The sequence below is a fragment of the Schistocerca piceifrons genome, chromosome 8 (genome assembly GCF_021461385.2).
Source record: "Schistocerca piceifrons isolate TAMUIC-IGC-003096 chromosome 8, iqSchPice1.1, whole genome shotgun sequence".
In the NCBI taxonomy this organism is placed as follows: domain Eukaryota; kingdom Metazoa; phylum Arthropoda; class Insecta; order Orthoptera; family Acrididae; genus Schistocerca; species Schistocerca piceifrons.
In genome coordinates, this window is record NC_060145.1 from 293,193,373 (window position 1) to 293,265,461 (window position 72,089).

Here is a 72,089-nt window from a genome sequence, read left to right on the forward strand (position 1 = left end):
TGCTCTACAGCATACTTGAGACTCATCAGAATCCGTGATCAAGAGGTCTGTGGTCCCCCTGTGAGACGAATTTTAAATAACAGTGCTGCTACAAATGTGTATGCACCATTTATTTCGAGCTCAGATAGTCAAAAAATCCCATTACGTAAATTCAGAAGTACCGGAACGAGTCAGCAAATTTCCAAGTCCTACAGAAGCGCACGCAGGCGGAGGTTCAATTTCTGGCTTTCATTTGCCTTATAGAGAAAGATGAAAGAGAGTTAATTAGAATGGAGATTTATTTGTTATTTTGGGCTTGTTCTAGATTGTCATTTAGGTTTGCTCCATATGCTTACCATATATTTCTGATTGCTACAATGAAATCTTCGTCTGCTGTTATTTACGCTGGGAAAAATGAGGCAGGAAATGAGAAAGGCAAAAACACGGTGTAATGAACGACGCGAAGGAAAGAGGAGCATCGACGTAATGGCAGAGCTATTCTAAAAGACTGGAATCCTGTGGGAATCAAATGAGTGCTCCAGTGGACCTGGCAACTGCGGGCAGTGGGTACTTTCAAGTGGGTCCGTCATAGTTAGAATGTTTTCGGCAGTAGAAATTTACTTATAGAACCTCCATCCAGCAAAAAAGGGGAACCTAACAATTGTACACTAGGCTCTTCGCACGAAAAAATTCACAGTAAGTCTTCATTACGGTACAAGGTTTCTGTGTCTGGAACAATCAGTATCCATGGTGGCTGAACGAAGTGTGATCTGAATGTTAACCTCGAAGAAGTTCCATCAGAGTCTGCATCAATTTACAGAAAAGCGTTACAGAAAAGAAAGTCAAAGAAACTATACCCTCCATTATTTCATATAGAAAAAGACGTAGAACAGTGACAAAGGTCCTGGAGTTTACCGATTGGTATATGCAGAAGTAAAAATCAAAAAAGAAATGTAGTCTTAGTTTTGGCTCTCATTTAAAAATATACGCCACCCAACATGTACAAAGCTTTCTCATTGTGAAAATTTAGCAGAGTCTCTTTTATTATTTGGCTTATGACGTCAGCACTTTTGCACTTCTCTAGTCTCCGGTCTTCCAACATTGATACTGAACGTACCTCAAACAGAAGTATCAGTCACACAAATAATATCGCCCAGGGCGCACATGAATTCTACTCAGGAAAAGTTGACGAAGAGTCTACTAATTCCCAGTTTTTACGTATCTTATTATTTATGACGTCATATCTTCTGAACTATGATACATAAGTGGCTCTTACTCGCAAAGCAATTGTCGCCTCACAGTAAGTGGTGTGTGTACCAAGGTTGGTTGAAATCGATCCAGTGGTTTAGGGGGAGATGTGGCACTTACACACATAGACAACTCCATTTTTGTAATACACTATGTGATCAAAAGTATCCGGACACCTGACTGAAAAGTTCATGGCGTCCTCCATCGGTAACGCTGGAATTCAATACGCTGTTGGCCCACCCTTAGCCTTGATGACAGCTTCCACTCTCGCATGCATACGTTCTATCAGGTGTTGCACGGTTTCTTGGGGAATGGCAGCCCATTCTTCACGGAGTGCTGTACTGAGGAGAGGTATCGATGTCGGTCGGTGAGGCCTGGCACGATGTCGGCGTTCCAAAACATCCCAGAGGTGTTCTATGGGATTCAGACCAGGACTCTGTGCAGGTCAGTTCATTACAGGGGTGTTATTGTCGTGTAATCACTCCACCACAGGCCGTGCATTATGAACAGGTGCTCGATCATGATCAAAGATGAAATCGCTATCCCCGAATTTCTCTTCAACAATGGGAAGCAAGAAGGTGCATAAAACATCAATGTAGGCCTATTCTGAGATAGTGCCACGCAAAACAACAATTGTAACAAGTCCCCTCCATGAAAAACACGACCACACCATAACACCAAGGCCTCTGAACTTTACTGTTGGCACTACACATGCTGGCAAATGACGTTCACCGGGCATTCGCCATACCTACACCATGCCGTCGGATCGCCACATTGTGTACCGTGATTCGTCACTCCACACAACACTTTTTTACCGTTCAATCGGCCAATGTTTACGCTCCCTACACCAAGCGAGGAGTCGATTGGTATTTGCCGGCATGATGTGTGGCTTATGAGCAGCCGCTTGACCATGAAATCCAAGTTTCCTCAACTCCCGCCTAACTGTCATAGTATTTGCAGTGGATCCTGATGCAATTTGTAATTCCTGTGTGATGGTCTGGATAGATGTCTGCCTATTGCACACCACGATCCTCTTCAACTGGCGGCGGTCTCTGTCAGTCAACAGACGAGGTCGGCCTGTACACTTTCGTGCTGTACGTATTATTGCACGTTTCCACTTCACTATCATATCGGAAACAGTGGACCTAGGAATATTTAGGAGTGTGGAAATCTCACGTACAGATGTATGACACAAGTGACACCCAATCATCAGATCACGTTCGAATTCCGTGAGTTCCGCGGAGCGCCCGATTCTGCTCTCTCACGATGTCTAATGACTACTGAGGTCGCTGCTATGGTGTATCTGGCAGTATGTGGCAGCACAATGCACCTAATATAAGAAACGTATGTTTTTGGGGGTGTCTGGATACTTTTGATCACATAGTGTATACACTGCTACATAACCAGATGTTTATAAATTATGGCTTACTAAATCGCCATCATTTATCGTAACAGAACTGCTGATATGCGAGCGCAGCCCCGCGTAACACCTGATTCATACACAAATAATTCATTAGTGTATGTATGTATTTTCCACACCCCCTTCTGACCCACTAGATCGATTTCAGACTTGTTACACATATCACTTACTGTCTGAAAAGAACAACTGTGACGGTAAGAACAACCTATCTCTCAAAGCAGCCTAGCGACTGGTAAATAGTCAGTCTATATTCATCCAGTATTTGAGATTAAGAGCTTTTAGTGACTTGCAACAAACGTTACAATTTATTTCAAATACTTATGAGACTTTTTCTCGCTCACACCGCCCACAAAATAATGAAAGGAAAAAAAAGTTTATCACTTACTACATTTGCACTGTTCATGTAGTAAAATTGCTGGTTCGGTCATGAACTTTTACTATTATATGCACAACACATTTCGCAGACAATGTCCACATTTGCCACTGGATGTTCCTGCAGAATTATATTACTGTACATTTCAGGAGATACGACGTCATAAACATTGAGATACGTGAAAACGAAATCGCTGGGCAAAATTCGCTAGAGATACAGGTGAAATACTTGTACAAATATGGGTGAAATATATTAAATATACAATGACAGAAAAAAATCGCGACGCCAAAAAGGACTTGTGTAACATAAGAAAGAGTTGGTAAGCGTGTTTCTACATCTGAAAAATGATGTCTACTCAATTTCAAGCCAGTCGCGTAAGAGCGGCGCAAGTAGGGCCACTATGAAGATGCAAATCAGGTTTGCTTTAAATACACGCTGTAACGGTCGTGAGCGTTAGTTGCCTTTGATATTGGACGTGATGAGTTGAAATTAGTCAAGAATGGCTTTAAAACGACAAAGACGAGACTGTAATAGAGCTACGAGAAGCTGCAAGCTCCTTCCGCGATACTGCAGAAAGACTTGGCAGGAATGTAGCCACTGTGCGGGACTGCGTGCAGCGGTGTTCACGGGAATGTACGTCGCAAGAACACTGCGTTCCGAACGGCCACGTTGCACTACCGAGAGAGAAGACCATGTTCGGCGTATCCCTCTGCATCTGCAGAAGAAATGTGAGCAGCTGTTGACACCACAGTGACACAACGATCTGTTAGAAGTCGGCTACTTCAAGGACGGCTCAGAGCCAGACGTCCTGCACCGTGCATTCCACTGACCCCAAATCACCATTTGCGACTTCATATGTATCAAACGGGAGCTTATTTGAAGGCATGGTGGAGGTCTGTTGTTTTCTGATAACAGCTGTTTGTACCACAGTGCGATTTTGTATGACAGCAAGAGCAGTTCCTTGATTATCCCATGCACCCTGACAGCAAAGCTGTACGTCGATCTTGTGATTCGGCCTGTTATGCTGCCACTCATGAATAGCATTCCAGATGGAATTTTCCAATAGGATAACGCTCGACCACATACCGCTGTTATAACCGGACATGCTCTATAGAGTGTCAACATGTTGCCTTTGCCTGCTCGATCACCAGATCTGTTTCTAGTCGAGCACATATGGGATGTCATCGAACGACAACTCGTGTCTTCCACAAGCAGCGTAAACCGACCATATATTGACCAATCAAGGGAAACATGCATGACCACCACCCCACGACCTGACATCCGGCATCTGTACAGCCCAATGCATGAGCGTTTGCGTGCTTGTATGCAATATTTGGCGGTTACACTTGTTATTAATGTACCAGTATTTCACATTTGCAATCGCTTATCTCGCGCTTATATTAACCTTTGAACTTGTAGTATTAATGCCGGCTGGGATGGCCGAGCGGTTCTAGGCGCTACAGTCTGGAACCGCGCGACCATAGCGGTCGCAGGTTCGAATCCTGCCTAGGGCATGGATGTGTGTGATGTCCTTAGGTTAGTTAGGTTTAAGTAGTTTTAAGTTCTAGGGGACTGATGACCTCAGAAGTTAAGTCCCGTAGTGCTCAGAGCCATTTGAATTTGTAGTATTAATCACTTAAATATGATACCTAGACAAATGTATTCGCAAAAGTTCATTACTCTACATCGATAATATTTTTGTGCTGCGATTTTTTTCCGCCAGTCTATGTGGCATGTGCTTATCAGGCCAGTTTCTGGTAAAAAGCTCCTTCTAAACCACTGGATCAGTTTCAACCACACTTGGCACCCGTATTACTTACTACCTGGAAGGAAATACTTTACAGTTCAGAACCAGGAGCCCCCTATTCGGATGGGCACGATAACGTGGAGAGAGAACTGGAGATAAGGAGATGAATACCAAACTACGAGGTCATCGGTCTGAGCGGATTAGGGAAGGAAGTCGGCCGTGCCCTTTCAAAGGAACCATCCTGGCATTTGCCTGGAGCGATTTAGGGAAATCACGGTAAACCTAAATCAGGATGGCCGGACGCGGGATTCGTCCTCCCGAATGCAAGTCCAGTGTGCTAACCACTGCGCCACCTCGCTTGGTAAGAATGAGATGGACACAGATATGAGGAGACCAGGTGGGCACTGAGAGGGCGAGAGGGAAACGAACAGAGAAAGGGAAGAGGCGGAGATGCACAAAGTTATGGGCGAGATTGACAGAGAGAGGAAGGCGGAGGAGATGGGTAGAGGGATGGTGTTGAGGAGTTGGAATGACAGAACAGTGAGGAGAAGATGGACAGAGAGTGCAGGGGTAAGGAGATGGATTGAGAGGGGAGGATCAGATGGTAAGAGGGTGAAGAATGAGATGGACACAGATATGAGGAGACCAGGTGGGCACTGAGAGGGCGAGAGGGAAACGAACAGAGAAAGGGAAGAGGCGGAGATGCACAAAGTTATGGGGGAGATTGACAGAGAGAGGAAGGCGGAGGAGATGGGTAGAGGGATGGTGTTGAGGAGTTGGAATGACAGAACAGTGAGGAGAAGATGGACAGAGAGTGCAGGGGTAAGGAGATGGATTGAGAGGGGAGGATCAGATGGTAAGAGGGTGAAGGAATGGATGGTCAGAGTGGGAAGGAGCACATGGTCAGAGGGGGAGGAGCAGATGGACGGAGATAGGGGCTGGACGTGGTAGACAGAGTGGGGGTGGAAGAGTTGGACAGACAAGGGGGAAGAGGTGGTGGGTCGAGAGAGCGGGAAGGAGGAGATGGACTAATAGAACTGGAATAAGTACATACCCAACTAATACCGGGTGCTCAGCTAGTAAGCGAATAAAAACAAATAACCTCTGTTTGTTGCTGTTACTATTTCACTGCGAATTAGGGGATACACGAGTTGCTGCCGTACGTATTTGCCTTTGTTATGAGACTCCGTCTGGTGACGAACGCGGCGGTGACCCAGTTATCTGCGCAGGAGGATAGAGCGGTGAGGCAGCGAGCACGCATTCATCCGCCGGCAGACGGCGCCGCCGCCGTGCTCCTGCAGAGGCGCCGCTAAAACACAATCTGCGCCGGAATTGCAGCCGCTCTTTGATCAGCGCGCGCCTCCTAATGGCCCTCCGGCAGCAGCCGCTGAAAGCCGCGCCGCTTCGTTAGGGGTGCTTATTAACTAGCCGGCGGTTGTGCCTGCGCGCTTCCACAGGGAAAATAAAGCCCTCCTCCGCAGGCGCGCAGCCGTTAGATCAACTTTCGGATTAACGGCTATTTTACGCGTGGCACGCGGATTGTACGGTGGGCGCTAACGCCGCCATTATCGGTTGCCATGTTCGCTGCCGACGTCGTCTCGGGCTGTATAAGCTAACAACCTCGTTCGGAATTGCACAGTACGCGGTGGGAGATTGCCGGAAGTTCGGGGTATAATTTCGGAACGGAAATACGAGGTCTGGTCAAAAATTATCAGGCTTCTTTTCTCGGCGGCGCATAGTGATCAAGTAGATGTGGCAACAAAGGGTACATGTCTAAGGGGTACTCATATGCATGCGTGATTATTTGCCTCCCAGTGCCGCTAAGATCACGTCAGTACCTCGTGATGGTCTGACAGTAAACGAAATTTCGAAAAGATGCACCCGATTTCACAAGAGCATATCTTCTAAACCGCCGAAAAAATTTGTACACCGTTTTACAGGTTTCCAATTGAGTCAAGAATTATTGTTGCAACAGTGCATATGGAGTACATGAAGTGATTACATTTACATATCAACAAAATTAGCGGTTTTGAAATACCAGGTGTCGCCTCATGCTGAAACACCCATATTGTACGTGGTGTAATCTGCATGGGCGCCAATGCGAACGCTGACTCTGGCATCGGTCAATTGTACAAATGGCGAATACTGTCCTAGGATACGTTATGCCACACCTGCTCGTCTACATCTACATTTATACTCCGCAAGCCATCCAACGGTGTGTGGCGGAGGGCACTTTACGTGCCACTGACATTACCTCCCTTTCCTGTTCCAGTCGCGTATGGTTCGCGGGAAGAACGACTGCCGGAAAGCCTCCGCGCGCTCGAATCTCTCTAATTTTACATTCGTGATCTCCTCGGGAGGTATAAGTGGGGGGAAGCAATATATTCGATACCTCATCCAGAAATGTACCCTCTCGAAACCTGGACAGCAAGCTACACCGCGATGCAGAGCGCCTCTCTTGCAGAGTCTGCCACTTGAGTTTGCTAAACATCTCCGTAACGCTGTCACACTTACCATATAACCCTGTGACGAAACGCGCCGCTCTTCTTTGGATCTTCTCTATCTCCTCTGTCAACCCGACCTGGTACGGATCGCACAATGATGAGCAATACTCAAGTATAGGTCGAACGTAGTGCTGTAGGAGTTGTTTCACGAATGACACAAGTCCCTTGCCCATCATATCCTATACTTGCTCTATAGGACACAAATCAGGAGAAGTTGCTGCACGTCTTGCAGAGAATGTCGTGTTTCATGGGCAGTCTGTGGGCGAGCATTGTCTTGTTGGGACAACACATCACCTTCCTGTTGCAAGAACGCCAAATGTACAGGCCTAACAACATTCTATACGAACTAAGCAGAACGTGAGTTGTAGCTTATCGCACCACAGACCATGAAGCCCGCAGTCTGGCCAGTGTATCTTGGACGAATGCACTCTAAAACACAGCGTTTACCATATCTATGGCTAAGCGCAAACGACCATCACTTGCGTGCAGGCGGAATCTGCTTTCATCGCTGAAGACCACGGCTTGCCGTTCCAACTTCCAAGTGATCCCCTGATAGCACCAATCGAGCCGTGCACGTCGATGCTGTGGAGTAGATGACAGGCTAGAGGTGAGCGTGTCGGTAGTCCCATTACTAATTATTGCCCTTACAGTACGATGATCTTGGCCGGCCGGCCGGAATGGCCGTGAGGTTCTAGGCGCTACAGTCTGGAACCGAATGACCGCTACGGTCGCAGGTTCGAATCCTATCTCGGGCATGGATGTGTGTGCTGTCCTTAGGTTAGTTAGGTTTAAGTAGTTCTAAGTTCTAGGCGACTGATGACCTCAGAAGTAAGTCGCATAGTGCTCAGAGCCATTTGAACCATTTGATCTTGGCCGGCGTCTGGCCTGCTTGGACGTCCACGGGTGTATGTTCACTACACCACTGATAGTAGCATCGTTGAACAACTGACGCGGCACGGCCAACTTGCGCAGCAATTCTCAGATAGGACCGCCCCCCCCCCCCCCCCACCACACACACACACACACACACACACACACACACACACACACACACACTCGGAAGGCCAGAATTTGACTCCTTCCAGACACTCAGTTGGCTGTAGAAAGCACGAGTGAGTCTTCATGGCATGGTTGAGAGCATTCCCTATTAAATAGTCGGCACAGATGGCACTCAGGTAGCTATGCCACTACCCTGTGTGTTGGTGGGCGACATTCAGTGATCTACACTACTGGCCATTAAAATTGCTACACCAAGAACAAATGCAGACGATAAACGGGTATTCATTGGACAAATATATTATACTAGAACTGACATGTGATTACACTTTCACCCAATTTGGGTGCATAGATCCTGAGAAATCAGTACCGGAACAACAACCTCTGGCCGCAATAACGGGCTTGATACGCCTGGTCATTAAGTCAGATTGGATGGCGTATACAGGTACAGCTGCCCATGCAGCTTCAACCCGATACCACAGTTCATCAAGAGAAGTGACTAGCGTATTCTGACGAGCCAGTTCCTCGGCCACCATTGACCAGACGTTTTCAATCAGTGAGACATCTGGAGAATGTGCTGACCAGGGCAGCAGTCGAACATTTTCTGTATCCAGGAAGACCCGTACAGGACCTGCAACATTCTGTCGTGCGTAATCCTGCTGAAATGTATGGTTTGGCTGGGATCCAATGAAGGGTAGAGTCACGAGTCGTAACACATCTGAAATGTAACGTCCACTGTTCAAAGTGCCGTCAGTGCGAACAAGAGGTGACCGAGACGTGTAACCAATGGCACCCCATACCATCACGCCGGGTGATACGCCAGTATGGCGATGACGAATACACGCTTCCAATGTCCGTTCACCGCGATGTCGCACGTTTTGCCATAGTGCACCCAGGTTCGTCGTTGAGTACTCCATCGCAGGCACTCCTGTCTGTGATGCAGCGTCAAGGGTAACCGCAGCCATGGTCTCCGAGCTGATAGTCCATGCTGCTGCAAACGTCGTCGAACTGTTCGTGCTGATGGTTGTTGTCTTGCAAACGTCCCCATCTGTTGACTCAGGGATCGAGACGTGGCTGCACGATCCGTTACAGCCATGCGGATAAGATACCTGTCATCTCGACTGCTAGTGATACGAGGCCGTTGGGATCCAGCACGGCGTCCCGTATTACCCTCTTGAACCCACCGATTCCATATTCTGCTAACAGTCATTGGATCTCGACCAACGCGAGCAGCAATGTCGCGATACGATAAACCGCAATCGCGATAGGCTACAATCCGACCTTTATCAAAGTCGGGAACATGATGATACGCATTTCTCCTCCTTACACGAGGCATCACAAAAACGTTTCACCAGGCAACGCCGGTCAACTGCTGTATGTGTATCAGCAATCGGTTGGAAATTTTCCTCATTTCAGCACGTTGTAGGTGTCGCCACCGGCACCAACCTTGTGTGAATGCTCTGAAAAGCTAATCATTTGTATATCACAACATCTTGTTCCTGTTGGTTAAATTTCGCGTCTGTAGCACGTCATCTTCGTGGTGTAGCAATTTTAATGGCCAGTAGTGTACTACCCCCGGGTGGCATATGCTGTCATCGAATCAAAACCGACGTCGTCTTTCCAGGTGTACGTTTTTTCCGGCTGTGTACATGAGCAAAGACAGAAACGTGAGATGAGCCGGCCGCGGTGGCCGTGCGGTTCTGGCGCTGCAGTCCGGAACCGCGAGGCTGCTATGGTCGCAGGTTCGAATCCTGCCTCGGGCATGGGTGTGTGTGATGTCCTTAGGTTAGTTCGGTTTAAGTAGTTCTAAGTTCTAGGGGACTTATGACCCAAGATGTTGAGTCCGATAGTGCTCAGAGCCAACCAGAAACGTGAGATGAACTTTCGTATCAGATGTAAAGGTTTACGTTGGCACTATTGGTAAGATTCAAGTTCATGTGATCGCCAGTAGGGGTCTCCGTGGCACCGTTAGCTTGTTGCTTTATTACATAATGTGCGTCGAGTAGCGATGCTGCAACACAATAAAAAAAGGAGTTATGCGTTCTCCTTATAACATGTGCAACGTATTTACAGCTTAGCGGTGACATTTTCTTCGAATCACGGAACACCATCTCTTACAACGTAAGTGGCGTACTGATCGTACGTTGGACCTGATCTAATGATAAGTACTTTTTTTGTGAGGGTTTGTGAAAGACTCCGACTCTATGTGTCTCCATTCCAACAGCTAAGGTGACATGTGACACCAAATAGATACAGTACTAATAAGGGGACCGCGTCTACTGTTCATCACTGATTTTGTCCAGATTTGTGACATACGCAGGCTTGAGCCAGAATTTAAGTGACAGAAATGGGAACGCTAGACGCCCAAGCATGTGAGAACAAAAAGCACTTTTGGCGCGTGTCGGACGGGGCATGAGCCATTTATGCTACCGTAGTTCGGAGGCAGCGATTGGCGCAGCAGAAAGAGTACAGGACTGTAATCCGAGAGTCTTTGCGTCGAGTCCCTATGAAGAAACTTTATTTGTCTGCAGTTTTTACGTTAGACGGCAGATAAACCGAAATAATTCTCAATATATCGTATGTACCAGTATTTTCAGAAAGGGCATGAAAAGGAAAGATAAAAAAATTACGATTGCTAATAAATTCCGGGAAGGGACTGTAAGGCGTACGCGAGAACTTCGTATATAAAATTAGACACTTTTATAATTTTGTAGTTGATGATTTACACGTGCTGGGGTGATATTCATAGTAAAAACAGGGGAAACAGTTTCTCGGCGTCGTGCACACGTTAGAAATGCATTTTTACAAATACATAGATGCTTTAAATTTTCTATGGAAAAGCAGTCTTTCTCATCGCACAGTTTTGCAGCAAACCACGTGTAACGCATCATTTCGCCACATACTGGCGAGAATAGCTGTTGATCTACGTTGGAATGTATTTTGATGCAATCTTCTCCCTCCCTCTATGAGATAAGAGCAGTTTTGAAGCTTCTTGATCAACTTCTTTGCGTGATGATAAACCTAGACAACACAGAGTTGCGTTAACGGAATGCGTTTTGGGCGGAATCACTTTAATACCGCCGATGGCAATTCTTCTTGACCTTCAGAAACCTCCTAGTATAACTGTGGATTCGTTTGACCATGTCACGAGTCAATTATCATAATAAATTTGTTATCCGACACGCAGTACTTCATCATAATAGACAAAAAATTTATGTGTAAAACTGTTGTATCTTTCCCAGATGAAATCATGCGAAACAGAATGAAATTTAGAACCCCAATTCACAAACACAGATTTGCTGAGAAAGGTACCCGACATATTTCAAAATTATCAGAATAACATAGAAAGAAATACAGTGATGGAATGAAGACGTAACGGAAGGAAGAGAAGAAAAAGTGCTAAATAAATACAAAGACGTTCTTTAGTTGGACCCAAAGATCGAGAAAATCTGTTTAAAAGTGTCGGAGACGAGGATATAAATCAAATGAAAAAATTGTTGTGTTGAAATTTTATGTGTAATATGATTTTATACTAATCGTCCACGGAACTACAGCAGCTTATTATCTAAAACGTATTTTCAAACACTTCAAGTAGAATTTTATGTATAATTGGTGACTGTTAGGCTACACTCTAAACAAAGAACTTCAGTAAGGATTCTTAGCACTTAAATTTATATTAGATGTTAACAAATTCATCTTTTTCAGGAATGCCTTCCTTGTTACTGCTAGTCTGCATTTTAAATCTTCGGCTCATTGGTCAACCTCGGTTATTTTTCGTCCAAATAACAAAACGCAGCCGGCCGCGGTGGCCGAGCGGTTCTAGGCGCTTCATTCCGGAACCGCTCGACTGCTACGGTCGTATGTTCGAATCCTGCCTCGGGCATGGATGTGTGTGATGTCCTTCGGTTAAGTTAGGTTTAAGTAGTTCTAAGTTCTATGGAAATGATGACCTCAGATGTTGAGTCCCATAGTGCTCAGAACCATTTGAACCATTTTTTTTGAACAAAACGCATCTACTAGTTTTAGTGTCTCACTTGCTAATTTAATTGCTTCAACATTGATTTACTTTTACTACATTCTATCAACGTACGTGGTGACTGATTTCAGTTTTGATAAAGTAATTACTTATACTAGGTACCAGTCACTTGTGTGAAGCAATTTAGAAACAGGTTGTTTATTTGACAAAGTTTACTGGTATGTCGTGGACCATGTTTCAATAGTTTTAACTGAAACTTGCGGCTGACTGCTAAGAAATTGGTATTACTTGCACGCACAGGTGTTTCGTGCATAAAAATTTTACGCAGCAAGCGTGAAACGGTTGCTACGCGCGCCGCGTCATCAAGATTCGAGCCGAGTTCACACATTTTCGGGAAGCGGGCGCCGCGGCGGGAGACGCTAAATCAACGCGGCGCCTGACTACACATTCTCTCGGAAATGCAAAACAGTTGCTTCACAGTCGACCACCCGTCGCCGCCGCACTGCCGCGAGACTGTGAAAGCAGCAGCGGCGGTTTACGCGCGAAGAAAATAAAGGAGAAAGCGTGTAAAAATACGCTCACACGCGTGGCGTGTCCTGCCGTGTGGCGCGCTGCCAGTGGCGGACCGCGGGGGCCGTGCAGCACGACAGCGAGCCGCGGCAGATCACACGTGGTTGGCCGACAAGCCGGAGCTGAGAGGACATCTAGCGCAGATGCCATGCGTAGCAAATTACTGCAGTGTGAGATAGGCTCACAGCAGCAAACGTTGATCAGCCCATTGGTCGATTTGGAGCGTCAGAGATGGTGGCGAGTCATATAAATGGACTCTACGGAAATTACCACTTCAACGGGGTGGCCGAGCGGTTCTAGGCGCTACAGCCTGGAACCGCGCGACCGCTACCGTCGCAGGTTCGAATCCTGCCCCGGGCATGGATGTGTGTGATTTCCTTAGGTTAGTTAGGTTTAAGTAGTTCTAAGTTCTAGGGGACTGATAACCACAGCAGTTAACTCCCATAGTGCTCAGAGCCATGTGAACCATTTTGAACCACTACAAACAAATGAAAGAAAGAATTATCGTGTTACACTGCTCTTGATCAAAGCCTTGCAAATGCAGTTGCACCTGTTGGCTCAAGCACAAGATCTTATTCCGCGCCAGTTGGAGGGCATGATAGACAATCTACACTCATGCTCATAAATTAAGGATAATTGCAGAATGCGGTGCCACACAACGTGACACTACACAAACTGGCGCTAATAGCATAGGCACATAGGGAACACACACACGACACAGATCTGTAAGTGCACGGTATTAGTGATAAGTTGAGAAAACCGTCCCGAAACGCAGGTGCTACAAAACGCCACTGTTTCCTCTGCATGTACCCCGACATCAAAATGGGATATGATCACCGTGCACACGCACACAGGCCGCACAACGGGTTGGCATACTCTGGATCAGGTGGTCGAGCAGCTGTTGGGGTATAGCCTCCCATTCTTGCACCAGTGCCTGTCGGAGCTCCTGAAGTGTCCTAGCGGTTTAAAGACGTGCAACGATACGTCGACCGAGAGTATCTCAGACATGATCGATGGGGTTTAGGTCAGGAGAACAGGCAGGCCACTCCATTCGCCTGATATATTCTGTTTCAAGGTACTCCTCCACGATGGCAGCTCGGTGGGGCCGTGCGTTGTCATCCATCAGGAGGAAGGTGGGGACTCACTGCACCCCTGAAAAGGCGGACATACTGGTGCAAAATGACGTCCCGATTCAGCTGACCTGTTACAGTTCCTCTGTCAAAGACATGCAAGGGTGTGCGCGCACAAATTATAATGCCAGCGTAGTAGGTTCGTGGATACATTTCATTTATTTAATAAATATTGTATAAAAGCTGTATGTTGTCCCAGTGGTTTCATTTCAGTAATATTCAGAAGTAGTACAAACTCAAATTTACGTCACAATAACTTAAATATACTTAGTTTCACTGTCAATGAGCTCCTCAGTATGGCCACTATGCAGAACAAAGCATGTCACAATCTCCTACAGTCACGTAGCACAACCTCTGCGCCGACTGTTGCTTTTAACGCTATAAATGCAGCTATATTCGTAGAAATGGAAATGATCGTATGGCGTCAGTGATGGGAGTTCCCATGCGGGAAGTCTTATTGAGTGCGACGCCACATTGGGCGACTTGCACGTCGACAATGGGGATATAATGATGAAGAGGACAGCACAACACCCAGTCCCTGAGGGTAGAAAATCTCCCACCCCAGCCGGGAATCGAACCCGGGCCCTCGTGCGTGGCATTCCAATGCGCTGACCATTTATTTTTATTTTTTAATACTGATTGATGTGTTTGGTCGTTGCGGACGTCGCAAGACATCCTGTTCAAGGTCGGTGGTTGATCCTGCCACTCAGTTTTTTATTACAGAGGTCAACCGGCTCTCTGACCAAACACGCTGAGCTACCGTGCCGGCATTAAAAATGTAGCAGTGAATGTACTCGAACTCGCGACATCTTATCTACAGTGCGCGACACTTACCATTTTTTTAAAAAAAATCTCATTTTGTTCGCTTTTGTTCGTTGCATCTGCTCGGGGGGTGGACGTCGTAAGACATCCGTTTAAGTTTGTTGATGATCGATTAACTCAGGTTTTTTTTATTACAGAGGGCACGTAGCCCTCTGACCGAACACGCTGAGCTACCGTGCCGGCTAACCATTCAGCTGATGGGGCGGACACATTCTTAGGAGTACGTCAGTATACCACTAGAAGTATATATTTTTGCAATAACATCGGTGGTTTCATACGAAAGGAACAATGTTGATTTTAGGCAGAAACCGGTGGTACTCAAAGAGTTAAATATTGGGAGGAGTTCAATGGTAACATTCCAAGGAGCGGGACAGGCGTCGCGCCTTATGCCTGAAAGTAAAGATGACGTCACTGTTGTAGCAACGGAGAGTACGCACTGCGGCCAGCAACCTCCATTATGAGAGCGAGGCTTTTTGTTTCCCGTAAACAGAGCACTCATTTCAGTTCACAGGAGAGCAAAAACTGCCGCCCGACTACAAAACGTTGCTTCAGTCGGTGTGTGTGTTGTGTGTGTGTGTGTGTGTGTGTGTGTGTGTGTGTCGTATCGGGCGGGCGGTTGTGTCGCTGGCTGGCCCCCGGTTGCGCTGCATAATGGGTCCGCACCCAGAGTCACTCCAGCCCTTGTTTCATGAATTGCAAAAAAGAGTCAATGACGGTGGGGGCGGAGAGAGAAAGAGGATTCGGGGGCCACAATTCGGACGCGGGACAGCAGACACGGGCCGAGCGCTGCCGGGACAACAGGGCTGTCGGAAGCTAAAGGCAGGCGGGCGGTAAATATTTATCTACGGTGGCCCGGCCTGGCGTGGCGTCGGGGACACCGCTGCTAACCGGAAGCGACCTACGCGCCGGGTCGGCCTTTCGCTGCTTTGCCGCTGGGGCGCACCGCACTACTTCGTGCGACACGGGACAACGAGAAGGGAGGGGTAGCTTTGTTTGCGCCAAGTGGCGTTGCCAATTAGGCGAATTAATTACAGCTGGTCTGTCTGGCCGCCGGGGCGTACGTCCGTCCGTCTGGTGGCGGCCGGGGGATATTGGATGCTGTTAAGTTGGCAGCGGAGTGACAGCCGGTATCCCCCGACGGCGCAGTGGTGTGGGGGGGAAACTGCGGTCCGGCGATCCTCTCTACTGGTGGCCGCGGCTGGCTTTCCCACAGGATCTCCGCCGTGATTAACGACGCATGCGCCCTGTGGAAATCTGGCAGCAAATGAATACCGGGCGACTGTAGCGTAGAGTCGGCGGAATGATGGGACCACTGGTGGCGCAGATGATATGACTCGCTAGCGTTGTGCAGACAGTGATACGAATTCTAGCCCTCCTGTTGCAGGTACAGTCGGCTCATCTGTACCAATCATCGCTGCTCATTTGGTGGAGACACTCGAATGAGTGCACAGTGAACAATATCTCGCACCATTTCCTGAACTGTACTCAGTTTTGTGAGGCACAGGGTTCAATCCTCCTTTCAGCCATCGTAATACAAATTTTTCGCAGTTTTCATAAATTATTTGAGATCAGTATTGGTACTGTCCAAACTGTGACACTGCTTTGCATATTGTCACGTGATACTGATTCTTCTTTGCCATTTCTTGGCTAATTTTATGGAGAGTGTATCGACACCTTTGCTAGGAAGGAAGCTCTGCGAGCAGGCCGGTGTGGCCGTGCGGTTCTATGCGCTTCAGTCTGGAACCGCGTGACCGCTACTGTCGCAGGTTGGAATCCTGCCTCGGGCATGGATGTGTGTGATGTCCTTAGGTTAGTTGCCGGCCGGGGTGGCTGAGCGGTTCTAGGCGCTACAGCCTGGAACCGCGCGACCGCTACGGTTGCAGGTTGGAATCCTGCCTCGGGCATGGATGTGTGTGTTGTTCTTAGGTTAGTTAGGTTTAAGTAGTTCTAAGTTCTAGGGGACTGATGACCTCAGAAGTTAAGTCCCATAGTGCTCAGAGCCATTTGAACCATTTTTGAACCTTAGGTTGGTTAGGTTTAAGTAGGTCTAAGTTCTAGGGGACTGATGACCTCAGAAGTTAAGTCCCATAGTGCTCAGAGCCATTTTTACCATTTGAAGCTTTGCGTTTTTCTCATTCGAAAGGTGGGTCTCTGGATCCTCTTTGTCGGCAGGAGGCGATCCTGAATCTCATTAGGAAGGGCGAAGGACCACTGGTAGCTGCGCTATTTTCACAGAAGTAAGGTTGCGGCCTGCTTCGTGCTTTTGTCGGTAGAGCCGGCGCCTCTCCTAGCCCTGAGCGGAAGACACTGTGCCATCACTACCATTCCCAGAGAATAACGGAGGTTCAAATCAAATCGCTCCAAGGACTATGGGACTTAACATCTGAGTCCATGTCCCCTAGACTTAGAACTACTTAAACCTAAATAACCTAAGGACATCACACAGATCCATGCCCGAGGCGGGATTCGAACCTGCAACCGTAGCACCAGCGCTGTTCCGGACTGAAGCGCCTATAATCGCTAGGTCACAGCGGACGGCGAATAATGGAGCATCATATTTTCGCCTATTATGTTCGGACATCAAACGAAAGTAGAGACGCTGAGATGCCACACGACCAGTGTGGAAAGTTCTGTTGCTTTCGTTCCATAATTTGGTGTACGCAGTCGAACTGAGTCGCTTCACCATCGTGTTTGGCGCGAAGAATCCGACCAATCGATCGAACACTGCTCCATCCCAGTAACAAGCTCCTATTTGTTAAGCTGTGTTTTGTGGGCCTACACAAAGAATCGGAATTTCTGCAGAGTTCGGCCATTTTTTCGTCCATCACATTTGATATAGCTTTGATTCGTTCCTTACATATAGTGCTTTCTCCAGAGCGGAGATTTGTGGACGGAGAGTTCTGTTTCGTGGTCTCGTGGTCATTCGGTCACGGCTCACGGTGGGGGTCACTGACCTCCCAAATGCCCTTTGGTGCTGATGGGCATACGGTTTGCTGACTCTGGGGAAATGTGTCGCAGTTGCGACAGCGGGTGATCCAAATTCTGGGCAGCTCACTAATTGCTTACTTTGACGCACAATTTTTATTGCTTGGTTTATAATCTGATTTGCGATCTGTAAAGAGGAGAATATCTTGTCATTTTTGACCTAGTGGGATATCACAGTGGTTAACACACTGGACTCGTATTCGGGATGACGACGGTTCAAACTCGCGTCCGGCCATCCAGATTTAAGTTTTCCGTGATTTCCATAAATCTCTTAAGACAAATGTCGGGAAGGTTCTTCCGAAAGAGCACGGCCACTTTACTTGTCCATTCTTCCCTAACTCGAGCTTGCCTCCTCTAAAGACCTCGTCGTCGATGGGGCGTTAAACATTAATCTCCTCCTCTTCCTTCTCCTCTTCCTCCTACTAGTTGTGTTTTATTCATACAGTTTTCCATCATCCTTGTTACTTCATATTGGCGCCTGTTTAAATTTCCATCCAACCATTCTGAAATGTTTTGCGTTCTTTCGCTGCATAAGGCAAATATGTCAAAATGGTTTCTTTGAAGAGACACGACCGGTTTCCTTCTGCAAACCGACTTTGTGGTTAGTATCTATTGACAATTCTCTGATGTGCGCTAAACCCTCATGCTCGTTTCTCCCATCGTCAAGCGTTGTTTTTGATATGGTCTTAGGTCTTCAGACTAGTTTTATGAAACTCTCCACCCTACTCTACCCTGGGCAAAACTCTTTATCTTAAAATAAGTACTGCAACCTACATGTATTTGAAACTGCTTATAGTATTCGTCTCTTGGTTTCCCTCTACAGTTTTTGCTAAAATGACAATTCCTTGGTGCCTCACAATGTGTTCTACCAACCAATTCTCTATTTTAGTCAAGTTATGCTATACATTTCTTTTCTCCCCAATTATGTTAAATACTTCCTCATTAGCTACGCGATCTATCCATGTTATCTTCCCCACGGTTATGCAGTACCTCATTTCAAAGCGTCTATTCTCTTGTTGCCTGAACTTGTTATTGTCCACGTTTCAGTTCCGACAAGGCTACAGTCCAGACGAATACACTCAGGAAAGGCATGCTGATACGTAAATTTATATTCCATATTAACAAATCCCTCTTCTTCAGAAACGATTTTCTTGCCATTGCCACTCTACATTTCGTATCCTCTGTACTCCGGCCATCATAAGTTATTTAATGCTAATATAGAAAAAAAATCGTCCACTACTCTTAGCGTCTCATTTACTAAACTGATTCTACCAGCATAGTCTCATATATCCAGAATGAGATTGTCACTCTGCAGCGGAGTGTGCGCTGATATGAAACTTCCTGGCAGATTAAAACTGTGTGCCCGACCGAGACTCGAACTCGGGACCTTTGCCTTTCGCGGGCAAGTGCTCTACCATCTGAGCTACCGAAGCACGTCTCACGCCCGGTCCTCTCAGCTTTACTTCTGCCAGTATCTCGCCTCCTACCTTCCAAACTTTACAGAAGCTCTCCTGCGAACCTTGCAGAACTAGCACTCCTGAAAGAAAGGATACTGATGGTAGAGCAAAGGTCCCGAGTTCGAGTCTCGGTCGGGCACACAGTTTTAATCTGCCAGGAAGTTTCATATCAGCGCACACTCCGCTGCAGAGTGACAATCTCATTCTGGAAACATCCCCCAGGCTGTGGCTAAGCCATGTCTCCGCAGTGTCCCTTCTTTCAGGAGTGCTAGTTCTGCAAGGTTCGCAGGAGAGCTTCTGTAAAGTCTGGAAGGTAGGAGACGAGATACTGGCAGAAGTACAGCTGTGAGGACCGGGCGTGAGTCGTGCTTCGGTAGCTCAGATGATAGAGCACTTGCCCGCGAAAGGCAAAGGTCCCGAGTTCGAGTCTCGGTCGGGCACACAGTTTTAATCTGCCAGGAAGTTTCATATCAGCGCACACTCCGCCGCAGAGTGACAATCTCGTTCTGGAAACATCCCCCAGGCTGTGGCTAAGCCATGTCTCCGCAGTATCCTTTCTTTCAGGAGTGCTAGTTCTGCAAGGTTCGCAGGAGAGCTTCTGTAAAGTTTGGAAGGTAGGAGACGAGATACTGGCAGAAGTAAAGCTGTGAGGACCGGGCGTGAGTCGTGCTTCGGTAGCTCAGATGGTAGAGCACTTGTCCGCGAAAGGCAAAGGTCCCGAGTTCGAGTCTCGGTCGGGCACACAGTTTTAATCTGCCAGGAAGTTTCGTTAGTCTCATATAATTAGACTACATTCCATTATTCATGTTTTGCTTTTGCTGATGTTCACCTTTGTGTTCAGTCACATGACTGTGCCCGCCAGCGAAAAGCCTGAATAACAACCTTTTGCAGCGCCAGACGTGGAGGGAGAGAGTCAGGGAGATTCTGGAAGGTACCGTCAGGGATGTGGGAGCCACGGCGTCTCCAGTGCCGTAGCCAGCCAGCTGCGCTAGGTATCTCGATGGACGACCTGTGATGCGAACAGCCCGATGAATGTGATCTCACATATTCGGCATTAGGGTTACATAATGGGAGTTAGGTGGCCAGAGGAGTGTGGTAAGCTCATCACGGTGCTCTTCGAACCACGCTCGTACACAGTGAGCTGTGTGACGCGTTTCTTTGGCCTACTGGTAGATGCCGTCGTGCTGAAGAAAAACAAACTGCATGTAGGGGACGACATGGTCCCTAAGAATAGATGTAAGCTTGTGTTGAACCATTGTGCTTTCCAGAGTGAGATCACCCAGGGAACGCCATGAAAACATTCCCTGGAGCATAACGCTCCCTCCTGCGGCCTGGAGCGTTCCAACGATTGTTGTTGGTCAGTGGACGCCTACGGCCATTTGTCCGATGGATCATGAAACGTGATTCATCTGGAAAGGCTGCTGTCGCCACTTAGTGGACTCCGCTTGCGTGCAAATTCCTGTCTTCTTAGCCGATGAACGGCAGTTAGCTTGGGTGTATGAAGTAGGCGCATGCTGAGGAGGGCCCTACACAGCAATGTTCGCTGAACATCGTTGACGACACACAGTTAGTAGCCCTTTGGTTCATTTGGGTTGTCAATTTCTCAGCAGTTGCACCCCCTTGACATACTGCCCACGGTGCACCACAGTTGCCACAGTTACGACATCGACTGTACTGTTCTCCGCGTCGACGCTGACGCTGCACTGGGGAGGGAGAACCCTCGACTTGATACGGAAGTTCTAGCGCAGGAGCGCTTCACCGTCCTCGTGGCGGTGTGGTGAGTGGCGACGTGGAGATCTGGGTGGTGTGCAGTTACATTTTTTAAACCCAAAGATGACAGGAGTGAGTGAGAGAGAGAGAGAGAGAGAGAGAGAGAGAGCGAGAGAGAGAGAGAGAGTGAGTGAGAGTGGAAGAAAAGGAAAACGAAAGGCCTTACTTGACTGGCTGAGTTTTTTTTTTAGTGGAGAGGATAGTAGAAGGGACAGTAACGGAAGCGGGAAAACGAAAGGCTCAATTGACAAGCCGGCTACTGAATGAGAAGTGAAAAGACAGGAAGTAGAAGAGAGAGTGAGAGAAGAAGAAAACGAAGAAAAACGAAGGTGGGAGTGGCCGGCCGTTGATCATGGGACGGCGAGGCAAACGCTAGGAGATTGAGGGGAAGAGAGGGAGGGAGATCCTAGGAAGAGAGTGGAGTGGTAACGAGGCGACTATTCTCCGCGTCCCCACGACACTGTTTATATATCCCCCCCCTCCCCCCGGCCGGAGTGGTTCGAATCCTGCCTCGGGCATGGATGTGTGTGATGTTCTTAGGTTAGTTAGGTTTAAGTAGTTCTAAGTTCTAGGGGACTGATGACCTCAGATGTTAAGTCCCATAGTGCTCAGAGACCATTTGAACCCCCCCCCCCCCCCCCCCCCGCCACACTGCTATTGCTGCCACCTTCCGTCTGTGAGTGGCTATTGCAGGTTGATGTCCAAATAGGCGGTGGTCACATGAATGTGAGACGACCACGTATATCCTCCTTTCAAGGCACTGTCCGTTCCATTAAATTGCTCCTCCAAGACCTCTGCTGCCTCTGACATTGTCCGAAGCTCGTGGTCGTGCGCTAGCGTTCTCGCTTCCCGCGCCTGAGTTCCCGGGTTCGATTCCCGGCGGGGTCAAGGTTTTCTCTGCCTCGTGATGCCTGGGTGTTGTGTGATGACCTTAGGTTAGTTAGGTTTAAGTAGTTCTAAGTTCTAGGGGACTGATGACCATAGATGTTAAGTCCCATAGTGCTCAGAGCCATTTGAACCATTTTTTGCCTCCGACAGAATTTTAATATTATCAGCAAACTTCAAAGTTTCAATGTTTTCTCCCTGAACTTGGGTTTCTTCTCCAAATTACTGCTAACTCACTGTAAAAGCTGAGTAACACGTCTTCTGTTACTAAATTCGTAAGCAGGTTAAAGTACACTTATTTTGTAATCCTGACCAACGATTTTTAAGTGGTTCCCTCATACCAACTAACGGTAACACAAATTGAAGACTATTAGACTGCCAGGACTTCTAGTAAAGCGTACGAGAGCTCGTGGGAGCAGGAACTGTATTCATAAGGAACACCTCTTCCCAGTGAGACAGCCATCTTCAGTTCAAATGACTGAAGCTGCCCCCTACTATTAGGTAAGCTGACACAGTAGTAAGGCAGCAGAGACGTACGTCAGTCACAGCGGTTACAGGAGTCAACCTCAAGTGGATAATTTGTCATGTGTGTAGCGTGAGGACGAAAATTGTCGCCAAGTCTACCTTGCTGACGTCAAAACCTGCGTATGTTGGTCCCGGTGAAGGGAGACGGGCTTGCGAACTGCTGCGCGCCGGTGGTGAATGGTTCGCGGAGGGGTGAGGCGAGGCCCACGGAGGCAATTTCCTCTCAGCTGGCGGCGCGCCAGGGCCTAAATTAATTAAAACCTCAGTCGAGGCGCGGCAGCTGGCGGCGTGCCTGCGGCCTCCCGATTAAAGGTAACACGGCCTGAGGACTGCGAGCGCGCCGAATGGTCGCAACCCGCTGTGACGTCGCAGCCGCCGCCGTGGCAGTGATTGGCAAGCAGGTGCGCGATGTTCAAGCGTTACTTGCTTCCTCTGACTGAGTTGTGTAACAAATGGGAACCCAGAGAAAAGCGAAGCCACCATTTCTGATTGCACCAATCGACGATGCTGTCGTACCGATTGCAATCTCTCCATATTCAGCCAACTCATTCTGTGACGGAATTTTCTTGGCGTCTTTATTTTTATACAGGGTGAGCCATTTATCTTTTCCACGCCCAGAAAACTTCTTGTACAGAAACAAAATAAAAACACCGGGTACGTGCGAGTAGGACTAGACTCTAAGGGTTCTGCGCTTACTTAATTATACTCTATGTGATCAAAAGAATCCGGACACACCCCAAAACATACGCTTTTCGTATTAAGTGCATCGTGCCGCCCACTACTGCCAGGTGCTCCATATCAGCGTCCTCAATAGTTATTAGACATCATGAGAGAACAGAATGGGGCGTTTCGCGGAACTCACGGACTTCGAACGTGGTCAGGTGATTGGGTGACACTCATATCATACGTCTGTGCGCGAGATTTCCACATCCCTAAACATCCCTAGGTCTACTGTTTCCGATGTGATAGTGAAGTGAAAACGTGAAGGGACACGTACAGCACAAAAGCGTACAGGCCGACCTCGTCTGTTGACTTGACAGAGACCGTCGACTGTTGAAGGGTGTCGTAATGTGTAATAGGCAGACATCTATTCAGACCATCACACACGAATTACAAACTGCATCATGATCCACTGCAAGTACTATGACAGTTAGGCGGGAGATGAGAAAACTTGGATTTTATGGTCGAGCGCTGACGCCAGTAAATGCCAAACGACGCCTCGCTTGGTGTAAGGAGCGTAAACATTGGAAGATTGAACGGTGGAAAAACGTTGTGGGGAGTGACGAATCACGGTACACAATGTGGCGATACGATAGCTGAGTGTGGGTATGGCGAATGCCCGGCGAAAGTCATCTGTCAGCGATTGTAGTGCCAACAATAAAATTCGGAGGTGGTGGTGTTACAGTGTGGTCCTGTTTTTCATGGAAGGTGCTTGCACCCCTTGTTGTTTAGCGTGGCACTACCCCAGAACAAGCCTACATTGATGTTTAAGCACCTTCTTGCTTCCCACAGTTGAAGAGCAATTCGGGGATGGCTATTGAATCTTTCAACACAATCGAGTACCTGTTCATAACGCACGGCCTGTGTCGGTGTGGTTACGCGAGAGTAACATCCCTGTAATGGACTGGCCTGCACAGAGTCCTGAAATGAATTGTATATAATACCTTTGGGATGTTTTGGAGCACCGACTTCACGCCAGGCCTCATCGACCGACGTCTATACCTCTCCCGAGTGCAGCAATCCGTGAAGAATAAGCTGCCATTCCCCAAGAAACCTTCCAGCATCTAATTGAACGTATGCCTGCGAGAGTGGAAGCTCTCATCAAGGCTTTAAGGGGTGGGCCAGCACCATACTGAATTCCAGAATTACCGATGGAGGGCGCCACGAACTTGTAAGTCATTTTTAGTCAGGTGTCCAGATACTTTTGATCACATAGTGTATTAAAGATAGTTCAGCTATAGGTTTCGATGAGTGAGTTTGCGAGTATCAACACATGTGGCATATGTGTGATGGCTCTGATTTAGGAGCTTAATTATTTTTACACTTCCAAGGGATCATAGACCTTAGTATTCCACATAAATTTCGAATCGATACATCTACCCGTTACTGAGAAAGACTGGTCTTTGCTGACGGACAGACAGACAGACAACAAAAGGAAAAAATACTGTTTTATATAATATAATGGCAAATTAATAATCTTAGGATTTTTTCTTTACTTGTACTTTGTAACCTAGCTTCTTACCAAATGCCACGATTCTACGTCAAAGGAAACTACCCTACGGGTTTTGATGATTGAGTTTGCGAGTGTCAAAACATGTGACATTAAATTCTATGTCTTTTGATTGCATTGGCTTTGAAGCTTAAATTTTGTATGTCGTTAAGGGACCGCAGACATCAGTATCTGATGTACATTTCAACACGAAACACATACCCGGTCGTGAGAAAAAGGGACGTTAACAGACGGCCAACAAAGTGATCAATCAAGCTTCTATTTTTATCGATTGACATCCGAAACCCTAAAATGTATCAGGAAAGTGTTGTTTACCCACCAGGTTTATATTAACCAATATGACTGACTTCCATGTAGCTTCATTTGTTACGCACAGGATGAGTGAGAATTCCCCGTACCCCTGTAACCCCGGTTTAGTATCAGATGTTATTATGCAGGTTACTTCTTATCAGTTGTTGCAATCAATTGTTGGAACTCATGTTTCCATGTTTTCGTAGTCGCAGTCGAGTTTTAATCTGTAGCGATGGCAGATGTGAGCAGTCATATTTACACCACTGAAGAGCGCTTGGGGCCGAGTATGTAGCTTCACGAAGGACAACATACAGGGCAGACAATGAGACAGGTTCTGGGAGCATTCCAGGAAAGATTTAATAAGGCTCCACTGCGAAAGGCAACGCTTCTGGTTTGGAAAAGACGTGCTTTTGCTTTTGGCAGTGTTAAAGACAGGTTGCGGAATGGAAGGAAGAAAACACGAGAAGAAACAGGCACCTGAGTCTCTGCTTCTGTTGAACAACCTCCTATGACATCGACACGGAAGAGTGCTTCGGAAGTCGGTATACCGACAACACCAACGCGAGAACACATGACAAGAAGGTCAGACGTTTTCGATCAACGTTCGTAAAGGAGTTATCAGATACTGCCCGGAATGAGAGCGTTTTTTGCAGGTCGTGCTTTCTTAACTCAATTTCGAAATGCAGTGAACGGTGTCAAGGTTATACTTTCAGATGAATGAGCCGTTTATCGCAGCTAACGTGGTAGAAATATTTTCGTTGGGGCCAAAGAGAATTCTCATTCCACAGTCGAGTTAGAATGGAACCCTCCTCACGTAATGATATGGGCGGCGACGACATCGTAACATTTATATGCATCGTACTTTTTTGAAGGGACTGTGAACGGCGCATGTTATTTACATATATTGCAAACATGGTTAATACCTCAGATTGAGGAAAGGGGTCTCACAGAACGCTTAAGGTTGCAGCAAATCGGAGCGTCTCCTCATTGCACTCTTGCAGTGTGTGAGCTCTAAATGAACGCTTTCTAGGACGGTGGATAAGTGGTGTTTCATCAGCAAAACCAACTCCTTTGAAATGGCCACGAAGAAGTCCTGCCCTCGCCATATCTGACAACTCGTTATGAGGACTCATTAAGGCGCCTATGTCTCCACGTCGTTATGCTACAAAGGAAGAACTGCGCAATGCTGTAGAGGATGCATTTCACCCTATAACGCCGGTCATACCGAAAAATATATCAAGTAGATCATGGAACGTATGAGAATGTCTTCGGCCTAGAGTATCATTGACCGGAGTAGAATTGTCTCCAGTGCTGAATACCGCTTCGAATTGCTGATCGATGGCCAGCGAAGACATGTCTGGAGACGCCCCAGAGAGCGGTGGGATATTAACCTGACTATCGTTCGTCATACGGCCCGTCAGTCAGGCAGTGACGGCCTGGGGTACCAATTCTTATCACAGCGGGACCCCTTTGTTTGTCATCCGCTGCACCCTTACAGCACTGCCGTACGCCGACGATATTCAGCACCCCGTTTTATGCCCTTCATGGCAAGCCATTCTGGTCTTATATCTGAGCACATAATGCCCTCCCGCACATGGCGAGAATTTCTACTGTTTGTCTTTGTGCTCATCAAACCCTACCTTAGCCAGTAAGGTGGCCAGATCTCTCCTAAATCGAGTATGTTTGGAGGATTATGAGTAAGGCCCTCCAACTAGCTCAGAATTTTGACAATCTAACGCACAAATTATACAGATTTTGGCACGATAACCGTCAGGAGAACATCCATCAACTGTATCAATCAATCCCAAGCCGAATAACTCCTTGCGTATGGGTCAGAAGACAAAAACACGCGTTTTGTCTTCTCCTGTCGGTTGTGGGGAAGATACGAGACTTTATGCAAAGTCCAGTAGAAAACGGCCAACACTAACGGAACGAATCTTCCTTGGTATTGATGGTCCACTAAAGGGATTTGTTGGTGAAGTCTCTCACTATGTTCATCACTAAACGCTTCACTACTTTCAGGGAGAGCGTCTACATGTGAGCGAATGAAGCGCACGTTAAGCGACATTTTGCATTTCAGTTTCTGATAGGCACATACAAGGCCATTCAGAAGTTACTTTTTCAGCCGTCCTGTTGCCCAAGAACGATGACTTCACTTTCTGAAAACCCTACCACGCGTTTAGCTCAGCAGGACTGAGAACTCACTCGAACTGCAGGTCTCCAAAGACTTTACGAATCTCTGAACCAACAAATTCTCCCTGCTTGATTTTCTCAGCACTCAGTCCAAGAATTTTTCCACACAAGTATTCAAATGCTGGTTCGTTGCTATTATTCACTGCTTTCGCAAATGACTTCATCAGTCTTAGTTTCGCATATAGTGGTGCCAACAGGACTTTCCTGGGATTTACTACTAGCTCCCACGACATAAATAAGGACGTAAAAAACTTCATATAGCACGAAACCGCGATTTGAAAAACAAAAGAACGATTGTCATTTTCGAACTCAGCGCATGGGGTTGGGGTTGTGTTGTTTCGGGGAGAAGACCAGACAGCGAGGTCATCGGTCGCATCGGATTAGGGAAGGACGAGGAAGGAAGTCGGCCGTGCCCTTTCAAAGGAACCATCCCGGAATTTGCCTTGAGCGATTTAGGGAAATCACGGTAAACCTAAATCAGGATGGCCGGACGCGGGATTGAACCGTCGTCCTCCCGAACGCGAGTCCGGTGTGCTAAGCCCCTGCGCCACCTCGCTCGTTCAAACTCAGCGTATGAAAATCTACAGAGATTGGGTTCTTTTTGTTTTTGTAAAAATTTCATTGTTAAACAGTGTTATGGCAAAACTTCTGTGTGCCGGACCGAGACTCGAACTCGGCCTCAAATGGCTCTGAGCACTATGGGACTTAACATCTATGGTCGTCAGTCCCCTAGAACTTAGAACTACTTAAACCTAACTAACTTAAGGACAGCACACAACACCCAGTCATCACGAGGCAGAGAAAATCCCCGACCCCGCCGGGAATCGAACCCGGGAACCCGGGCGTGAGAAGCGAGAACGCTACCGCACGACCACGAGCTGCGGACTCGAACTCTGGACCTTTGCCTTCGCAGAAGAGCTTCTCTGAAGTTTGGAAGGTGGGAGGTACTGGCAGAATTGAAGATGTGAGGAGGGGTCTTGAGTCGTGCTTGGGTAGCTCAGTCGGTAGATCACTTACCTGCGAAAGGCAAAACTCCCGAGTTCGATTCTCGGTCCGTCATGCAGTTTTAATCTGCCAGAAAGTTTCATACCACCGCACAATCCGCTGCAGAGTGAAAATCTCATTCTAGTGTTACGGCGACTTTTGAAATAACATTTTAATCAACTCGAGATGCATATCAGACGAAAGTTAATTTTATGATTAGGCCGAATCTGATGTCATAAGCATTGATTTAATTTACTTGTGCGCTCTTGCTTTGTTACTGAGCTGGACCACGCAGTAGCAGAGATTGGTGGCAGGGCTTGTGGCCAGTCCACGAAAAGTCCGCACTCTACAACGCCTAAAGGCGACGGGACAGTAGCGCTAATCATAATATCTTGTTGGCTGCTGAAATGTTGTTCAATGCAAGAAAATACCTCCGAAGTGCCGGTGAAGAATTCCGCACCTTGGACTTCACGTTGACTTTCTGTGAAGTCGGAGCGCACAGCGCATCCTCCGCCGAGACTGGCCACGTGTTGCTGCTGCGGGTATCGCCCTCTCGGTACGCCGGGATCCCGTTTATGGAAACCGAACTGGGTGCGTGACGGCAGGCTGCATATTGTCAGCATTCCCTTTGTCATCCAGCATGAATAATAGCACCTGCTCCGCGATCCCCGTCCTCGCCCGCATGCTCAAATAAGGAACATGCTTGACCGACGCCGCAGACGGCGATGTAAATTCTGCTTTGGCGTTTTCTCCACAGCCGGAATACTCGATGAAGTGATTCAGATTCATGCAGACGCGGCGCAGGAAGGCAGGAGGATACGCAGTGCCGCGGCTGTCAAAACTGCTACCCTGAGAGACAGATCCGACGTCGAGAAAACTGTTGACGTAAGCGACGGCAAGAAGCAGACTGCAGTCAGCCAGTGACTGCACTCTGCAAGTACAATGCTGGCCAGTAAAATTTCAACATCATGAAGGTGACATGCAACAATTTTCGGGTTGGCATGAGATGTGCTACAAGCTTAGACATGTAAATAATCAGCATTTCAGCACATCCACACGAATTATAGTCTGTTTTAAACAAGTTGTCACTTGGCAGGTAGCGGGCTGCACGGCTTCCGAGAACAATACACCAATGGTAGCCTGCCACTGTCGGCTTCAACTGCATTTCCACTTCCGCTGCGCTGAGCTGCTCTGCCTAAAGCTTTGGCTCGGCGAGTCTTCAGCTAGTCGTTGTAGTGACAGCTTTGGGCGACCTCCAGCTTCATGTGCCTTACGATGTATGGTAAAAGTAGCTGAGAGCGGGGCAGATGGGGATAGCACACTCCTAAGAAACTTACAAAAAGTGTCGGACATAGGGAGATTATATGCGTGAATTCGTGTGTTCCACGAGAGAGTATTTTGAGAGAGAGAGAGGAATGCAGGAGAGTCTCTACTTTCATTCGATATAGTGGTGGAGCGAACTGCTGACGTTCATAAAAATCAGCGAACTGTCAGTGATAAGAATCTGCACGGAAAAATTCGCGAAAGAAGAATCTGGCGAGTCATTTAAATCGGAGGAAACTGGAAAGGAGAGGCGCCTCGAGAAGAAGGTCACAAATCTCGAACATTTTAAGGAAGATGGGACTCATCGTCAGACATATCGGAAGAGGGTTAGAGGTAGGAGGGGAAGGAGATGGACAGATATACAGAGGAAAAATAGGAGGGGAAGATGGACAGAAATAGGGAGGAGGATGTGGTGGACAGAAATAAGGGGAGGATGAGAGGGTCATAGACAGGGGGAAGAGGAGATGGGGAGATAGAGTGGGAAGTAGGAGATGAACAGAAAGAGAGGAAGAAAGAGATAGATGGAGAGAGGGGAGAGGAGACAGGCAGATAGAGGATGGATAAGAAGATGAACAGAGAGAGCGTAGGAGGATGTAAGACGACTTACAAAAAATTTATAGTTTGTGTGATGAATGGCAATTAGCTCTAAATGCAGAAAATGTATGTTAATGCGGATGAGTAGGAAAACCAAACCCATAATATTCGGTTACAGCATTAGTAGTCACGGAGTTTAAATATCTGGGCGTAAAGTTGCAACGGCATATGAAACGAAACAAACATTTGAGGACTGGGGCAGCGTTTCGGTTTATTGGGAGAATTCTAGGAAAGATAGCTTCATCTATAAAGGAGACCACATATAGGACGCTAGTGCGACCTATTCTTGAGTCCTGTTCTTGTGTTTGGGATCCGTACCAGGTCGGATTAAAGGCGGAAATCGAAGCAATTCAGAGGCGGGCTGCTAGATTTGTTACTGTTGGGTTTGAACAACAAGCAAGTGTTACCGAGATGCTTCGGGAACCCAAAAAGGGATCGCTGGAGGCCAGGCGACATTCTTTCGAGGAACACAATTGAGAAAACTTAGATAATCGGCGTTTGGAGATGACTGCAGAATGATTCTACTGTCTTCAGCATACACCGCGCAAGAGGTCCCCGAAGGTAGGATACGGGAAATTAGATCTCGTACGAAGGCATATAGATAATCGTTACCTCCTCGTTCTCATTGCGAATGGAACAGAAATGGAAGTGGATAGTAGTGTTACGGGCTATAATCCGCCATACGATGGAGTGCAGATTATCTATGTAGATGTAGAGGTAAATCTAATTGGAAAGAGGTGAACGAGGAGATAAGCCGAGAGATGTGGGAAGGAGGAGATGGAAAGAGCGAGGCAGCAGGAGCACATAGGAGCAATACACACTATGTGATAAAAAGTATCCGGACACCCACAAAAACGAACGTTTTTCATATTGGGTGCATTGTGCTGCCACCTACTTCCAGGTACTCCATATAAGCGACCTCAGTAGTTATGAGATATCGTGAGAGAGCAGAATGGGGCGCTCCGCGGAACTCACGAACTTCGGACGTGGTCTGCTGATCGGGTGTCACTTGTGTCATACGTCTGTACGTGAGATTTCCACACTCTCAAACATCCCTAGATCCACTGTTTCCGATGTGATAGTGAAGTGGAAACGTGAAGAGACACGTACAGCACAAAAGCGTACAGACCGACCTCGTCTGTTGACTGACAAAGACCACCGACAGTTGAAGAGGGTCGCATTGTGTAACAGACATTTATCCAGACCATCACACAGGAATTACAAACTGCATCAGGATCCATTGCAAGTACTATGACAGCTAGGCGGAAGGTGAGAAAACTTGGATTTCATGTTCGAGCGGCTGCTCATAAGACACACACACGCCGGTAAACGCCAAACGAAGCTTCGCTTGGTGTAAAGAGCGTAAACATTGGACGATTGAACAGCGGACAAAACATTGTGTGGAGTGACGAATCACGGTACACAATGTGGCGATCCAACAGCAGGGTGTAGGTACGGCGAATGGCCGGCGAACATCTGTCGGCGTGTGTAGTGCCAACAGTAAAATTCGGACGCGCTAGTGTTATGGTGTAGTCGTGTTTTCTATGGAGGGGGCCTGCACCCCTTGTTGTTTTGCGTGGCACTATCACAGCACAGGCCTACATTGATGTTTTAAGCACCTTCTTGTTCTCACTGTTGAAGAGCAACTCGGGAATGGCGATTGCATCTTTCAACCCGATCGAGTACCTGTTCATAATGCACGGCCTGTGTCGGTGTGATTACACGACAATAACATGCCTGTTATGAACTGGCCTGCACCTTAGGGATGGTTTGGAACACCGACTTCGTGCCAGGCCTCACCGACCGACATCGACACCTCTCCTGAAAAATGGGCAGCTATTCCCCAAGAAACCTTCCAGCACCTGATTGAACGTAAAGCTGTGAGAGTGGAAGCTGTCATCAAGGCTAAGGGTGGGCCAACACCACAATGAATTCCAGCTTTACTAATGGAAGGTGCCACGAACTTGTAAGTCATTTTCAGCCAGGATACTTTTGATCACATAGTGTAGCTAGTTTCAAATAAAAGCCTCCACTGATCCGTCGACCCCCTGTACTACTGAGGTTCATGTCAGCAATTAGCAATTAGTTACTCGTTTACAGTGTTCTTCGAAACAAGTCCTCCTTGAACGAATGACGAAAAGAATACTGGGGAAGAATGTTTCCTGTCATTTTTAAAGAAGTATGTCTTTGGAGTGCTGGATGGTCCTTCCCGTCCGGAGAAATAAACGGGTACACACAGCTGAGGAGTTAAAAATACTCTTGCGGCGGTGGCGTAAAGCGTAACTGCGCGGCGACGCGGGCATGACGGATCGGAGGATCCGCCGGCTGCGATACCCGCAATCTCCGACACGCGAACCGGCGGCGCCGAGTGATGAATGCGCTGCGCACGCAAGCCGAGGGACGGCCCGGAGCTCCCATAATGGGGATTACACAGATAAAGGTCGCAGTGGCGAGGCCAGGCGTCTAAAAAACGAGCGCCGCCCTGTTGCTACCTGCTGATGAATGAATCGCTGGGAGGAGGGTCCGGGGGGGGGGGGGGGGTCTGCCCGCTGACTGCTGCAGGGTGCAGAGAGCCCGGATTACCAGAGGTGTCGCCCCTAAGCCGCCACCAGCGGGGGATCAGCAGCGGAGGAACAACCGGCAGCAGCTCTCGCTGTGTGACGCGCGACGCGAGCAGGGCGCGCTGCCCCTCTGCGGGACACGCAACTCAGCGCACTCTGCGTGACGTCAACCTAAAGCCGTTCTTGCACGCGACGAGAAAGTGCACAACCATAGATGGAAGCATAACAGACCAAACACACTACTGGCTAGGAACTAAACAACTATGGTCCATAGCACGCTAACACGACAGTACTGGCGAGCCCCTGCAACACAGATACTACTGGTGACTCCAGATGTTCGACCAGCTGAAAAACAGGCAACCGCAGGGAAACCGTACTGTACACAGCACGCATACCAAACACACACCCCCTACACTGTCTGTGAGCCGATCTATGACCGATCGCCCACTAATGTACAACGACCTTGCACTGTTGCAGGGACGCAGCAACTGCAGCAAGCCCAGCAACGAGCTCCAGCAACGACAAAGGTAACGATGCACGATACCTCGCATTAACATAACCACACCTTGCATGCGCTGTCGCAGATAGCAAGCCGCTACTGCCCTTACTACCCGTCCTACTGTCGCAGAGGTTTTTTTTCCCTTGGCGCTTGCCTTGGCACTTTTTTTCCTCTGCCCTTACAACCGCTACCCTTCGATCGCTTTCGTACACTTTCTATCTCCTGATGGACCATGTTAATGAGTAATCTTACCCAGACGCATGGATAACATCACAGCCCGCATCCTGTGATTCCTGATTCAAAAAATAACATGTTATACGGAGGTGGCAGTAGAACTTTTGGTTTGGTCACCACGTTGGTGTGGGCGTGGAGGGGGCCCATCCTTTGTGTGCGACGAGAAAGCGTCCGTGGCCGCAGGAATTGGTCGAGTTTTGTGACGTCACTATGTGGATGGTTCAAATGGCTGTGAGCACTATGGGACTTAACTTCTGAGGTCATCAGTCCGCTGGACTTAGAACTACTTAAACCTAACTAATCTAACGACACCACACACAGCGATGCCCTAGGCGGGATTCGAACCTGCGACCGAAGCGGTCGCGCGGTTCCAGACTGTGGCATCTAGAACCGCTCGGCCACACCGGCCGCTCACTATGTGGAATTTCAGCGTTCCGGAGCGTGAAAGACTGAATGTTACAAGGCAGATTTTTGTCTCGTGGAAAGGAGCGTTGCTAGTGAGATGCAAGATGGAGCTCTGCCCTCAAGCAGAACTTGGGAGACGCCTTATTGGACAACGTCGGTTGCAGTTGAAACCATATTTGGTGGGTTTTAAGTTATAACTTAACCTTGTGGCGCATATTGTCCACTACAGTGGACAGCTGTTAATGGTCGCTTCTTCGGAATTTTCAATCAGTCCTGAGACTGCAAACGCACACATTTCACTGCAGTTGGCACTCCGTACTGGTGTTGTGTTCTGCATCCATTTGCAGCCTCGTGACTGATTGAAACCGTCAGAGAATTGACCTTTAAAAGTTATCCACTACAGTGAAATTCATGCACCACAGGGTTAAGACGTATGAATATGCATTTGCAGCCTCGTGACTGATTGAAATCGTCAGAGAACTGACATTAAAAGTTGTCCACTGCAGTGAAATTCATGCACCACAGGGTTAAGACGTATATAAATATGCTGTTTCAAAGCACCAGCGTATTGAGGACTAAAACAGATCGTTAGTGGTACGAAAATGGCAATAAAAGTATAATAAAACGACAGCAAAAGTATTTTGAGTCACAGAATTCTGGTACTCGTTTTTTTTTCTTTTTTTTTTCTTTAACTTCATTTGGTTAAGGACATCAGAACCTCTCTTACATCGGACCAGGATTTCCCACATACAGTACCTTTTTTACGTCACAGATACCTAAGAAATAACAATTTTAATGTGACAAATTGTATTAAAATGATTTGAGTGTCTGTAGGGACGATGTGAGATAATACTGACTGTGAACTATTAAAGTTAATACAATCAGAACTTCTGCTACTGCTGTGCTGCTGCTGCTGCGGCCTGTAATAGAGAGAATAGTAATAATAATAAAAATAATGCAATAATGATAGTTGCAGATAAATTTGGCTGTTTTCGCATTATAGCTTGCGTATTACGAAAGTAGGTCATTTTAAGGCATCGGCGCATTGAAGATTTATCAAAAACGCGTCGTTATTTGTACGTTTCGTTATCATGAAGTGTCAGCTAATAACATATCGGTAGTTCAAATTTTCATTTCGCTTAACATAAGACGTTGGAGAACAGGAGACAGAAGCATAGCAAAATACTGGCGAGCGCAAGGAAGGGTAAAAGGTGCGTGGTCAAATGCAGTTAAAGGTGCGTGGTCAAATGCAGTTGGTTGGGGTTGTTTGGGGGGTGGGGGGTGGGGGAGAGGCCAAACAGCGAGGTCGTCGGTCTCATCGGATTAGGGATGGACGGGGAAGGAAGTCGGCCGTGCCCTTTCAAAGGAACCATACCGGCATTTGCCTGGAGCGATTTAGGGAAATCACGGAAAACCTAAATCAGGATATCCGGACGCGGGATTGAACCGTCGTCCTCCCGAATGCGCAGATGCAGTTGGTTTGTATCCTACTGTCACCAAGTATTTTGTATTAACTTTCGCGTTTACCACAAGATTCAGGGACTTTCTTATTAATTCAATGGCACAATGTTCCGTAATCTTTGCTACAAAGGACATATAAAAGTAAACTCTCTTAGACATGAGCCTCCTCGATTTTACCAACAACGAAATATAAGATTGCTCTCTGCTTCACCGCCTTATTCGATAGTAGCTCAGTATTTATTTATTTGCTTGCTTATTCCTCAGAAAACTTTCCAGATTTTGCGATTTTTCGAATACGCTAGGGAACACGTGCCAAAGAAATACAAGATTGCTTTCCACGTCACCGCTTTATTCGATAGTTATTCGATATTTATTTATTTATTTGCTTACTAGTTATTCAAAAAACTTTCCACTTTGTGGGATAAATTATTCCTGTACAGGTAGGTCAGAAACAGTCAGAAAAACTTGTAAGCGTGTTGCAGGTTAGGTTCTGCTGAGTACCAGTTGTTGAGAAAAAATTCGATACGATGCGCCGTTGCTAATAAGCACTGAAGCGCGCTCAGGTTCAAGCGACCCGACAGATACAATTACTATCTGTTGTTCTCATAGCGTACTTGATAGCGCACGAGACTGTTTAGACTTTGGCTCGGGTTCCGTCTTCACTAGCGTCGCATGACCAAATTTTGTATCGCTATCTTGTTCGGTTTTAAGGAACCAAATGAAGAACACGTTTGGTGACGGCGTCGCTGGCTGTCCACTTGAATCTGCGCATGCAAATCGCCTGATTGGTTAACTTCGGAGAAGGTGCAACTGATCGAATTTTTTCTTAACAATTATTTTGCAACACAACTTACCCTGCAACATCCTTAAAAACTTTTCAGACTGTTTCCGACCATCCTGTATAAATACTACGTATGATTGTGTACATGGTAATACTTGCATTATGAGATTTTGGACTTATTAGTTGAAAGTGTTCTGTATCACAAGCTCTGAAACTTTTGCTTCTGAGTAGAAGCAGAAATCTAATAAGAATGAAACTGGAGTTCTTACCAAAAAAAAAGAATGGTGAAATAATTTTTATCTGATATGGAAGAGTGTTTTAAATTTGCAACGCAATATTTGAGACAGAATCTTAAAATATGACGTCCTTATTGACTGGATACGGAACTTTCCTTTTTCCGTTATGTCATATTCAGGCTATTAACGTTTTTTTGTGTCTATGCCAATGACAGAACAACATAGTTAGCACATGGACAAGGGAGGAATGGTGCGTTTTAGTACAGCTAACGTAGCAGTTTTACGCTCATCCAATTTTGGTGAACAAACAGTGTAATTTCCAAGGCAGATACAGCCAGCAGTTCCGCTGAAGAGAGAGACACTGTCTCGTTTCTACGCGTTGGCCAACCACGGTGGTAACCACGTGTGGCGTGATTCACGACAGAAAACACGTCCGCTCTGAGGACAGCTTAACCATCTGAGGCTCTTCAGGTGCAGCCATGACAAGTCATCGTGTGAGGCGCGTCTTCCATGAAGATTAGCCAGTGGATTGAAGTTAGTGGTGAAACGACGTCACTTTCAGCTTTAAGGAAGATGAAGAGCTTCATGTCTAAATAAACTGAAGAGTTCATAATCTTGGTTTCATTTGAATTAGTTAAGCAGCTTACCATTTTCTGGTTTACAACTTTCATCAAGATGGTAAGCGCGAAATACGAACAGTGCTTTTCCAGAATTTGTGATGGGAGAGCTGGAACTTTGTGAACTCGACCTGGTAAGGTCTGTTGAGGAGGCACTCTGATGAGAAACAGTGACCCCAAAATCGGTAAGCTGACGACGGCTGTGGAACGTTTAATATGGGAGTGGCAGCAGATAATAGTTTCTTTGAAAGGGGGGGGGGGAGACATTGCAAAAATTTTGTGACCCCCTGAACTGACCCTGGGTGTTCGCGTAGATGAGAGAGCAGTGTGGTATCCCCAAGTCTCTCCAGACAACACGTCTGGCTTGGCGGTTTAGCAGTAAAGCACGTGCCCGGGAATCGAGTTGGCGCAGGTTCGAATCTCCTTCGGACCACAGATTTTTCGGTCTCCGTTTTAAACTAGCCTTCCTCTCTCAACAATCTGAGGCGTCACCACAAACAACACGTGTTTCGTTATTCCACGTTAAACTGTCGGTTCCCTTGCCCTGAGTGGAAAAGTTGGAAAAGTGGCTTCTGTTAGGGACGAACAACTAGCTGAAGAGGCGTCCAGTAGAACGAATCGCACCAGGCCATAGGCCCATGTGAAATTATTGTTGTTATCCATGCCACATCTAATACGCCACTGGCACAGCATAAACGCAGTGGGCGTAATTCGTCTCACCATGAAGCCATAACAATAGGACTATGATAAATTTATGGTGCGTTATTATGTGCCCCAGCCGGTAACCGTACTAGCGTTGTAGCGGTTAACTTGAAAGGGAAACTAAAGACTGGTTTCAGCCTACCGAGATATCAAGGTCGTTAAGGGTGGAACATTATTTCGAAATGTACAGTAATGAGGAACCAATTTCGTAGTTTCTTATTTTAGAGGACAATTCAGGCCTTCGCCTATAATTATTTACTGAAATTATAGAAAATCAAGATCAGGTTAGCCAGACTAGGACCTCGAATGAGTTGTGCAGTGTGAGAGAATAGACTAGCATTCAAGGGGGCGACGGTCAAATCTCTGTCCAGCCTTCCAAAATTAGGTTGTCCATAATTTTCCTTAAACCACTTAAGGAAAATACCAGAATTGTTGCTTTGGAAAGGCATGAGCGGTTTCCTACTCCAGCCTTCTCAAATCTGAGCTAGTGCTCCGCCTCTAGTGAAGTGTTAGTGGAGTGGATACTCACTAAGACTGGGATATGAACTCGTCTCCTCCAGAATTTAAGTCGTGTGTCTTAACCATTGCGTCACCGGACTCGATTATTGGTAAGTTTCTGGTGAGAGCTTTGAGCAGGTCTGTCCAACAGATCCACCTGTCTTTCTTCGAATTACAATGCCGTGGCCTACGTTTCGTCAACAGTAGAGTCACCATTCTGATATGGGAAAGCTCAAATTCCGATTTGTTGCCACAGAGTAGATTGCCTGACGAAGGACGATATTCGAAATGTGGTGGTGGTTGCATTTCCTCACCAGCATTTGAACTCCAAGAGAAAGAGAGTTGGTATCCCTTAATTGCTAATAACCAAGCTGAACACCACAACACTATGTTTAATATCAAATATCTCTGCAACGTTGCAGGCTCACTACTTTTCTTAAGCAACCCAAAAACTGCTAGCTGTTAGTCAACAGGTTACACAGAAACACTTCTTCTATCTTGAAGTGTCACTCTTTTTTCTCGTTAAGTAATCGTATACGGCACCTCAATGTTCTACTTGATCTCGCCATCTCCTTCTTGGTCTGCCTAATGATCGTTTTCGACACTGGTCGAAAATTCATTACTATTTTGGGAATATTATTTTAATTTATTATTGCGATATTAGCTTTAGGTAGACGGTTTATTTCTGTGTCCGATGTAATTTGTTGTCATTCGTCTCCTTAAAAGTTCGATCACTAAACAAGTAAAGAAACTGATACAATTATTCAGGCTATCCCGGCGTTGCGTTGACGTGTTTAGTAAACGGGTCTTCTGCTCCATGGGTTTCAGAGAACATCGAAAGAAGACAGTGAGTCACGCCGTCGAAATATAGTGCGAGAACGACGTGAACAACCGGCTGAAGACCAGACTATTGAACATATCATTTGAATAAAGAGTAATAGATGTAAAACTCAAAGTGGAACGCTTACAAGAACCTACCATAACCGAACCTAGTTTTCTTATTCAACAAGATCGTTTCTAAAATTATTGCGTATCTTTATGTTATTATCTTCGAAAGTATTTTATGTCATGTATTGAGTAAGGAGCTGATCCTATAATTGTCACGGAGTTTTCTGTTTCTTTTCTTAATTAAAGTTATTACTATGGCTAATTTACTGCTGTTTGTGGTTCATATCGCTGTCCAGGGTTTGTTGCTGGGGAGAACGAACGTAGATTTTATAAAAGGAGCTGCATACTTGATCAGTTTATTCTTTCGCTTCCTTGTGTTTTCCTGTTTATCATCTTTCGTAGCTCAGTCACTGATTCCGTTACTTTTATTTTTACGAAAGACGGTTTTGGTCAGTATCAACGCTAGGTGATGCTCGTGGGTATGACCTAAAGTTACATTCGAGACCACCTACTGGGATCGCGAGGTAAAGGACGGAGTGTGTTCCACACTGTGTACCTAGCGTAGCAGAACAAGCAAAACCAGACAGGCCCCTCGGTAATTGGCAGGTATGCGGGCGGGTGGCGTGATGAAGATAGGGGCGTCGTCCCGGGGGCCGTGAGGAGGAGAGATGTTAACCGAACGGGGCCGTGTGTTTGCTCCGCGGGAGGAGGCAGGCGCAAAAAAAGGACAACTGTTTGGCTTTAGCTCACTCCGTGTGAAATTTAGGGCCGGACCAGGTGGTAGGCAAGCCGACCGGGGCAGATGTTCCTGCTGCAAGGGCCCGGACCCTTTTAAGGGCGTCGCGTGATTTAATGCGTGCTGGAGGCGCGTCTGCAGCGAGCTACGGCTGGAAGGGCTCTCCTAGCTGGGCCTGTCCTGCCTGTAGCTGCGCTATACTGCGTACCCTACCAGCTGGAGTCTCTCTGGAGGCGCTCGCATGTACACGCGTAACTTCTGTGACCTCTAGACTCATCACAGCAACCGAATTTCAAGATATATGACGGTCTTTCTTTTTACAATGTTCGGTCGGTTCCGAAATTAAAATCAGAATGGAAATCCGATGAAAGTTTATGCATATATTTTGAGCACTTTCTCTAGTATGCTTGTTGATTGGGTCACATTACACTCCTCAGTTCTGAACGCACATTGAGTTCGTAAAGATGCGTATAACAGTAGAGTCTCCAGCCAAGTTGATTTACGTGCTGTAATCCGATTTGTTCATTTGCAAGGTGGCAGATTAAATGAAGGTCAATTTCGCACCTTACATAAGAATCTTATACATCGTTAAGGGAAGGTGAATATGACACCTAACTTACTTCGGCAGTAATGAGCAGATTTGCCTATAAGTATATATGCAAAAAGGATGACACTCAATCGACGGTATTAACCCACCGCTCCTGTATAATGCATGTCAATAAGCAGAAGGTGAAACAAGCAGCGAGAGGAAGCATTTTGTGTGGAAGCAGGCATGGGCAGACACAGAGGCTGCACCATGGGAGGCACCATGAAAACCTCTTAGGGGGCGTCCCACAGCAGGAGTCAGTGACTGGACAGGTGACGCATATTGGAGAGAAAGTAACGGGCCACCTTAAGTAGGACAGAAAGAAGCTTTAGGAAACTGCCTTTCGGAATTGCAAATGGGTACGAACAAAACCAGTGACACAATTGATCGTGAGAACAGCTAGTGGTACATATGTGATGTACACATGTTAATTTTAGGCCTCTGGAGAGGGCACAAAACGGACGATTGGCGGAAACGAACTAGGAAAAAGTAAAGTGCCAAGATTTCGACGCAATTTAATGGTAGGGCCCTTGCGATTGGCAGAGAGAGATTCCACAAAAATAAGAGGAACACTCCTATTGGTCGAAAAAAGCCGTAATGTGGAGGACGAAAGAACCCAGGTGGGGAGACAGTTCGGCTATGAGAAAGACAAGAGCGAAATTTTCGAGCCATGTGGGGTAGCCGTGTAGTCAGAGGCGCCTTGCCACCGTTTGCACAGCTCCTCCCATCGGAAGTTTGAGTCCTTACTAGCGCATGGGTGTGTGTGTGTTGTCCTTAGCGTATGTTAGTTTAAGTTAGATTAAGTAGTGTGTAAGCCTAGGGACCGATAACCTCAGCAGTTTGGTCCCGTAGGAAGTTACCACAAATTAAAAAAATTTTTTTTTTCGAGGGCTGTTCTCTGAAATGGCGTCAAGCACAGAATGGGGCACATAACGCTCTGTATGACGCAGAGGAGAAATTTGTGTGAACACTGCGTTCACTGTGGCTGACATTCAGCTAGATATTAGCTGTAGTGTCGTTGAGCTCCAACTGTGGAGAAACGAACCAGCCAGTTAGTTAATTGTCCTTGCAAGGACTGAGAGGGCATTTTAATATGCACTCTGCTCCAGCCATGCACGTGCATATCACCATATTCCAAGACTAGAGATGAATACATGTTTTCTCGCATAATAAGAAACATATGAAGAGTTTCTGCTGGAAAAATCAGCAAAGGCTTAATTAGTTTTTACAGGAATTTCAGAGGACGAGAGCAGTCATACCACGAGCGGAGGTGTAAACTTGTTGGTTCACCAGCTTGCATCCACTGTAAACTCGAGCTACCTTGGGTAGTCTTTTGCTCAACTTGTCACAAACCTAACCATCCTTCATAGAATTGATTGTCATCTTAAATAGTACCGAACTTTGAACCGGAATCAGATGGTTTATTGTAGTACTGGCCAACACCATGACGTAGTCATAAGAATAATTTTGTAAAGAAACTTCTAGTTAAAATTTACCATTGTTGTGTTTAAGATTATTTCACTTTCTGAGGACGAGATGCGTGCGTTTGACAACTGTTGTAACATTGTCACATTGTAAACTGTGTAAATGTGCGTATTTCTGTGATAAGCTTGCAAAATTAAACCAAAAATATTTACAGCTTACACAGTTGTTGTTTGGTTCTCAAAACCTTACACGTTGTGAGGGTGTCCGCCTGATTTCATGCAGCCTACAAATGTAACCTCCATGCTTGACGTTAAAGTGTGGCAACAGTGCAGAAACTGACGTTCATGATGCAGGTGGTCAGGGAAGGAAGCGAATGTCGACCGATGGATCAGGCGAGTGCGTCACATGATTCGAGAAAATCGTCTACGAACTGAAATTCAGAACAGGCGAAGAGGAATGTTGTCAGCAGGCATTGTCCTTCTTCATGACAGCACTCGGCTGCACACTGCAGCTGGAACGATATCGGTCCTGCGGCGTATTCGATGGAAAGCGTTCGATCACCCACCATACAGCCGACTGTACAGCCCGGACTTGGTTCCCTCTGATTTTCATCTCTTTGTTCGCATTAGATGCCGGCTAGGAGAACAGCATTTTTGCGCAGACAACAAGCAGCAGACCGGCGCACAGAATTGGCTGAAAGCGGATTTGGCTGCCTTCTGTAAAGAGCGTGTTGGAAAGTTGGTACCACGCTATGACAAATATCAAAGTAAGAGTGGCAAATGAGTAGCTGAAAGGTGCAGCTAAACGTTGCAAATAAAATATTTTTCATTTTCACTTTTTTTCCATTTCGTGACCGATCCGGCCTTGGAAAAAAATAGAGCCCTTGTAGCTTAAAGAGTTGCTACTTCATCACTGCACCTGAGTGATGCGAGATGCGAGGCACATTTAAAAAGCAGAACTAAGGTTCTGTTGCCTAGAAAATAAGGAGGTTTGCAGGTTTACAGTTACCTAGTAACCGTTGCCCACTAGCAATCATAGATCTGCATCTACATCTACATGACTACTCTGCAATTGACAGCCGGCTCTGGTGGTCGTGCGGTTCTAGGCGCTCCAGTCCGGAACCGCGCTCCCGCTACGGTCGCAGGTTCGAATCCTGCCTCGGGTATGGGTGTGTGTGATGTCCTTAGGTTAGTTAGGTTTAAGTAGTTCTAAGTTCTAGAGGACTGATGACCACAGCAGTTGAGTCCCATAGTGCTCAGAGCCATTTGAACCATTTTTTGCAATTGACAGTTAAGTGCCCGGCAGACTGTTCGTCCAGCCACCTATGGGTTATTTGTCTTCCATTCCACTCCCCTTCATACACACATATATAAGTTTCCTCTGTTGTTATTTTTTCGCTCTATGCGACAAAAGTTGGTGCAGTGCCGCGAATGTCGCGGAAACGGTGAAGTTGGTCCTATGTCTTCTGTAGTGTCTATGGAGAGTGGCTGAAAGACTGGGAAACCACTAGTCGGTGCCAAGATATTGCAAGGAAATCTCTAATCACAGAATGTGTATGGCGGAGGCTTGTCCATCCTGTGAAACGGTATGAGTGGTGATCTGTAATATGTCTGACAGCAGAGGATAGTGCTGGTGATGGCACAACTGTTTCGCACTATGTCTCCCAGCACACTTTGTTGGACATGTGCTCAGCAGAAGACGACCCATACGCGTTCCAATACTGACCAACCAAAATCGTCAATTACAACTGTAGTGGGAACAGAATCACCAAATTGGACCGTGGATTAATAGAAATGGTCGCCTACTAGGATGGATCGCATTTCTTGGCACATCACCACCGTAGTAGTCTCCAGATACACCGTCACTGCAGTCATGGACTGTGCGTCTGGTCCCGGTGGAGGTTCGAGTCCTCCCTGGGCATGGGTGTGTGTGTTTGTCCTTAGGATAATTTAGGTTAAGTAGTGTGTAAGCTTAGGGACTGATGACGTTAGCAGTTAAGTCCCATAAGATTTCACACACATTTGAACATTTTGAACACTGTCACTCAGGCAAATGGCTAGTCGAGACACACACTGTGCCATGTACTGCAGGTCACTCAGGGCAGTATATTGCTATGGGGACTTAAGATAATCGAAGGCACCATGGTAGTTCAACACTACGCGACCATTATTGCGGACCACCTGCATCCTAAAGGCGATGGTATCTTCCAAAAGGATAACTATCCATGTCACAAGACTAGAATCATGGAACAAGGGTTCGAGGAGCATGATAGTCAGCTCATGTTGATGTCTTTGTCACCATGGTAGCCTGATCTGAGCCCGATGGAACACATCTGGGATGGTATAGGGTGCCAGAACCTCCAGCCTGTAATTTATTGCAATTGTGTGATCTGAACGTAGACCTCTGGTGCCACGTAGCTTCGGAAAGCTGTCAAGGATTTGCCGAATCCATAACACGCCGAATCGCTACTATATTGCTTTCCTTAGGAGGGCAAAAATAAAAAAAACACTATTAATCAGATGGTCATAATCTACATCTACTTCTACATGGATACTCTGCAAATCACATTTAAGTGCCTGCGAGAAGGTTCATCGAACCACCTTCACAATTCTCTATTATTCCAATCTCGTATAGCGCGCGGAAAGAATGAGCACCTAAATCTTTCCGTACGAGCTATGATTTCCCTTATTTTATCTTCGTGATCTTTCCTCCCTATGTAAGTCGGTGTCAACAAAATATTTTCGCATTCGGAGGAGAAAGTTGGTGATTGGAATTTCGTGAGAAGATTCCGTCGTAACGAAAAACACCTTTCTTTTAATGATGTCCATCCCAAATCCTGCATCATTTCTGTGACACTCTCTCCCATATTTCTCGATAATACAAAACGTGCTGCCCTTCTTTGAACTTTTTTGATGTATTCCGTCAGTCCTATCTGGCAAGGATCCCACACGGCGCAGCAGTATTCTAAAAGCGGACGGACAAGCGTAGTGTAGGCAGTCTCCTTAGTAGGTCTGTTACATTTTCTAAGGGTCCTGCCAATAAAACGCAGTCGATGGTTAGCCTTCCCCACAACATTTTCTATGTGTTCCTTCCAATTTAAGTTGTTCGTAATTGTAATACCTGGGTATTTAGTTGAATTTACGGCTTTTAGATTAGACTGATTTATCGTGTAACCGAAGTTTAACGAGTTCCTTTCAGCACTCATGTGGATGACCTCACACTTTTCGTCATTTAAGGTCAACTGCCACTTTTCGTACCATTCCGATATTTCTTCTTCGTTTTGCAGTTTGTTTTGATCTTCTGATGACTTTATTAGTCGATAAATGACAGCGTCACCTGCAAACAACCGATGACGGCAGCTCAGATTGTCTCCCAAATCGTTTATATAGATAAGGAACAGCAAAGGGCCTATAACACCACCTTGGGGAACGTCAGAAATCACTTCTGTTTTACTCGATGACTTTCCGTCAGTTACTACGAACTGTGACCTCTCAGACAGGAAATCAAAGATCCAGTCACATAACTGAGATGATGTTCAATAAGCACGCAATTTCACTACGGGGTATTAGGAGTACAAGTGGAGATATTACTGTTGATGACTGAGAACAGTGTACTGAACATCATTACATCAGTGTCTACTTCATTTGCAGGCTAATAATTATAGGTATTAGGCTTAACCCAATTTTGTGTTGGCTTGTACTTCCAAGTACATGCGGCAAGAGCAAGCCATTAATACTTATCTTCTCCTGGGCAGCAAAATGGTTCAAATGGCTCTGAGCACTATGCGACTTAACTTCTGAGGTCATCAGTCGCCTAGAACTTAGAACTAATTAAACCTAACTAACCTAAGGACATCACACACATCCATGCCCGAGGCAGGATTCGAACCTGCGACCGTAGCGGTCGCTCGGTTCCACCTGGGCAGCAGCTCAAGTGCTGAAGTGTGGACATATGGCTTCAAAACGGTTACCGTATATCCTTCAGGCGTAGTCCACTTAGTGGTGCAGTTACAACCGTGCAGAAACCTTCAAGTTGTAAATTTTGTGACATGTTTGCGGGAAGATCGTTCGACACAGAGAACCAACACATTGGTATGTGTACATACTAAGGAACTATATATAAAAATATATGCACTTATACCCCTTACGCACTGTACATCGGCGTCGATCTTGAATGTTGTCCAGTCAATAACACCACAGCGAATCGCAGCTATTGTCGAAGTCCATTGGACTGAGGAGCTATGTTACGGGAAGCGTAACTAGTACGACGGACTTAATTACAAAGGTCGGATCACAAACGGGGCGCGAATAATCCTAGAGTCAGAGATAAACTCCGGTGATTCATGTTATTTCAGCTGGGGGCTAATGTGGCGGGGGTGTACCCGCACCTTTTCCGCGTCAGCGAGCACGCTTATCGCTTCTGCGGCCGTAATCGCCGGCGGCGCCGTGTCGCGGCCGCAGTAACAGGCAATTGCTGGCAGCGGCCGGCGCTTAATGTGGCTAATGGAGCGCGCTGGGTGTTGTGTTTCGCGGCGGCTTCGTTTCGCCTGCTCCCCCGCGCCAGCGCCCGGACAGGTGGTTTTAATGACTCAGCCGCAGCCGGCGGTGAGTCAGGCGCCGTGTTTGCGAATTGTCTGCGGCAGGCGTGGTGGTTACGCACAGGTGACTCACGTCTAACACTGAAGGGGTTGCCACCAGTAGCATCGGCCTAGCCACTCAGCCTGTATCTTCCGCAAGGGTGTGTCCTCTGCACGCGCGAGGTGCTGTCGTGGAGGAAAACCTCTTTCATCAAACACTCCAATTTCTACGGACAACCAAGAATATAAATGGTTAAAGATCTATGCACGAGATCGAGTAATAGCCGCTCTTGCTCGCATCGAGTTATCAGTCTTAGATACCACTGTAGTACACACACGACAACATCGCTGAGACAATCGCGCAGCATTATTAGATTGCGAGGCAACCAGTAAGGAGATAGACAGAGTGGAGCAAGTAGTGGTTAGTAATTTTGTTTATGAACGCATTTCGAAACGCAACAAGAAGTTTCACATAGACCCACTCGTCAGTGCACGACTGCTGAATGGAGCGTCCCTGACTGTTGTTTATATCTACAGGGTGAGTCACGTAAGACAGAACACCCCTTTTATTTCGTGAACGGTTACACATATCGAAATGCTGTTTCGGCAAATGTGAAATCGAGCAGCACGTAACATTTTTCTTTGGTTAATGTTTTTAGCACTGCTATCAAGGAACATATTGAAGCAAATACGTTTTTTTCTTTTAATTGGAACCGTATATATTTTATAAATGGACTCGATAGTTCCTCAGAAGACAATTACAGTCATGCAGCGTTTGTTAATTCTGACGTTGAAACCTTTAGTAAAACGGCATTAGCGGTGCAAGCACCGCCAAGCAGGGCTCTCGTACTATATTGTGTCAGAATGTCAACAGATTTGCCTGTTTACTTGTCCGGACTGCAAAGTTCTCATTTCTGCTTCAACATTCGTTGTACCCAAAATTTGGAAATTTTTGGTAAGATTTTATGGGGCGATCCAGGTTAGCCGTGAGGTCTAACGCACTGCTTTCCGGGCGGGAAGGCGTGCCGGTCTCCGGCACGAATCCGCCCTGCGTATTGGTGTGGAGGTCCGGTGTGCGGGCCAGTCTGTGGATGGTTTTTAAGGCGGTTTTCCATCTGCCTCGGCGAATATGGGCTGGTTCCCCTTACTCTGGACGGCCGGAGTGGCCGAACGGTTCTAGGCGCTTCAGTCTGGAACCGCGCGACCGCTATGATCGCAGGTTCGAATCCTGCCTCGGGGTTGGACGTATGTGATGTCCTTAGGTTAGTTAGGTTTAAGTAGTTCTAAGTTCTAGGAGACTGATGACTTCCGCTGTTAAGTCCCATAGTGCTCAGAGCCATTTGAACCATTTTGAACCCTTACTCTGCCTCAGTTACACTACGTCAGCGGTTGCTGCGCAAATACTATCTCTGCGTCCGCGTGCACCATAATTACTCTACCACGCAAACATTGGGTTTACACTCGTCTGGTGTGAGACGTTCCCCTGGGGTTCCACTGGGGGGGGGGGGGGGGGGGGGGGGCAGAACCGCACAATAACCCTGGGTTCGGTGTGGGGCGGCGGTGGAGTGAGTGGACTGCTGTAGCCTGTTGTGGGGTTGCAAAACACTGAGGCCTACGGCGGGGACGAAGCCTCTCCGTCATTTATAGGTACCCAGTTCGATAGAATATAATGCAATACAATACAACACAAGGTGTTATGGGACCAGACTGCTGAAGTCATCGGTCCCTCAGCCTGCACACTGCTTAATCTAACTTAAACTAACTTAAGCTATGGACAACACACTGGACCCGGCGGGGGTTCGAGTTCTTCCTCGAGCATGGGTGTGTGTGTTTGTCCGTAGGATAATTTAGGTTAAGTAGTATGTAAGCTTAGGGACTGATGACCTTAGCAGTTAAGTCCCATAAGATTTCACACACATTTGAACATTTTTTTGACAACAGACACGCCCATGCTCGAGGGAGGATAACGAGCGAGGTGGCGCATTGACTAGCACACTGGACTCGCATTCGGAAAGACGACGGTTTAATCCCGCATCCGGCCATCCTGATTTAGGTTTTCCGTGATTTCCCTAAATCGTTCCAGGCAAATGCCGGGATGTTTCCTTTGAAAGGGCACGGCCGACTTTCTTCCCCGTTCTCCGTTAATGCGATGAGACCGATGACCTCGCTGTCTGGTCTCCTTCCCCAAACAACCCAATCCAACCCCGAGGGAGGAATCGAACCTCCGACGTGGGGAGCCGCACGGACATTTACAAGGCACCTCAAACATGCAGACATGTACTCCAAGGACGAGAAGTTGGATATACAACTTTTATATGCTGAATTGAAAAGAAATGGCGTATAAACAGCACAGCGGTATAGGGCTATCTATCTGGATCGCCAATGTTGACGCGCCAGGTAGTTGCACGAGTTATAATGACGGTAGTGCGGACAGGCCGCTAGAACGTCAAAAAGAGGACAAGAAAGAATACTGCAACTTACAGAGAACATGAAGAATGTGTTCCGGCTACGACGCCAATGAATTCGCAGTTTAGTATGAGACCAGTTGCCAAAGAATGTGGAATCAGCCAGAGGAGTGTCATTCGCATCTTGCATCGACAGTGTTTCCATCCCTATCATCTGTCACTACATCAGGCAATCGACGACCGTGATTTCGAACAGCGAACCGAATCTTATCGGTTTGCTCTTCAGCAAATGAGAGACAACTCTGCGTTTTCCCAACGTCTGCTCTTTACCGATGAGGCAACATTTACTAACCGCGCTAAATTTGCGTAACATGCACTACTGGACAGCCGAAAATCCACACTGGTTTCGTCAGGTGCAAAATCAAAGGCCGTGGAGAGTAAATGTATGGTGCGGGATCATAGGAAATTACATTGTGGCGTCTTATTTCATCTCAAGCGTTCTGAATGCAGATTTGTACGCGCACTTTGTGACGAACATTCTGCTGGTTCTTATAGAAGAGGTACCACTAGGTATTCGTCAGCACATATGGCTGCAACACGACGGTTGTCCAGCTCACTCGTACCGTGTTGCAGCGCAAACACTGAATGAGAACTTTCCTGGACGTTGGATAGCATGAAATTCTGTTGTGAAATGGCCTGCAAGGATCCCGATTTGACTCCTCTTGATTTCGTTCTATGGAGAGGACTCAAAGGTGAAGGGTATGACGAAGTCCCAACTACGCCAGACGATATGCCTCGTCGAACCGCCAGTTCATGCCCTACCATATCATCCACTTTAATTGCATCTGTTCATCGTTCTTTCGAACGGCGATTGCAAATATGGCTTTTAGTCCATGGTCAACAGTTTTAAAACAAGCTTTAATAAAAGATAAGTTACTTTTTTGTGAGACAAAATTTATGCGATGCGACTGGGTTGGTTACCAAACCGCTGTCAGTAATCTGTTTATGTCATTTACATGTGTACGAAATTCCACTGCATGTGAAACAAGTCGATAGAGTGTACTGTACGTAGACGGTTACATTGTCATGACGTTCATACGTTCAGCCTGAAACGACGTTTCACAAAGAATAATATTTATTCTGCGGTGTACAGGTGGTCAACAAAGCATTTTTAACAAAATATTTAGTTCAACTAATGTGTCCCATATGATATAATTTGGAGCATTGTAGGCAGAGTCTGTAGTCCGACAGCACGTATTTTACCTCTAAGAAGCACACAGCCACTTACAGGACAAGATAGGTTAAATCTTCCTTCTAAAATTTAGATGTTTAATACAGTAGCTGCTTTTTACAGAGTTAATACCTCTTTATTTTTGAAGAACAGACAGTTGATTTCTCTGTTTCAATTCACGTAACTCTGGGAGGTTGCACAAATGTGAAATGGTTTTCCTAAGCCCTTTGCAATACGCTAGATTGTAGCCTATGTTGTATTTCCGCATACAAAATTCGTAGGTGAACCTGCATCTAGGTCGTAAGTTGGTTCGTGGAGAAGTAATACTTTATTTTCGTAGCGTAGGCCTACCTTACGATATACAGCCACGCAGCCTAGTCTGAGGGCTTAGGGGATGAATATCCAAAAACAGTGGAACAAGTATTTTTTTTCTAATTGAGAAGTCCAATACCAGTTTTCATAGATGTAGTTTTAATAATACTTTAGTAGTTCTTTACCAATGATTCATTAAAAAAAACTTTCTCCCTATATTTCACCTTCTTAGAGGTTGTATTTCCAAAATTGATGGAACACAATTTTTTTTAATTTCTGACTTGGAAACCAAATACCGATTTTCGTAATTGTAGCTCAAAAATTGCCATGATAGCGACATATTTTTTAAGAAAAATTTTTCATTTCACCTACTTTAGGATCGAATATCAAAAAATTCCTCCTGGAAAGATGTCTAAAGTTTCAGCCCTAAAAGCTTGCAGGGGAAACAAAAATTTGATTTTCAATATTTCGCGTAATTGTGACCTATTTCTAAATGTAAAACACTTTTATAATCTACTCATTAAGAGGTGTGACCATATGTAGGAAGTTTAGCACAATAAAACAAACTGTGTGATTTCCTTGAGGCAACGTAGCTAATGGTGAGCTAATTCCCAGGCTTTATTCATACAGTATATATTTAGTGACTTGCAAAAAATGTTCCACATAATTTTAAACCTTTATGTTACTTTTTTCCGCTTACACCTATGTAAATGATCTTATCGCATATTACATTTTCACTCATTAGTTAAAACTTTCGGTCTGAAAGGCAGTGGTCGATCTGTAAAACTTCTTCTTCCTGACGTTTCGTTGCCAACTGCGGGCAACATCTTCCGAGGTGAGTCAACGACTGGCTGCCAGGCCGTGGGTTCAAAATGGCTCTGAGCACTATGGGACTTAACATCTGAGGTCATCAGTCTCCTAGAACTTAGAACTACTTAAGCCTAACAACCCTAAGGACATCACCCACATCCATGACCGAGGCAGGATTCGAACCTGCGACCGTAGCGGTCGCGTGGTTCAAGACTGAAACGCCTAGAACCGCTCGGCCACAACGGCCGGCTCCAGGCCGTGGGGGTCCCGTTTATATAGAGCGCATAGTGGGCACCACCATACGACACGTGTGGCCAACTGTAACTCTGTCTCTGACTAACGTCATTATTCTCGATTGAAGGGCATCGATTGCCACATCGTTGGTGGAAAGTCGACCGTAATATGTCAGAGACAGAGTTACAGTCACCCCACGTGTCGTATGGTGGTGCACTCTATGCGCTCTATATAAACGGGACCTCCACGGCCTGGCAGCCAGTCGTTGACTCACCTCGGAAGATGTTGCCTGCAGTTGGCAACGAAACGTCAGGAAGAAGTAGTTTTACAGATTGACCACTGCTTCTCAGCTCAGAAATTCTAACTAATGAAGACACAGGCCGTGGAAGCCTACACGTTATAACATTTTCACCGTTCATGGAGTCAACCTTCAGAATCAGATAAGACTTTCTAATTTATCAATTCTTCACTATCAGCTCTGTTCGCAACACAGTTTTCAGACAGTATCTACACGTATCACAGAATTTATCTTGCAAAATTATATCATTATTTATGACACTTAGTTCCGGAAATATACACAGACATTGAGAAAAGTGAAAGACTTGATTTTGCTTAAAATGGAGCTCAAATTACCGGGACAGTATTAATCCAATGTTTCGTAATGAGAAAACCTAGCGAATTCCATCAAACTTTAAGTATAATTTCAAACCGTTGCTAAAGTTTTTCTCGCTCACATGCTTTAAGTCAAATATAACAAGTTAACTCATTTGTAAAGTAATCAGACGTTTAAGGCCGAATTATACACGGGTTTAAAGTATCCGGGATATACTGCCATTTAAGGGAAGATGAAACTAATGTCTCATAGCATAACTCTCTCAGAATTTTTCACGCACTTGATACCACGCAGATCTCTTCTTATCCGTATCCTTGTACTGCTTGCGAGATGTGTCCCATATTTCAGTGTATTGCTACACCTCTTCAATAAACAACTCCATATTCAAGCCGGCTGCATCCATACCAGACTGAAGGCCGATCTTGATAGGGGTGCGAAAACGTATGCACCGTGGGAGCCACAATTACTGCTGCTTCGTGGCGACCGGCAATATTGCTGCATAGCAGCAGTGGTTGGCGAGCAACATTATCTTAACATAGACAAATGTAATGTATTGCGAATACATAGAAAGAAGGATCCTTTATTGTATGATTATATGATAGCGGAACAAACACTGGTAGCAGTTACTTCTGTAAAATATCTGGGAGTATGCGTGCGGAACGATTTGAAGTGGAATGATCATATAAAATTAATTGTTGGTAAGGCGGGTACCAGGTTGAGATTCATTGGGAGAGTGCTTAGAAAATGTAGTCCATCAACAAAGGAGGTGGCTTACAAAACACTCGTTCGACCTATACTTGAGTATTGCTCATCAGTGTAGGATCCGTACCAGATCGGTCTGACGGAGGAGATAGAGAAGATCCAAAGAAGAGCGGCGCGTTTCGTCACAGGGTTATTTGGTAACCGTGATAGCGTTACGGAGATGTTTAATAAACTCAAGTGGCAGACTCTGCAAGAGAGGCGCTCTGCATCGCGGTGTAGCTTGCTCGCCAGGTTTCGAGAGGGTGCGTTTCTGGATGAGGTATCGAATATATTGCTTCCCCCTACTTATACCTCCCGAGGAGATCACGAATGTAAAATTAGAGAGATTAGAGCGCGCACGGAGGCTTTCAGACAGTCGTTCTTCCCGCGAACCATACGCGACTGGAACAGGCAAGGGAGGTAATGACAGTGGAACGTAAAGTGCCCTCCGCCACACACCGTTGGGTGGCTTGCGGAGTATAAATGTAGATGTAGATGTAGATTCGCAAGATGAAAAAGTAGGCATGATTGGAAACACTCGCTGGGCAAACGAATGTTGGCCAGCTACGTCATTCAACAAAGGAAGTACATTCTTGGCAGATAAAAATATGCGATTGTCAGAATGCTTCCCCATATAAAGAGGGTGACTTTCCGATTAGTATGGAAACAGAATAAGCGTACAGACAATGTTGAAAGAAATGGAAGAGTTGTGTATTAATGTTCGCGGAAAGAGATATTTACCCAGCAAATTGTTACTTTTCTTTAGTTCACAGACGACAAGCCGGAAGAACATGAAAATAACTGATTCATAAATAAAACGATCACATTACAAACACTTCATTTGGCTGCTTGGTCAACTCTGTCACCCACCACAGCATCAAATTTGTAGTATACATTCTAAATCTTTCGAAATGTGAAACTCTAGAAAAATCGAATACTCTCAAAGTACTTTTATAGTTTCATTACCTTTCATTAATTGTAGCGTCTTAATTAGTTTTTCTTCCGATGCAATAGCAGGGCGCTCTTACTCCTTGACAAGGATGTCGTAGGAGCTTCCAACATAAGCCTGTCAGTGCGCAATCCGAAGTGGGAGATATGTGTCAGACCCTCTGGCGATAGGCATGCCTGATTCAGTGTGCAGTGAAATACAACGGAATGGCCGTTCAGCTCTCTGCAAATCAGAAAGCGTAACCGCCATTCATCAGTCAGGGGAAAGTGGTTCCTGGCATCTGACTTATAATCGCTCTCTTCCAGGGGCTGTGGGAAACAATTTACGAGGGCGTTGCGTAATCGCTCTCGTAGTTGGAAAAGTGTCCAACGTGCACGTGTGTGGCCTGCCATCAGTACAGAGCAGCAGCTGCTGCTTGTGAAAGTGTCACGCACTTAGCTATTTCACGTATATTGTCACTTCCTGTGCTCGGAGAAACACACACGAGTTGCGCTGAAGAATTAACGCCAATGTACTTTCTTTTGTGGTATCGCTGGATTGACAAGCGCGATGAAGTGTTGTTAAAAAGGCGATAATGGCCATCCTACCATCGTCACTGGTCAAATAACTGACACAAATAACAGCAGTGATCACAGCCCAGAATACAGTAACTGTTACATTCTCGAGCAGTTGAATTAGAAGTTCCAGCTGGATTAGAAAGATAGCACTTCTGTTGCAATGGTGAATGGATAAGTTCTACACGTTACGCTAGTATCAGCCAGATCTTGTGCAACGGGACTTTCATAACCAAGTTACACATGTCGTCCCACGTTAAGAGTGTACTGCAACGAATGTAGCGTGTTTCCAGAATAGAGTACATGTTCACTATTCTCTGGAGACACATTTGTGAGCTGTGCTGCAGTACGCTTAACAGGGGCATCACAGGGTAGAAGTGAAACGATGCGGCGACTGGAAACGTATTGCAAAGTTAAAATACGCGGGGCAGTATGATTCGTGTGAGTGATACAGTATGACCAAGAGCGCACAGGCGTTGGTGATGCCGACGGACAGGGAAGCCACCTACATAAACCACAGACGACAATTTCCACACGGTCGAGGAGCTCATACACAACAACTGCAAATTTTCTATCTATCAGGAAGTTCACCCAGCGGTTCTCAGATGGCTCCGTGACGAAGGAGAGGATTACTATCGTTGGAATGAGCGGTTGGTGGAAAGCCCCGACCGTTGTTTACAGTGAGCTGGTGTCTACATTGAAGACTGGTGTCATTTATCTGTGTCAGTTTCAAGTGTAGTGCAACATTCAATAAAAGTTACTTTGATTGCAATAATAAAGTGTAACTTACTTTCTGAAGTCCTCACGTGAGAGGTGAAAGCAGGAAGGGAAAACCGTGCGATATCTGCCCATTTGACTGTCCCTGGTGTAGGGCCCATTTTATTTTTTATTTTTTTAATTACTTTTCTGGAATTTTGCTAGAAAGAATTGAGCCATTACTATGTCAAATACTGACGTTCCCTTCTTCAAGGTGATAAGGTAATGTGCTGTTAATCTGTTTTTAAGTGATTTTTATGGTTCATTAATGTTTTAATTTTTACTGACAAGGAATTTCGCATTCTTACCAAGTTATTCTATAGTTTATTTTGGCATGAGGTATAGTTACGAAATCCGAATACGATTTGTTTGATATCTCCGTCGTTTTCCTAGTGGCAGTACGAGAAGCCTGTGCAGTTAATACCTCGATTTGGAACAAAAATACTGCTGTCAGAGCAATTTGCAGCGTGTGCAAGTGTCTTGACGAAAAGAAGAAGAAGAAGAAGAAGAAGAAGATGGTTCAAATGGCTCTGAGCACTATGGGACTTAACATCTGAGGTCATCAGTCCCCTAGAACTTAGAACTACATAAACCCAACTAACCTAAAGACATCACACACATCCATGCCCGAGGCAGGATTCGATCCTGCGACCGTAGAGGTCGCGCGGCTCCAGACTGAAGGGCCTAGAAACGCTCGGCCACAACGGCTGGCCGAGAAGGACAGATCATTGCCTGATGTCCCGTCGATGGCCAGGTTATTAGAGGGAGAGTGCAGGGACTCTTATCGTCTCACTGTGGGAATTTGCTAACAGAGATTAAACCATTCCCTATGACTTGGGCCACACGCTCTCGTCCGTCTCGTAGCGATGAGACAATTGTAATTAGGCTGCGTATTGGGCACTGTCTTTTCAGTTAGCCACATCTGTTAAGCGGCGATCCTAATCTGTTCGCCGTAATGAACCGCTGTCGGAGCGCCATTTTAAGCGTCCAATTTCAGTACTTTAACGTCTTACGTTTTAAGGTGTGCTGTCCTATCAGAGGTTTTGTCAGATACAGCACAGGATGTAGAACGCATTCTACTCTTTACTCGCTGCAACAACATGGAGGAGCGATTTAAATTTCAAAGTTCAAGACAGTTATCTTAGAAACTTTTGCCGAATGGCAGCTTAGAAATGGAGGGTCATTATAATGGCTCATTTTACCTTTCCACTGTGTTGCTTTTGAACCAGCGTCCACGTTCACTTTCATTATTCTTATACAATACGTACTTAGCCGGCCGGGGTGGCCGAGCGGTTCTAGGCGCTTCAGTCTGGAACCGCGCGACCGCTACGTTCGCATGTTCGAATCCTGCCTCGGGTGTGGATATGTGTGATGCCCTTAGGTTGTATTGTATGTGTTGTATGTTAACCAGGGACCTAGACACGACGGAGAGGCTCCGTCCCTGCCGCAGCCGCAGTGGTCCACAACCCCACGTCGACTACCGCAGTCCACTTCACCCCTCCGCCGCCACACACCGAACCCAAGGTTATTGTGCGGTTCGGCCCCCGGTGGACCCCCCAGGGAACGTCTCACACCAGACGAGTGTAACCCCTATGTTTGCGTGGTAGAGTGATGGTGGTGTACGCGTACGTGGAGAACTTGTTTGCGCAGCAATCGCCGACATAGTGTAACTGAGGCGGAATAAGGGGAACCAGCCCGCATTCTCCGAGGCAGATGAAAAATCACCTAAAAACCATTCACAGACTGGCCGGTTCGCCGGACCTCGACACAAATTCGCCTGGCGGATTCGTGCCGGGGACCAGCCGCTCTTTCCCGCCCGGAAAGCCGTGCGTTAGACCGCACGGCAAACCGGGCGGGCTGTCCTTAGGTTAGTTAGGTTTAAGTAGTTCTAAGTTCTAGGGGACTGATGACCTCAGGTGTTAAGTCCCATAGTGCTCAGAGCCATTTGAACCAATACTTACTTACACACTAGCCACACACACTGCAGCCTTCCACACCTTCCTCTAGCTGTATCTTCATCTCACAGACCCAATATCTGCATGTCTTCCAAGATATTGTCATTCCATCTCGATCTGGACCGTTCTAATGGCCTCGTTCCTTCGGCTCCTCCGTCCATCACCGTGTTTCCTCCTCTCCTCCTCACATGTCCGTACCACCTGAGCCTGGGGGGCAAGGGAGGAAACGAGTGCTTTAATAGAGTTAATGAATGAATTTTACGCACGCCCATTTTCGTTGACAAACTGTGTGGTTTGCGAGCCAAACAAAGTCAAGAACTGGCTCTGGAGAGCGCTGAGAGAACAAAATCTCGTTAACCAGACCGCCCTGTGGACGGACGGTGGTATGTCTCGTGAGACTGGATGTCCCGTCTGCCTCCACGTTATTGTTAGCTGCCTCGTCGCGTATGCGACCGCTTAATGATCTCCTGGAGTGGCTTCCAGAGACGTGAAGGACAGCGCAGCTACAGGCTACATGCGTCAGTTGGTAAGCTGATGGGGAGCTGTGAGGTAGCAGCAGAAACGTACAGTAATAATCGTACGTCACTGTACTGACTGACTGTGACATACGTTCTGCGGGAATGATGTCCCAAACGAGGTAACAATAAACGCATAGGAACACTATTTACTTCCGTGTGAAACTTGCGATGAACACAGTACAGCTGCCAGTCACATCACCAAGTTGATATTCATCTACATCTACATGATTACTCTGCAATTCACCTTTAAGTGCTTGGCAGAGGGTTCATCGACCCACAGTCATACTATCTCTCTACCATTCCACTCCCGAACAGCGCGCGGGAAAAAGGAACACCTAAACCTTTCTGTTCGAGCTCTGATTTCTCTTATTTTATTTTGATGATCATTCCTACCCATGAAGGTTGGGCTGAACAAAATATTTTCGCATTCGGAAGAGAAAGTTGGTGACTGAAATTTCGTAAATAGATCTCGCCTTGACGAAAAACGTCTTTGCTTTAATGACTTCCGTCCCAGCTGGCGTATCATATCTGCCGCACTCTCTCCCCTACTACGTGATAATACAAAACGAGCTGCCCTTTTTTGCACCCTTTCGATGTCCTCCGTCAATCCCACCTGTAAGGATCCCACACCGCGCAGCAATATTCTAACAGAGGACGAACGAGTGTAGTGTAAGCTGATTCTTTAGTGGACTTGTTGTATCTTCTAAGTGTCTTGCCAATGAAACACAACCTTTGGCTCGCCTTCCCCACAATATTATCTATGTGGTCTTTCCAACTGAAGTTGTTCGTAATTTTAACACCCAGGTACTTAGTTGAATTGACAGCCTTGATAATTGTACTATTTATCGAGTAATCGAATTCCAACGGATTTCTTTTGGAATTCATGTGGATACCCTCACACTTTTCGTTATTTAGCGTCAACTGCCACCTGCCACACCATACAGCAATCTTTTCTAAATCGCTTTGCAACTGATACTGGTCTTCGGATGACCTTACTAGACGGTAAATTACAGCATCATCTGCGAACAACCTAAGAGAACTGCTCAGATTGTCACCCAGGTCATTTATATAGATAAGGAACAGCAGAGGTCCAGGACGCTTCCCTGGGGAACACCTGATATCACTTCAGTTTTACTCGATGATTTGCCGTCTATTACTACGAACTGCGACCTTCCTGACAGGAAATCACGAATCCAGTCGCACAACTGAGACGATACCCCGTAGGCCCGCAGGTTGATTAGAAGTCGCTTGTGAGGAACGGTGTCAAAAGCTTTCCGGAAATCTAGAAATACGGAATCAACTTGAGATCCCCTGTCGATAGCGGCCATTACTTCGTGCGTTGCACAAGAACGATGTTTTCTGACACCATGCTGATTACGTATCAATGGATCGTTCCCTTCGAACTGATTCTTAATGTTTGAATACAGTGTATGCTCCAAAGCCCTACTGCAAACCGACGTCAATGATACAGGTCTGTAGTTCGATGGATTACTCCTACTACCCTTCTTAAACACTGGTGCGACCTGCGCAATTTTCCAATCTGCAGGTACAGATCTATCGGTGAGCGAGCGGTTGTATATGATTGCTAAGTAGGGAGCTATTCTACCAGCGTAATCTGAAAGGAACCTAATCGGTATACAATCTGGACCTGAAGACTTGCCCGTATCAAGCGATTTGAGTTGCTTCGCAACCCCTAAGGTATCTACTTCTAAGAAACTCTTGCTAGCAGCTGTTCGTGTTTCAAATTCTGGAATATTCCATTCGTGTTCCCTGGTGAAGGAATTTCGGAAAACTGCGTTCGATAATATTACGTCAGCATCTGGTGATGTACCAAGTCCACGACGGTAAGAGATCAGAACTGCAGCAGAAAGTAGCAAAGCGAGGGCCAAGGAGCGAAGCGGCGTATGGAAGGCTTCCCACGGACGGAGTCTTGGCTGACGTCAGGGAAGGAGGCAGAGGGCGCTCTCAGCCGCTAAGCCCCGGGCGTGCTGGCGCCACCGCAGCCAGGATCTGCCGGCGGCCGGGCGCTGATCAGCCGTCCTCTACCCAGCGCCGAGGATCCTCCCCCTGGACTCTCTCACACTCAGTTCTCTGCGCCCTGGACGGCCACTACGCGACAAGACGGTTTCTCTTCCTCTGCCGTACCATGGCTTTCCTGCACGGGGATCTCGACTGTTGGCTGTTGCTGTCGTAGTAAGGTGTAGCTAGCCCTCATGGAGCAGTGGTAAAATAACAAGGAAACTACCACTACACATCCTCTAAAAACAAACAGACAGTAAACTATAATTATAAGCTGGCCTATTAGGACTATTGGGCCACTCTGTCATTCAGCGCGCCTACAAAGCCTTGACACGAACCATCCCCTCCAATTCACCGTCGTCTAGATATGAGCATCATCCAATTGCTAACAATCTCTCCAAACTCTTGAACAACACGTACTTCGTCTCACATACCATAACCACTTATACTTCCATACTCAAATCTTTCACCAGCTCGTCGAATTTCCTGTCATCGCCCACATCGAATATCTCCGTGTATGCTACACATCTCGAGACTTCAATCCAATAACCATTTCCTCCCCTCCCCATTCTCTCATAGTACGAGTGGAATCTGTAGAAGGCAAAAGCTGTAGGGTATGGCAGAGAAAAAACCACATCCTGTTTCTTCTTATACCACCGTTCCCTCCCCCTTTCCTGCCTCATCCTGTTTTTTCTCTCTATGAACATGGCCTATCTGTCGTTTCAATGGCCATATTTCATGTCCAGTCTCTCCTACAACCCTCTGTCCTTGGCTACACTTCCCCGTATACCAACACCATTACCATCCCACTTCTCACATCACCACTTAACCTGCCTACTCCAGATTCGACTTTGCCTGTACATGCCTGACAATTTACCGCATTGCGTGAAATGTTTCGTTTTTGTTAAGTAGAGTCGCATCAATTTTTCTGTTTCAAAAGACGACAAACTTTTTTAATGTGTTCATGTAAGGTTCAAATGGCTCTGAGCACTATGGGACTTAACATCTATGGTCATCAGTCCCATAGAACTTAGAACTACTTAAACCTAACTAACCTAAGGACATCACACAACACCCAGTCATCACGAGGCAGAGAAAATCCCTGACCCCGCCGGGAATCGAACCCGGGAACCCGGGCGCGGGAAGCGAGAACGCTACCGCACGACCTGTGTTCATGTATATTCGTTTCGTTCCTGACTACTCATTGTAAAAAATATGTTATATTTCATCATTGTAAGATTTTGAAACTAGACCTGTGTACTTCTGTAAATGCTCTTGTTTGAAGAGCGGCCATCATTTAGCAAGGGCAGCAATAGCCGAAAGGTAAAAAGCCTCACAGAGAGAGGCCATTCGACCATACTTTCGCGCTTGTTTTTGTTTGTGCGCGCGCGGGGCGGCGCGCGCGCGCGCGCGCGTGTGTGTGTGTACGTGTGTGTGTGTGTGTGTGTGTGTGTGTGTGTGTGTGTGTGTGTGAGGATATCAGGATGTGAGGGAACGTTCAAACGCGTGTGTCTGAGCTGGCGCGTGCAGAGCCTCAGTGTCCGTCGCTTGATAACTCCCTTAATTCTAATGCAAAGCTCTTATAGCTTTCTGGCGTCTATAATTTTTTCCTGACTTTTATAGCAGCATTTTTTTGTTAAAACTTGGAATTGTGAGTTCTGAGCTTTAGACTGTGAGGGCTCGCCCTCTATTTCCTTAGGATGGTGATAAGATGCTAGGAGGCGGTATGGAATCGTGGAGGTTTTTTTTTTTTTACTATCGTTGAATGCTGTTAGATCTTGTATGTCATTGCAAAATTTAGTTGTATCTCACTGCCAGTAACGAAGCAGGGAGGAAAACTTCTTAAAAGTATCTCTCTCAGCTAGATACTGAATTATTTGTCCGCAAGCGGTGTACAAAATACCGTGTTGGAGAGCCTTGTTTATTTTATAAGGTACTTTTTCAGATAAAACGGAAAATGTCTTCTTTGAAATGTTTCCGATGAGCAAAGAGGATCTTTTGTAACTTTGCTTTGAAAATGTACCAACTTTCGCTGAGCTGACACGGCCGATTTTAAGAGAAAAGGTTGCTTTCTAAAGATTATGTCCAACTTTGCTAGCAGCCGGTCCTCCAGTTTATCGACAACGGCGGTGTGACACTCTCGCTCTTCCCCAGGGCGTCTAAAAAATTGCTTCTCTTACTCAGAGGAAAAACTGAAGTCTTTTCGTCAGATTCTTCCAGAAAGACAACCAAGCTGAAATAAACAGCTTGACGTAAAAGCTTAAAAATAACAGAAACCTTTTGGTGTCATTCCCTAGCCTCTCAGGTAAACACACAAATACATGATTTTTTATCTTTTTGCTCTATTTTTTATCATCATGAATGGCACTAATCTCTACAGCATTTCTCATGCACACCAGCTGCAGATAACATAGCGCTAAGGCCTTTTCCTGGGTAGGAGATGTGACTGCAGATACACTGCCTGACAAAAAAGTGAAGCACCCAGAAGGAGAGACCGAAATGAAATGTAAACTCTCGAGTTGAGAGGGACTGTGGAGTTATTGTAGTGTTCACAAAATCGAGCAAAATTTACAAAGAACTTAGAACAGTGAGCCCACTAAGCAGAATGGCATTGCACCACCTCTGGACTGGATACATGCGAACGGTACGGACCGGTGTCGTAAAGCCATTGTATGCTCTAATGAGACAAGTTAGCCCACAACTGCTGTTAACAGTCCTTGATACGTTGGGTGCTGGCTCTCTGACAGAGCTGAAGTTCCAGCTCGTGCCACTTATGTTCCATTGGGGGACTGGTATGGCGAATCTTGCTGGCCACGCGAGTACCGCAATATCACGCAGACACTTCATAGAAACAAGTGTCGTATGTGAACGAGCATTGTCCTGCTGAAGAATAGCATCACGATATTGTCACATTGGAGGGAAAAGGTGAGGACGAAGGATATTCGTAACATACCGATGTGCCGTCAGTGTTCTCTCAACCAGTACCACCAGTGGTCTCAAGTCACACGCAGTGGCTCCCCAAACCATGAATCCAGGAATAACATCACTGTGCCTCTCCAGGACATTGGAAGAATGACACCTCTCCCCACGTTGCCATCATACCCGCCGACGTTGGTCATCTCAGATAGTGTGGAATCGCGATTCGTCTCTGGACACAATGTGACTCCAATAATCAGCATTCCATGCTTCACGGTCAGGTCACCACCCCAGATGCAGCGGTTTTTATTGTGGTGTTCACTGAAGCCAACGCCTGTGACGATAATTCCCTAGTCCGGCTACTGCTAGTCACCGACCAATGGAGCATGATGACACAAGGAGTCGGTGACTTGTTCCCGGCTGTCAGGCGCAGATGCCAAGGGGTTACGATGTGCCTGGTGCACAATGCGCCGATGCCTCCTTGTGGTGGTCGGAAGACGTCGACCGGAATCTTGGAGACGAGTATGTCTACTCTCACGTTCCCATTCGGTCGAATAAAGGGTCACTGCGACATCCGAATGCCTCAGAAATCCGTATATTGCACGATTCGACCAGCCGGCCAAATGGAGACCCACAATGTGGCGCCTTTAAGACTCTGTGAAGTGCTGATAACGCTGTCTCAGACGAGTTTGCTGTATCTCCGTGTCCTTCACAGTGCGCACTTAGCATCTGATGCTGTTCGCTCCCCTTATGTACCCTATCAGGTCTGGAAACGACACTAAATACGAATGACACTAATGCATCATCGTGACCGTTGTATCTGTCACACCGAATTTCACCCCACTGATATTACCAAAATGCAACTCGAGTAAATTGGAACAACAATAGATTTTTCCCATTATTCTTATACAAGTAGTCGACGACAAAGCGCAGCTTGACAATTGTAAATACCGGCATTTGTTTGCCCCATGTGTCAGCACTAACTTAAAGAAAAAGTGAATAAATGAGTGCATTGGATTCTAAATAAGAAAGAGAAGTGTCCTTCAAAAGTGATGTTCAAAATGCTGATTACCAGCTTCATTTCATACTTCCAGTGTGGCACGTAAAGGTTGATGCAATGTTCCAGCATTCCATCAGAAATTTCTGCGCAGGCTGCAGTTATCGAATCCTGTAAAATACACGATTGACATTCTAATGTATTCTAGTTTGATTTAGTTAATGTCAATGGGAACTTATTAATGGATTCTTCCATTACTTCTTGGTAGAACAATTCCATACTTAAAGTCGAATAACGAATACACTGTTCTTGTTCTATTGACTATTGTTTTTGGCTTACTAGGCCATCTTGAAGAAACAACTGACTAGTGTCTGGAAGGGACACTGGTCCTTAGGTGACCAAAAATTATAGGCGAAGACATAATCACTTGCATAAAGCGCTGTGTATGAAACTTGTTTCTTAATGTAGTAATTACACTTTACTAAAAGGACAATGTTAAGCACAAAAAATAGTTAAACTACACAATGTTACATGTTAAATGGATTTTTTCTTGAGACATTGTAAAACTGAGTACGGGTCGTTTATTTTGTACAACAAACGGGGTTTTTAACATCGCAAACTAAACTCTAGGCAATGGGTAGTTTTATACACAATAATTAAAACACATTACATTCTTACAGGATATATGATATGATGCGTAGTTTGTGAGATCGTGAAATTGGTTGAGTACTATCTAACTGAACACTATCAACTTATATTGAGAAACAAACATGTTTTACATTGTAAATAACATTTTCATGCAATGGGTAACATTGAACCTAGTGCGTGGTTAAAATATACAGTGATAAAATATTACAAGTTATATTGTTGAAGTTTGTGGGGTGAGGAATACGAAATTCTGTTATGTTCAATTTTTTGCAGCAGTATGAGTCAATCGTGGCGGCCTGTGGATATGTGCACAATAGTTGCCTAGAGTTTAGTTTACAACATTAAAAAAACATGTTTAGGGCCCAGTATAAATGAAGAGTACTCAGTTTAACATTACCTCAGAAAAAATCCATTTAACCTGTCATATTGTGCCATTTAATTATTTATTGTGCTTAACATTGTTCATAGTGTAAAGTGTAATTTCAACATTAAGAAACAAATCTGATACACAGCACTCTGTGCAAGTGATTGTATCTTCTCGTGTAATGTTTGGTTACTTTAGAACCAGTGTCCCTTCCAGACGCTAGCCAGTTATTTCCTGAAGATGGCCTAATAAGCCGAAAACTAGTTCGAAATAAACAAAAATCAGTGGAACAAAAACAGTGTACTTGTTATTCAACTTAAAAAAATCAATAGCAGCTGTTCCAGTTTAGGAATGTGAATTTCTACAATAAATACAAATGCTAGTGGTTATTGAAACCTTTGTGTGGTCTCTAAGTGTGGACCCTTGGTTGCACTTCCTTTCTGTGAAAATGGCACATCAGTTGCACCTTCCATTTCGAAAGTGTTTGAGGTTGACGATTTAAAGCGATTCTCGCTATATCAGCCTGTCACAAGTATTTAAGTAATATCTGCTTTAATACATGCCCCAAAAATACTGGAATGAGGTTACTACAGATTTTTATTTCTTTGAAACGGCTATAGCATACCAACTGATTCGCTGCGTTCATTTGGTTTGTTAATGATCTAACGGTGAAATAAACTCAGCTTTTACTGCACCATAGTCTTTCCGCTTAATATGAGCACCGCTGCGTTTGAATTGTTTTGTTAGTCACAGATGCGGCATAAAGGGCAACAACAGTTCGCGAAGGCATGCGAGTAACGTGCTAACGGCCAGCCAGTGGGTACCAAAAAACAAACGGGTCTTCAGCGACCCCGCCCACCGCTGCTGAGAAATCTAATGAGACGAATAACTAACTATACGTGGCGAGGCGAGCGTCTTGGCACTCACGACATGTGAGGCTTCCATTGTCACTGCAACACGGAGCCAGCAGACAATGCCATGTGTCACTCATTCAGGTGCAAACGAGCTGCATACAGTTACTGCCGGAACAAGTGAAGTGTGTGTCTAGAGGAAGAGCACTGCAGTTTGGAACAACGCGCACTTGAGTCTGTTCAGAAAGTCTTTTGACACTGCCCTTTTGCACTGTTCACTCGGTAAAGACAATGACACCACATCCGCGACTGGTACACGATCTTTCGTTGTAGAAGGGGTAGTAATAAAGCACTAAACTGGTTGTGGTCATCAGTCCGAAGACTGCTTTTATGCAACTATTCATGCTACTCTGTCGTGTGCAAACTTATCTCCCGATAACAACTGCAATCTACGTCCTTATAATTATGCTTACTATATTCATCTCTCGAACTCGCTCTATGATTTTTACCCAACACACTTCTGTCCAGTATTAAATTGGTCGTCCTTTAATGTCTCAGAATATGTGCTATCACCCGATGCCTTCTTTTATTCAAGTTATGCCACAAATTTCTAGTCTCCCCAATTACACGAGCACCTTCTCATTCGTTACGTGATATACCCATCTACTCCTCAGCATTCTTCTGTAGCATCAAATTTTAAAAATTTCTATCCTCTTCTTATCTGAACAGTTCATCGTTTACATTTCACTTCCATAGATGGCTACAGTTCGGACAAATATCTTCAGACAAGACTCACAAACACTTCAATCTATATTGCTGTTAACAACTTTATCGTCTTCAGAAATGCTTTCCTAGCTGTTGCCACTCTACACTTTATATGCTCCCTACTTCGGCCACCATCACTAATTTTGTTGCCAAATAGCAAAACTCTTCTACTACTTTTAGTGTCTCGTTTCCTATTCAGATTGCCTCAACATCGCCTGATGTATTGGAATACATTCCATTACCCTTGATTTGCTATTGCTGACGTTCATCCTACATGCTTCTTTCAAGACATTTTCTATTCCGTACTACTATTGTTCCAAATCGTTAGCTGTCTCTGACAGTTGTCATGGACAATTTTATTATTCTTCCTGAACTTTAATTCCTTCTCCAAATTTTTCTTTGGTTTCCTTTACTGCTTGCACAATGTAGAGAGTGAACAACATCGGGGATAAGCTAAACCCTGTCCCAATTCCCAACCACTTCTACCCTCTCACTGCCCTTGACCCTCATAGGTGCCGTCTGGTTTCTGTACGAGTTGTAAATAGTGTTTCGCTCCGCGTATTTTACAATTCATACCTTCATTCAAGGAGTTTATTCCAGTCGAGACTGTCAGACGTTTACTCCAAATCTACAAATGCCATAAATGTAGCTTTGATTCTCCATGATCTGTCTCCTAAAGTAAATTGTGTAGCTATTAGCGCCGCGCGAGTTCCAGTATATCTCCAGAACCCGACTGATCTTCCATAAGTTCGGGTTCTATCAATTTTTCCCTTCTCCTGTAAAGAATTCCTGTTAGTATTTTGCAACCATATCCTACTAAAGTGATAGTTCGGTAATATCCACATCTCTCAGCACCTGCTTTCTTTGGAATTGGTATTATTACGAGGAGCGTTCAATAAGAAATGCAACAAAATTTTTCTCAGCCAATTTCGGTTGAAAAATTACGCAATTTGCTGTAGGACATCATGAAATATTACCACTTTAGCCCCTATATTCCGATGCGTAGCGGCCCTATAAACAGCTTTCAAAATGACCTCTGTAACGGAGATGCGTTCGAAGCAGAGAGCTGTCATCGAGTTTCTTTTAGCGGAAAACCAGAGCATCTCAAATATTCATAGGCGCTTGCAGAATTTATGCGGAGGCCTGGCAGTGAACAAAAGCATGGTGACTCGTTGCGCGAGCTGTCGGTCACGGTCGCAACAAAGTCGCGCAGATCTATCCGGTCTCCCTCGTGCCGGCCAGCCGCAAACAGCTGTGACTCCTGGAACGTTGAAACGTGCGGACACTCTCATTCGAGGTGATCGGCGGATCACAATCACACACCATAACTGGACGTCTTTATTAGTAGTGCTGAGCACATTCGTCAACCAGTTGGGGTGCTCAAAGGTGTGTACCCGCTGGGTCCCTCTCTGCCTCACAGAAGACCATAAACAGCAACGAAGGACCATCTGTGCGGAACTGCATACTCGAAACGAGGCTGATCATGGCAATTTTTTGTCGTACATCATCACAAAAAATGAAACATGGGTTCATCACCTCGAACCAAAAACGAAACGGAAGTCCATGCAGTGGCGCCACACAACCTCTCCTCCGAAGAAAAAGTTCAAAGCCACACTCTGAGCCGCAAAGTCTTAGCGACGGTCTTCTGGGACTCTGAAGGGGTCATTCTACCCTAATACTGCGAAGTCCAGAAATTCACACGAAGTGTCAACGCTTTGACGACATAACCGACATTCAAGCCAAAATAACGCGCGAGTTGAACAACATCCCAAAGAAGAACGTTTCCAACGGTTTGACATAGTTGTGTGAATATTCATTCTTTTGCAGTTAGGTAAAAGGGGGTGGGTTGAGAAATACGCTACTGGCCATTAAAATTGCTACACCAAGAAGAAATGCAGATGATAAACGGGTATTCATTGGACAAATATATTATACTAGAACTGACATGTGACTACATATTCACGCAGTTTGGGCGCATAGATCCTGAGAAATCAGTACCCAGAACCACCACCTCTGCTTGTAAGATTTCGCAGGGATCGAATGAAGGGTAGAGCCACCGGTCGTAACACATCTGAAATGTAACGTCCACTGTTCAAAGTGCCGTCAACACGAACAAGAGGTGACAAGGACGTGCAACCAATGGCACCCCATACCATCACGCCGGGTGATACGCCAGTATGGCGATGACAAATACACGCTTCGCATGTGCGTTCACCGCGATGTCGCCAAACACGGATGCGACCATCATGATGCTGTAAACAGAACCTGGATTCATCTGAAAAAATGACGTTTTGCCATTCGTGCACCCAGGTTCGTCGTTGAGTACACCATCGCAGGCGCTCCTGTATGTGATGCAGCGTCAAGGGTTACCTCAGCCATGGTCTCCGAGCTGATGGTCCATGCTGCTGCAAACGTCGTCGAACTGTTCGTGCAGATGGTTGCTGTCTTGCAAACGTCCCCATCTGTTGACTCAGGGATTGAGACTTGGCTGCACGATCCGTTACAACCATACGGATAAGATGCCTGTCATCTCGATTGCTAGTGATACGAGGCCGTTGCGATCCAGTACGGCGCTCCGTATTACCCTCCTGAACCCACCGATTCCATATTCTGCTAACAGTCATTGGAACTTGACCAACGCGAGCAGAAATGTCGCGGTACGATAAACCTCAATCGCGATAGGTTACAATCCGACCTTTATCATAGTCGGAAACGTGATGGTACGCATATCTCCTCTTTACACGAGGCATCAGAACAGCGTTTCACCAGGTAACGCCGGGGAACTGCTGTTTGTGTATGAGAAATCGGTTGGAAACTTTCCTCATGTCAGCACGTTGTAGGTGTCGCCACCGGTGCCAGCCTTGTGTGAATGCTCTGAAAAGCTAATCATTTGCATATCACAGCATCTTCTTCCTGTCGGTTAAATTTCGCGTCTGTAGCACGTCATCTTCGTGGTGCAGCAATTTTAATGGCCAGTAGTGTATGTAGAACACCTGAAGCATTTAAACCACCATGATAACGCTTCTTTAATTTTTACTTTATTTTAATTTCTTTTATTTTTGTTAATACAGTCTCAAATTTTTTGGACTAAGGTGGTGGGGTGTACACCTACATGTAGAATGGAAAAAATACTGCATAGTTGGCACTGTATAGCCTGCTGGACTTGACTGCGAAGTTTTCTTCAGTTACAGATGGGATAGTCTTTTGACGAGGTATCGAATGATGTGCAAGTTTCTGGATTAGAAGGAAGGAAGGACGTTTGCGTTTAACGTCACGTCGACATCGAGGTCAGGTTGTGGCAGGGATGGGGAAGGAAATCAGCCGTGAACTTTCAGAGGAACCATCCCGACATTTGCCTGGAGCGATTTAGGGAAATCACGGAAAACATAAATCTGGATGACCGGATTCCGGTTTGAACCGACGTCCTCCCGAATGCGAAGGCAGTGTGCTAACCAATGCGCCACCTCACTCGGTCGACTGGTTTAGAAAACTTGAGTTTAAGCATTTCTGTAACCTTCACTCGAACATGATGGAAATGTAGCTACGTTTTACGATAAACGAGGTACACCGAAATCAAATTCTATAACACAGCAAAATACTAACACGAGTTATTTACAGACGAATGGAAAAACTGGTAGAAGCCAACCTCTGGGAAGATCGGTTTGGATTCTGTAGAAATGTTGGAACATGTGAGGCAATACTGACCGTACGGCTTATCTTAGAAGATAAATTAAGGAAATCAAACCTGCATTTCTAGCATTTGTAGACTTAAAGAAAGCTTTTGACAACGTTGACTGGAATACACTCTTTCAAATTCTGAGGGTGGCAGGTGTAAAATACAGGGAGCGAAAGGCTATTTACAATTTGTACAGAAACCAGATGGCACACATAAGAGTCGAAAGGCATGAAAGGGAAGCAGTGGTTGGGAAAGGAGTGAGACAGAGTTGTAGTATATCGCCAATGTTATTCAATCTGTATATGGAACAAGCAGTAATGGAAACAAAAGAAAAATTCGGTGTAGGAATTAAAATCCATGGAGAAGAAATGAAAACTTCGAGGTTCGCCGTTGACATTGTAATTCTTTCTGAGACAGCAAAGGACATAGAAGAGCAGTTGAACGGAATGGACAGTGTCTACAGTGTCTTGGAAGGAGGATATAAGATGAACATCAACAAAAGCAATACGAGAATAATGGAATGTTGTCGAATTAAATCGGGTGATGCTGAGGGAATTAGATTAGGAAATGAGACACTTAAAGTGGTAAAGGAGTTTTACTATTTGGGGAGCAAAATAACTGGTGATGGTCGAAATACAGAGGATATAAAATGAAGACTGGCAATGTCAAGGAAAGCGTTTCTGAAGAAGAGAAATTTGTTAACATCGAGTATAGATTTAAGTGTCAGGAAGTCATTTCTGAAAGTATTCGTATGGAGTGTAGCCATGTATGGAAGTGAAACATTGACGATAAATAGTTTGGACAAGAAGAGAATAGAAGCTTTCGAAATGTGATGCTAAGAAGAATTCTGAAGATTTGATGGGTAGACCACGTACCTAATGAGGAAATATTGAATAGAATAGGGGAGAAGAGAAATTTGTGACGCAATTTTACTAGAAGAAGGGATCGGTTGGTAGAACATGTTCTGAGGCACCAAGGGATCACCAATTTAGTATTGGAGGGGAGCGTGGAGGGTAAAAAATCATAGTAGGAGACGAAGAGATGAATACACTAAGCAGATTCAGAAGGATGAAGGTTGCAGTAGGTACTGGGAGATAAAGAAGCTTGCACAGGATAGAGTAGCATGGAGAGCTGCATCAAACCAGCCTCTGGACTGAAGGCCACAACAACAACAACAACAACAACACAATATAATACCTACACAAGGTTTCCAGTCAGCAGAGTGCATCCTCGTGACCAAAGTCACTTGAGTCATTCCAGTTGCTGTTCAGTAGATTGAATCTCTTGGCCTTATTTCTGTAGAGAGATTGATTAATTGCCAGATATCGCTCTATACTCGCATTGTCCCGCAAAGATGGTTCACAAAAAGAGAAACGTGGAAGCAACCACATTCCTTTTGTGTCTGTTGCCATCATCATCAGCAACAGCTGCTAAAAGTCATTATTTTTACCCTCTTGATTTTGAAACGTCTTTGTTGATGTTCCCGAATTCCATTTTGCGTTTCCAAGAAAAACAACGGAAAAGAACTTTTCAGTTTTGTCGTACGCTTTAGGCAAGGAAAAAAAAGGTAATAGAAATCAGTTAATCCTAAAGTAACCTATTCTGAAACAGCTGAAAACGAAGTAGGTTCCCTCAAATATTCTGATTATTGTGTGGTTTCGAAAGAAAAAAAAAAAAAAGCTTGTTTCATTATCTCTAACAAATTGCACCAGCTGTAGACCAGCAACTATGCATCTATTAGCGGTTAATAAGAAAGCAGTAGAAGTCAACACACCACATGTTATTGAACATTTTTTTTTTTACCAGTTAAGGAAGACAGGGAAGTCATGCTGTGTTCCCGGCCAGGCTCTATGTTGGCAACAGTGCCGGCACACGTGGCGGGCGGAGACTTGCGGAGTGGGTCTTTGTCGAGATGAGGCGCGCTCCGCTGGCAGGTAGGCGGGCGGGCGGTCGTATCGATTGCAGCCCACCACAATGCGCTCCTTTCTTCGACAACACTCATTAGTCGTGGCGAAAGCACCGCGGTCAGGTGTCGAGGGCCTTTGTCCGCTGTTTCTCCGCCATGTGATACGCCGTGACAGTCTGCCCGATGAATGACGCCGCGAGATCAATACTCCCCGTGAATACTCATTACCTGAAGAGCACCGTCTTACCGAGATAGTCAAGTATTCGAGCCGCTGAGCGCCAGAATCGCGTTCAGGGTGGATAAGTAAAAAGTTTAAAGTTTTTCCTTGGTGGCGACAGCGCCACAGCGGAAGCCAAGGCAGGCTAGGACGCAATATCTACGAGGGCTGCTCAATAAATAATACAACACATTTTTTTCTCGGCTAATTTCGGTTAAAAATGTGCGTGATTCGTTGTGGCACATTGAGGAATATTCTCAATTCAGCCGCTATAGTTCCACAAAGTTCCAATAGGTGGCGGTGCTATACACAGCCTCCAAAATGGTGTGAGTTAAAAGCAGAGAGCTGTCGTGGAGTTTCCTTTGACGAAAAACCAGAGCATCGCAGGTATTCATAAGCTTCTGCACAATGTCTACGGAGACCGGGCAATGAATAAAAGCACAGC